The 72,089-nt window shown below is 43.2% G+C and overlaps 2 protein-coding genes and 1 pseudogene across 4 annotated transcripts; 1 reads left to right on the top strand and 2 right to left on the bottom strand.

Annotated features, from left to right (window-relative positions):
- The first annotated feature begins 21,723 nt into the window (after positions 1-21,723).
- Positions 21,724-22,421, top strand: LOC135519587 (TLR4 interactor with leucine rich repeats-like; annotated as a pseudogene).
- Positions 22,422-24,523: 2,102 nt separating this feature from the next.
- Positions 24,524-38,953, bottom strand: atf2 (activating transcription factor 2). Its single transcript, XM_064944734.1, has 12 exons — positions 38,922-38,953; positions 38,064-38,133; positions 37,877-37,973; positions 37,670-37,788; positions 37,451-37,579; positions 36,509-36,687; positions 36,012-36,123; positions 34,832-34,918; positions 32,426-32,629; positions 31,985-32,182; positions 29,005-29,110; positions 24,524-26,484 (listed from the first exon to the last, which is right to left on the bottom strand). Exons 2-12 carry the CDS (start codon positions 38,109-38,111, stop codon positions 26,264-26,266), a joined length of 1,500 nt encoding a protein of 499 aa, XP_064800806.1. The 5' UTR covers positions 38,112-38,133; positions 38,922-38,953; the 3' UTR covers positions 24,524-26,263.
- Positions 38,954-40,003: 1,050 nt separating this feature from the next.
- Positions 40,004-42,469, bottom strand: LOC135519502 (ATP synthase F(0) complex subunit C3, mitochondrial-like). 3 transcript variants are annotated; one of them, XM_064944735.1, is made up of 5 exons: positions 42,392-42,469; positions 42,113-42,207; positions 41,046-41,120; positions 40,737-40,927; positions 40,004-40,607 (listed from the first exon to the last, which is right to left on the bottom strand). In XM_064944735.1, the coding sequence occupies exons 2-5, from the start codon at positions 42,149-42,151 to the stop codon at positions 40,493-40,495; spliced, it is 420 nt and encodes a 139-aa protein (XP_064800807.1). In that variant the 5' UTR covers positions 42,152-42,207; positions 42,392-42,469; the 3' UTR covers positions 40,004-40,492. The 3 variants fall into 3 exon arrangements, with proteins under 3 accessions (XP_064800807.1, XP_064800808.1, XP_064800809.1); XM_064944736.1 differs by having other exon boundaries at positions 42,314-42,405; XM_064944737.1 differs by lacking the exon at positions 42,392-42,469 and adding an exon at positions 42,298-42,360.
- Between the last annotated feature and the right edge of the window lie 29,620 nt (positions 42,470-72,089).

The following is a 72,089-nucleotide window of genomic DNA, read 5'->3' as shown; positions in this document are numbered from 1 at the left end:
CTGTCTTTATGTGAAGGCTGAGAAGTGCACTTTTCATGCCGCCTCTGTCCCTTTTCTCGGTTCCGTTATTTCCGCTGAGGGCATTAAGATGGATCCCGCTAAGGTCCAGGCTGTCATTGATTGGCCCGTTCCTAAGTCACGCGTCGAGCTGCAGCGCTTTCTGGGCTTCGCTAATTTCTACCGTCGTTTCATCCGTAATTTCGGTCAGGTGGCAGCTCCTCTCACAGCCCTTACTTCTGTTAAGACGTGCTTTAAGTGGTCCGTTTCCGCCCAGGGAGCTTTTGATCTTCTTAAGAATCGTTTTACATCCGCACCTATTCTTGTTACACCTGACATCTCTAGACAGTTTGTTGTTGAGGTTGACGCGTCAGAGGTGGGCGTGGGAGCCATTCTTTCTCAGCGCTCTCTCTCTGACGGCAAGGTCCATCCTTGCGCGTTTTTCTCTCATCGCTTATCGCCGTCAGAACGTAACTATGATGTTGGTAATCGCGAACTGCTCGCATCCGCTTAGCCCTAGGCGAATGGCGACAGTGGTTGGAGGGGGCGACCGTTCCTTTTGTCGTTTGGACTGACCATAGGAACCTTGAGTACATCCGTTCAGCCAAACGACTTAATGCGCGTCAGGCTCGTTGGGCTCTGTTTTTCGCTCGTTTCGAGTTTGTTATTTCTTATCGTCCGGGCTCAAAAAACACCAAACCTGATGCTTTATCTCGTCTCTTCAGTTCTTCTGAGGTCTCCACCGACCCCGATGGGATTCTCCCTGAGGGGCGTGTTGTCGGGTTGACTGTCTGGGGAATTGAGAGGCAGGTAAAGCAAGCACTCGCTCACACTCCGTCGCCGCGAGCTTGTCCTAGGAACCTTCTGTTCGTTCCCGTTCCTACTCGTCCGGCCGTTCTTCAGTGGGCCCACTCTGCCAAGTTAGCCGGCCACCCCGGCGTTCGGGGTACGCTCGCTTCCATTCGCCAGCGTTTCTGGTGGCCCACTCGGGAACGTGACGCGCGTCGATTTGTCGCCGCTTGTTCGGTCTGCGCGCAGACTAAATCTGGGAACTCTCCTCCTGCCGGCCGTCTCAGACCGCTTCCCATTCCCTCTCGACCGTGGTCTCACATCGCTTTAGATTTTATCACCGGACTGCCTTCATCAGCGGGGAAGACAGTTATTCTTACGGTTGTCGATAGATTCTCTAAGGCGGCTCATTTCATTCCTCTCGATAAGCTCCCTTCTGCTAAGGAGACGGCTCAGATCATTATCGAGAATGTTTTCCGAATTCATGGCCTTCCGTCTGACGTCGTTTCCGACAGAGGCCCGCAGTTCACGTCTCAATTTTGGAGGGAGTTTTGCCGTTTGATTGGGGCTTCCGTCAGTCTCTCGTCCGGCTTTCATCCCCAGTCTAACGGTCAAGCCGAACGGGCCAATCAGACTGTTGGTGATTTTACGCAGTCTTTCTTTTCGTAACCCTGCGTCTTGGTCAGAACAGCTCCCCTGGGCAGAGTACGCCCACAACTCGCTTCCCTCGTCTGCTACCGGTCTATCCCCTTTTCAGAGTAGCCTCGGGTACCAGCCTCCGCTGTTCTCATCTCAGCTCGCCGAGTCCTGCGTCCCCTCCGCTCAGGCTTTTGTCCAGCGTTGCGAGCGCACCTGGAAGGGGGTCAGGTCGGCACTTTGCCGTAATAGGGCGCAGACTGTGAGGGCCGCTAATAAGTGTAGGACCAAGAGTCCTAGATATTGTTGCGGTCAGAGAGTATGGCTCTCCACTCAGAACCTTCCCCTTAAGACAGCTTCTCGCAAGTTGGCCCCGCGGTTCATTGGTCCGTTCCGTATTTCTCAGGTCATTAATCCTGTCGCAGTGCGACTTCTTCTCCAGCTATCTTCGTCGCGTTCACCCGGTCTTCCATGTCTCCTGTGTTAAGCCCGTTCTTCGCGCCCCCGCTCGTCCCTCCCCCCATCCTTGTCGAGGGCGCACCCATCTACAGGGTTCGTAAGATTTTGGACATGCGCCTCGGGGCGTGGTCATCAGTACCTAGTGGATTGGGAGGGGTACGGTCCTGAGGAGAGGAGTTGGGTTCCCTCTCGGGACGTGCTGGACCGTTCGCTGATCGATGATTTCCTCCGTTGCCGCCAGGTTTCCTCCTCGAGTGCGCCAGGAGGCGCTCGGTGAGTGGGGGGGGGGTACTGTCATGTCTTGTTATGTCTGTTCCTGTCCTTTCTCTTCACTCTGTCTCTCTCTGCTGGTCTTTTTAGGTTACCTTCTCTGTCTCTCATTCTTCAGCTGTTCTACATCTCCCCTAACTAGCTCATTCACTCTTCCCCACCTGTTCTCTCTTCCCCCTCTGATTAGGTCTCTATTTCTCTCTGTTCCTGCTACTTTCAGTGTCTGATTCTTGTTTGTGTTTTTGATGCCAGAAGCAAGCTGTCGTCTCGTTTGCTTCCACCTTGTCCTGTCCTGTCGGAGTCTGCCTGGCAGGTGCATCCTGCACTATACTAACGTTCTTTTTGTTCCGCTGACAACGTTGGAAGAGGATTTATGCCATTCCTGTTTTTTCATTAAAGAACTCTGTTTTCTGTTAAAACCGCTTTTGGGTCTTCACTCAAGTTCATAACAATTTCAGCTTTTATTTCTTTCATCACATTCCCAGTGGGTCATAAGTTTACATACGCTCAATTAGTATTTTGTAGCATTGCCTTTAAATTGTTTAACTTGGTTCAAACATTTCAGGTAGCCTTCCACAAGCTTCCCATAATAAGTTGGGTGAATTTTGACCCATTCCTCCTGACAGAGCTGTTATAACTGAGTCAGGTTTGTAGGCCTCCTTGCTCGCAAACACTTTTTCAGTTGTACCCACACATTTTCTATAGGATTGAGGTCAGGGCTTTGTGATGGCCACTCCAATGCCTTGACTTTGTTGTCCTTAAGCCATTTTGCAACTACTTTGGAAGTATGCTTGGGGTCATTGTCCATTTGGAAGACCCATTTGCAACCAAGCTTTAACTTCCTGACTGATGTCTTGAGATGTTGCTTCAAAATATCCACATCATTTTCCATCCTCGTGATGCTATCTATTTTGTGAATTGCACCAGTACCTCCTGCAGCAAAGCACTGCCACAACATGATGCTGCCACCCCCGTGCTTCACGGTTGGGATGGTGTTCTTCGGCTTGCAAGCCTCCCCCTTTTTCCTCCAAACATAACAATGGTCATCATGGCCAAACAGTTCTATTTTTGTTTCATCAGACCAGAGGACATTTCTCCAAAAAGTACAATCTTTGTCCCTATGTGCAGTTGCAAACCATAGTCTGGCTTTTTTATGGTGGTTTTGGAGCAGTGGCTTCTTCCTAGCTGAGCGGCCTTTCAGGTTATGTCAATATAGGACTCGTTTCACTGTGGTGTCATGTCTTTGGCATCATTAAATTGAACTGTTATTTTATCAACTCAATTATCTGTAATTATTATTACATGATTAAACTAATCATATAAATGTAATTAACTAGGAAGTCGGGGCAACAAGGAAAATCTTCAGAGTGCAAAGTTATAATTTTCCTAATGTAACTCTTCAGATATTATAATATCTGATCAATTAGTCTTCTAATTAATGATTTATTCTTTACCTCACGTTAGTCTCATTCCGAACATTGGAAATCATTGGTTATCTGCACAAACCCAGCCTTTACTATGAATCATCCATACATCAATTGTCTTAATCATTTATTTACTAACTAACTAAATAATCACAGAGATGCATAAACAAACAAACAGTAGATATGGTTACAAGGAAATTATAGGTTCCCTAGTGGGCTACGTCGATATGACGGCTTGGTGGACAAAGGGAAGTTGGTGTGGACTGAGAACGGCTGGAATTACAAGAGTCACTACACAGTTGATAATTATATTGATTGAAATGCTAATCCTTTCCACATAAAAAACTCACACATTCGGGAATAATTGCAATCAATACATATTTACGCTCACTGTGTCGTCGTAATCTCTGTTGGAATCGTCCATTTTTCTGTTGGAAAGTTCATCCTCCCGTCTCTCTCTGCTCCCACGAAGTCTCTCGTGGTTAGAATGGATACTTCAGAGTCCCATTCAGAATTGTTCTTAAGAATTCAGCAACCATTACAACCTTAGCTGAGGTTTTTGTGGTCTCTACTCCAACCGTTGCTCCCTCAACTGACCGAGGTATTCATGGTCTCAAGTGGGTTTCTTCAGGTGGGGTTTTTATTCGGAACAGTAGAAAAGGGCTGTCCCATGAGCCAGATCATGTCTGTGCTCATGGGGGCAGGCCAATGACTTAGTTAAACTTTAAATTGATTACAATTCTCCCACATTAACGGTTTAAAATCACATTACATAATTTCACAAATAGTTTCATCTTTACTCATTCATTTTATACAATAATTAGACACAACCCTCATAACGGAGGCTCCTGTATAAACAAAGTTATGGTCATGTGGCTGTATTTTCTTTCTTGAGGTCACAGCCTGAAACAAAATAGACCGGGTCGTAGCTGACTACTCCACCGACTGTTTACACATTCTCCAAAACATGGATATTGTTCAGTTCTCAAGTTCTGTGCTGTAGAAGAAGTTCCTTTGTTCTACTGTGAAACTCTCTCTCTCTCTATACTGCCTGGCCAGGGGGAGAGAGTCTCTTCCAGGAATGTATGACCTGAGATAACAGAACCTGGGTGTAGGAGAGGGAGAGAGAGGGGGAAGGTACTCGCTATAGCCAAAGAGGGCCACATCATGACAGTGGATATAGATACTTTTGTACCTGTTTTCTCCAGCATCTTCACAAGGTCCATTGCTGTTGTCCTGGGATTGATTTGCACTTTTCGCACCAAAGTACGTTCATCTCTAGGAGACAGAACGCATCTCCTTCCTGAGCGGTATGACGGCTGCGTGGTCCCATGGTGTTTATACTTGCGTACTATTGATTGTATAGAAGAACATGGTACCTTCAAGCGTTTGGAAATTGCTTCCAAAGATGAACCAGACTTGTGGAGGTCTACAATTTGTTTTCTGAGGTCTTGGCTGATTTCTTTTGATTTTCCCAAGATGTCAAGCAAAGAGGCACAGAGTTTGAAGGTAGGCCTTGAAATACATCCACAGGTACACCTCCAATTGACTCAAATGATCTCAATTAGCCTATCAGAAGCTTCTAAAGCTCAAACTATAGTTTGTTAACAAGACATTTGTGGAGTGGTTGAAAAACAAGTTTTAATGACTCCAACCTAAGTGTATGTAAACTTCCGACTTCAACTGTACTTAATGCCTTGTCATTTTAACATAACAGGAACATGACATATTCAAATAATTCATAGGTATATAAGGATTACATCATGCGCCATACATGCGACATCACCGCTTGGTATGACAACTGCTCGGCATCCGAGGAGCAACAGAGGGTTGTGCGTATGGCCCAGTACATCACTAGGGCCAAGCTTCTTGCCATCCAGGACCTATATACTAGACGGTATCAGAAGAAGGCCCAAAAAATGGTCAAAGACTCCAGTCACCCAAGTCATAGACTGTTCTCTCTGCGACCGCACGGCAAACGGTACCGGCGCGCCAAGTCTAGGTCCAAAAGGCTCCTTAACAGCTTCTACCCCCAAGCCATAAGACTGCTGAACAATTAATTAAATGGCCACCCGGACTATTTACATTGACCCCCCTCCCCAAATTACCTCGACAAACCTGTACCCCTGCGCATTGACTCGGTACCGGTACCCCCTGTATATAGCCTCGTTATTGTTATGCAATTTTATTGTGTTACTTTTTATTTTATTTATTTTTTACATTAGTTTATTTAGTAAATAATTTCATAACTCTATTTCTTGAAATGCATTGTTGGTTAAGGGCTTGTAAGTAAGCATTTCACAGTAAGGTCTAAACTTCTTGTATTCGGTCCATGTGACAAATAACTTTTGCCTTGATTTTAATCCTAATGGGGAAAAAATAACAATAGCAGGTTTTGTTTCATTTGGCACATGGATTCAACAAATGCACTATTTTATTCCGACCATAAAATCACTGCTGCTTTTTCACTTTTCCAATTTCCTGAAACATGGTTCCAGTTTATGGGCAAGGAGAAAGGCTTTCTAATTAACACCAATTTCTCCCAGTCCTGGGGAGTGAAGGTGCTGTGTTAAACCCAGTGTGAAGCCACACAGCAGAACATGCTTCCGTACCTTCATGTTTTTGACCTCACAAACACAGACCCCCACATGACTAACAATACAACCCAGCTCCCTTTACATTCCACCATGGGTCAGAGTTGATGACGAGAGGCCAGCCTGGAGCCTTGCCTTTATATTGTGCCTGGAAGACTATGAAATACCATGGCTTCAGCTTCTATGTGCTGTGGCGAAAAACATAAATCGAGTCGGTGTGGTAAGCAAGACTAAGATGGACATTCACCTAATCCCGTTATTGATTTTCTGGTCAGAACATAGTGGTGACATTTGGTCTGTTTGCAATGGACTATATTCCCAATAACCTTGTGACAATATCGGTGTGTACAGAGCCAGAGTCCCGGCCTGACAGAACTGTCAGAGACTAAAGGCCTTTATTTGAGGATTTTCATTTCTAATTACAAGGGCTTTAAGATATTAAACTCCAGAAATACCACCTTTCTGGTCAAACCCACAGAGAGGACATGTCATTTACACAGAAGCTTCAACAGAACATCCCTATCCTTTCACACTCAGCTTGAACCACCTCACGTGATCTGTGCCCCACAACAACGCCGATACAAAGAATTCCATAGAAAACATCCAAAGGAATTTACCCTTGTGACTTGTAATATCCCATCACAATATTGTACCTCTGACCATCAGAAATCTTGTATTATTAGATTCTAGATTCTATTCTATTTCGGCTTTCTTTTTGGCTATATTTTCGTACTCTGTTAGGCATACAATTCTTCAATTACTGCCTAGTCACAGCTGCAAAAGCCCCATGTCTAAGAATACCGACATAGGCACCAGTTAGCTATTAAACATCTCCAATAACATTAAATGCAAATATTGCTGACACGGGGAGGATGTTTCCATGTCTCTAAATGTTTGAATGATTTCTAGAAGCAATCATCTCACTTAATGTAATGGCTGATTGTTAAAACATTGATTATTGCGTCTTTGTTTCCCTGATTTAGACATTGGCAGACACCAGACGTGAATGTGAACAGCTGCACGGCTGCTAATGAGTTGGAACAATCCACACTAGATTACAATCTTGACCACAGATTGGAGTTGGACCAATGTAGACGTTAGGGAAGACAACTGGTCAATTTACTAGCCCACATGAAAGGACTAACTGCCCTTACACTCCTTGTCAGTGAAACTACAGGTTTTATCCACAATGAATTCTTCCTTATAAACCTAGGAGTTTGCAGTGTGCCCAAATGTAATCCTAAATCCTTATTTACCATATTGACACTGATACTTGCCGTGATGGTGACTGCTGTCCATGCTGTGTGCCAAGAGGTTACATCTGCAGATGCATGCGATACACTAGTCATTTCTAATCCAAGCACACAATTGAAAACCAGCCACAATGAACGAGATAGATTTGCAACAAATTGCTCGAAGATTAGGCTAATTGATCCTTCACAACACTGATTCTGAAATGATTCTAAAATGTGTGCAGTAATCGAGACCAGTTCACCAAAGACAGCGACACCATCTGGATTTCATAACATGACAAACAAAGAGAGTTGCAGCACCTGGCCTATAGAGTGTAGAAGCTTTCGATAAAAGCGACAGTTCCACAACATAGAACATACGTGATTTATAGCATTATCTTCTGGCCTCAAGATCTTTGACTGGTAGACACACATGACCCTTTTCTGACAGAAGGAGAAGAGAAACCACCACAGAGTGCCGAGTTTGCTTGTTACTTGCTATTGTCACAAGGACTCAATTTCACCTTCAGCCTAACCTAAGAGTCATTTGATAACATGAGAAGTTGACTGAAGAGGGTATTTCAAGATATGTCATCTTATTGACATCACTTAAAACAAAAGAGCTATTCAGAGAACAGGTAACCTTGGTGTAACCAACTCTGCAGGAACACAGAAGTATTATTGCATGTCAGCATCAATAATAAACTCGATGCATACGGATAACATTACAAAGCAATCTGCAATATACCCAACAACCACACAGGTTTATGTATAAAGCACCAACACTGAAAAGTATGATGTTGAAATGTTATAAGCAGGAAAGGGACATTTAAAGGGCAATTAGCCTTTTCCTTAAATCATTATCGTTAAGTAACCAGGGATGAAGTGGAGCACATACAGAAAACCTGCATCCTGATAAAAACAGTATCTCGCCCTCTCTTCCAGGCCAGCCTCCTCTCTCACTGGCTCCCTCCCATCTGGGAGCTCTCTGAGTGGTCTGGGAGCTTTCTGGGTGGTATAAGAGCTCTCTGGGTGGTCTGGGAGCTCTCTGAGTGGTCTGGAACTCTCTGAGTGGTCTGGGAACTCTCTGAGTGGTCTGGAACTCTCTGAGTGGTCTGGAACTCTCTGAGTGGTCTGGGAGCTCTCTGAGTGGTCTGGAACTCTCTGAGTGGTCTGGGAACTCTCTGAGTGGTCTGGGAGCTCTCTGAGTGGTCTGGAACTCTCTGAGTGGTCTGGGAGCTCTCTGAGTGGTCTGGAACTCTCTGAGTGGTCTGGGAACTCTCTGAGTGGTCTGGAACTCTCTGAGTGGTCTGGAACTCTCTGAGTGGTCTGGGAACTCTCTGAGTGGTCTGGAACTCTCTGAGTGGTCTGGGAGCTCTCTGAGTGGTCCGGGAGCTCTCTGAGTGGTCTGTGAACTCTCTGAGTGGTCTGGGAACTCTCTGAGTGGTCTGGAAGTCTCTGAGTGGTCTGGAACTCTCTGAGCGGTCTGGGAACTCTCTGAGTGGTCTGGAACTCTCTGAGTGGTCTGGAACTCTCTGAGTGGTCTGGGAACTCTCTGAGTGGTCTGGAACTCTCTGAGTGGTCTGGGAGCTCTCTGAGTGGTCTGGAACTCTCTGAGTGGTCTGGAACTCTCTGAGTGATCTGGGAACTCTCTGAGTGGTCTGGAACTCTCTGAGTGGTCTGGGAGCTCTCTGAGTGGTCTGGGAGCTCTCTGACTGGTCTGGGAACTCTCTGAGTGGTCTGGAACTCTCTGAGTGGTCTGGGAGCTCTCTGAGTGGTCTGGGAGCTCTCTGAGTGGTCTGGGAGCTCTCTGAGTGGTCTGGGAACTCTCTGAGTGGTCTGGGAGCTCTCTGAGTGGTCTGGAACTCTCTGAGTGGTCTGGAACTCTCTGAGTGGTCTGGGAACTCTCTGAGTGGTCTGGGAACTCTCTGAGTGGTCTGGAACTCTCTGAGTGGTCTGGGAGCTCTCTGAGTGGTCTGGGAACTCTCTGAGTGATCTGGAACTCTCTGAGTGGTCTGGAACTCTCTGAGTGGTCTGGAGCTCTCTGAGTGGTCTGGGAGCGCTCTGAGTGGTGTGGGAACTCTCTGAGTGGTCTGGAACTCTCTGAGTGGTCTGGAACTCTCTGAGTGGTCTGGAGCTCTCTGAGTGGTCTGGGAACTCTCTGAGTGGTCTGGAACTCTCTGAGTGGTCTGGAACTCTCTGAGTGGTCTGGGAACTCTCTGAGTGGTCTGGGAACTCTCTGAGTGGTCTCTGAGTGGTCTGGGAACTCTCTGACTGGTCTGGGAGCTATCTGAGTGGTCTGGGAGCTATCTGAGTGGACTGGGAGCTCTCTGAGTGGTCTGGGAGCTTTCTGAGTGGTCTGGGAACTCTCTGAGTGGTCTGGGAGCTTTCTGAGTGGTCTGGGAACTCTCTGAGTGGTCTGGGAACTCTCTGAGTGGTCTGGGAGCTCTCTGAGTGGTCTGGGAACTCTCTGAGTGGTCTGGGAACTCTCTGAGTGGTCTGGGAACTCTATGAGTGGACTGGGAGCTCTCTGAGTGGTCTGGGAGCTTTCTGAGTGGTCTGGGAACTCTCTGAGTGGTCTGGGAGCTCTCTGAGTGGTCTGGGAACTCTATGAGTGCGGGCACGTGTCGAGTGGTTAAGCACGTTGGGCCGAAACGTCACTGGTTCAAATTACAGTGAAATATCTGTTGATGGGCCCTTGAGCAAGGCACTTAAACCCTGATTGCTCCTGTAAGGCGCTCTGGATAAGCGCGTCAGCTAAATGACTAAAATGTTCAATGTAAATGTGTCTCTTCAGCACAGCCTCCCTGTGGAGCCAAGTGGAGGCTATATGTCTCTTCAGCACAGCCAAGTGGAGGCTATATGTCTCTTCAGCACAGCCTCCCTGTGGAGCCAAGTGGAGGCTATGTGTCTCTTCAGCACAGCCTCCCTGCGGAGCCAAGTGGAGGCTATGTGTCTCTTCAGCACAGCCTCCCTGTGGAGCCAAGTGGCGGCTATGTGTCTCTTCAGCACAGCCTCCCTGTGGAGCCAAGTGGAGGCTATGTGTCTCTTCAGCACAGCCTCCCTGTGGAGCCAAGTGGAGGCTATGTGTCTCTTCAGCACAGCCTTCCTGTGGAGCCAAGTGGAGGCTATGTGCTAGTAGATGAGGTTGATGGGCACATGTAAGATGAGGGCCATGAGGACAGCTCTCAATAGCAGTGAAAGTGAGGAATTCACCTACACATGGAACCAGGAGAGGCACATTCTTGACAAATGCACTCAAACTGCCAAAGAGTGGCTGGTCTGAGAAGAAATGTCTTGCTCTCTTTCTGAAGCCCTGTGTTAGCTATCCTGTAGTGCAACACTATCCATTGGAGATTATGACAGCAGCATATACTGTAGGCCTATATCATATTACCCTGACCATACACTCAGCCATTCTGATCAATATTGTGATCTAAAGCCAACGTTGACTCTCCCGAGTGGCGCAGCGGTCTAATGCACTGAATCCCATTTCTTGAGGTGTCACTACAGACCCGAGTTCGATGCCAGGCTGTGTCCTTGTTCCATCTCGCTGTAGTGAGCCTGCAAGCTGACCCGGTCGCCAGCTGGACGATGTTTCCTCCGACACATTGGTGCAGCAGGCTTCCGGGTTAAGCGGGCAGTGTGTCAAGAAGCAGTGCTGCTTGGCAGGGTCGAGGACACATGGCTCCTGACCTTCGCCTCTCCCGAGTCCGTAGAGAAGTTGCAGAGATGGGACAAGACTGTAACAACCAATTGGATATCACGAAATTGGGGAGAAAAAGAGGTAAAAGTACTTTTTTTTTTTAAAGCCAATGTTGTGTACATATTTGATAGGCCATGGTACACTAACAACAGTTACAAAGTAAATGCTGTAAACCACCCACTACTAACATAAAGTCACATGAACTAGAGCTGATATGATAAACTGAACATTATCGACGCCGACCCAACCAAACACTTATTGTGGACATTTTGCTGATGTCGTTCATTACGATAAATAACCTATAGGGCTCTACAAGAGAAATGTGAAGTTTGGAATGAAATCATTTTGCGAATATGGGTGATTGCAAATGGGACAATTGATAGTTACAACATTAAATATAGTAGTATTAGTCTCAATGTTAATATAAAAAAAAACTGTGGTGCAGATTAATATAATAATAATAATTATACAGTGTATTCGAAAATTATTCAGACCCTGTCCCTTTTTCCACATTTTGTTATGTTACAGCCTTATTCCACAGTTGACAGTGCATGGCAGAGCAAAAACCAAGCCATGAGGTCGAAGGAATTGTCTGTAGACCTCTGAGACAAGATTGTGTTGAGGCACAGATCTGGGGAAGGGTACCAAAACATTTCTGCATCATTGAAGGTCCCCAAGAACACAGTGGCCTCCATCATTCTTACATGGAAGAAGTTTGGAGCAAAGACTGGGTCAAAGGTTCAACATCCAACAGGACCACGACCCTAATCACACAGCCAAGACAATGCAGGAGTGGCTTCGGGACAAGTCTCTGAATGTCCTTGAGTGGCCCAGCCTGAGCCCGGACTTGAACCCGATCGAACATCTCTGGAGAGACCTGAAAATAGCTGTGCAGCGACGCTCCCCATCCAACCTGACAGAGCTTGAGAGTATCTGTAACGTAATAAGACTGTAACGTAAAGCAAATGTGGAAAAAGTCAAGGGATCTGAATACTTTCCGAATGCACTGTATACGCTATTTAGCAGACACTTTTATTCAACACGAATTACAGTCCTGCGTGCATAAACTTGACATATGGGTGGTCCAGGAATCAAACCCACTACCCTAGCATTACAAGCACCATGCTCTACCAACAGAGCTACGAAATACTAAATGTTTAATGTTACAAAATTATCGATCAACTTATAGTTATCGCGGTAATTCAGTCAATTTATCGAGATATGGATTTTTTCCCATATCGCCGCACTCTAAGCTTGAACTCATGTTTATCCACTTTAGAGACCAAATCAGAGCATGGATCAAGACAGCAGTCCTCACTCTCCATTTGTGGAGAGGACAACAACTCATCGGGCACTGCCATGGTCTCAGGGCCCTGTGGTTAAATTTACTCAATAGTCTTGTATCCAATGTCTGGGTCCTCAATACCCAGGAACCAGAGTGAGATATACTTCATGCCTAAGAGCCTACAGCTTCTAATGTGAACCCCATAACACCGTCTGGGAGCAGGAGTAACAGACGGCTGACTTTACTAGAGGCAGTAATAGCAGTGACCTCGCGGTCCCTGGAGTCGTCTTAGGAACACACAAGTCCCGCTCCCTTCATGTGTAATGAGAGGAGCCCTCATTAAGTCAACGCTGGTCTTAAAATGTGTATAGTTAAATCCTGGGTAAAGAGCCCTTTCTCTAATCCCATTAAGTCCTCCAAGCACAACCCTTAGCTTAATTGTTGGAGAAATTGGGTCTGGGACCGTGAGCTCAGCTCACCCAGACAGAACAAATTCTGTCAAATTGTGTGCATCTTGAACCCATTTACAAAATCCACATTCGGCTAATTCTGCTTTTAATAAACCCACTTGGCAGATTGATGGAAATCTCAAATAAAGAGACTAACTAGTGTACAAATAGTCGCTAATTATAAAAGTGGAGAATTTATTAAAAACAAATAACCCAGCAGTCTGTCTAAAACCACTGGCATGTTCCACACATGACCACCAACAATAGAAGTGAGAGGTGGATGATGCAGTCACATACTGTCTCATATGACTCACACCGCATAACAACCGTTGACAAGGCTTGATATTAAACATCCTCTCCATTTAGAAAGCTGCATATATGCCAAGCCCACATCATTTCACACGTCAAGAGGGATGTGTAACTTGTGTTGATGTGTGACGAATTACCATCTAGCCTAAATAAGATAGATGCACTCCGCAACACTAGACAAAAAAAAAAAACATTGAACAAAACAGATTCAACTTATTCTTTTGATCAGAATGAAGGTCGGTTCTTAAAGTCAATCCAGAGAACGAGAGAAAAGACGATTATGTCTTCTTTTAGATGACGCTGATGTCCTCCTATATCTATCAGACCATCAAGAGAACTGAATGATCACACTACCCTTATGAGCTACTGACCACACCACATTCTGATGTAAATGAGCTGAACCCATTAACATGGTGCTGGCCAACAGGGAGGACCCAGTGATGGAAGGAACATAGTAGAATACTGTGAAAAAGCCCTGTACAAGAAATACTGTAGAGGTAAACTGAACAAAGAAGGATTTCAGATGAAGGTCCATTGTGTTAGGATGACGAAAACAAGGCAGGCAGGACCTTGCATTTAACCTTGAGATGGTTGTCTGGGTGTTGCTGTTGGTAATCAGTGAGCTCCATGAATAGAGAACAGGGATAGAGTAAAGAAGCATTAGGTCATTTGAAGATGTATTGAAAGCTGCACGCTTTGCATTCACAACAGACAACCCCTCCCCCAAGTCCACAATAGGCCCTACTGGAAACGATTAGCTAAATGAATATTGAGGGGGTTTGACTGAGCTGGTTATGGTTGATGGGATCATGGAGGGGGTTGGAACTGAGCTGCACAAACAACCCACAAGACAAACCGGCAGAAGCCTACAACAGAAGCTTCCAAATATTGATGATACCACTATCTATATTCATTAGATATGGGTAATATATCCTATCAGTGAAAAAAAACCTATCCTTTTTCTCTATCAGTCAGTTTCAGTGTGACTGTCAAAGCAACGCAGTTCTATATCTACAAAGTAATTAAAACCAGTGGATCGCAAATGTGAGGGCGAGGTGTCTATCACAGCGGCCACAAACAAGCCCTCCCGGCATGGGCTCGATAAGAGCCCTGGACGTACAATAAGGCATGAAATGACCGAAAGGGTAATGAACAAGCTAATGAGGGGAATCAAGACTGCTGCAGGGCCAATAAATCAAAGCAACTGTGTCTGCAATGATATAGGAGCAATCTGTAACAATGGCCAGGAGCAGAGAGCAGGAGGGGCGTGAGGTGGAGGAGAAGGGCCATCAGCATAATGCATGTCAATGTCAAGGCCATGCTGGTGGTTGTGAGCTTCTATCACAGCGCACAATCAAAGCCTTGTTTTCTGTAGGAAATTGTGTCAAATGAAAGACTTCAGGGCATTTCCTCTACCAAATGAAAGTGCATAAAGCAACCTTTTATAAATCCGTCTCTGTCCTACTGACTAAATAAAATAGAGACTTCTCCAAAGGAGATTTGTTGACTCCTCACAGTTTCAACCTTGAAGGATTTTTACACGTGACGGATTAAATTGCCAAGCTGAAACTGAATGAAAAGAGGACAAAATATGCAGGCTCAACAAAATAGCTTGAGCAAATTAGTTTGAAAGAATCAATAGAACCCAGTCTTCAAGAATCAGGATGCTGTCAATAATCAGAGATCTTCTCGCTCAACGTCATACTATACAAACAATGAAAATGAGTCCGGTATACATTTACAATATTCAGGGGATGTTCAAAGGAAAAATATGAGATATGGGAATAGAGTTGAGAAAAACAATTACAGTGATATGTGGGGAAGAAATAGTGTAATAACACCATAAAGGTTAATTGTAGGCGAGAACCAGGAGGAGATATCCATGGGGAGGCTTGACACACAATAACCTGAAACTGCACGGCTAGGACATTTATCCCCACAAAAATCCATTGAAATGTGTGCACTTCATCCTTCAATAATTCCGTCGGCTACAACGTGATAAGAAATCGATGCGAAGATTCTCACGAGTTTTGCTACAGTATCGAAACGTTCAATATGGCTTTGCACTCATCAGCATTTGACTCTAGATTCCCTGTTGTGAGCATGCGAACTAAGGCAAGGTAAGGTCAATTAACGCTTCAATGTATGGCGGGTCGTCACAGATTTCAATTACACGACCGTTTATAAATGCAGTTCGGAAATAACATTATAATTCAACTGAAGCAAAGTCATCATTTTCTGTCTGGGGTTAAATCAGAGTTTGATAGGGAAGTGACAGCCTATAGCTTATTCTCTGAAAAAAAAGAAGCTATTTTTATTACCATAATCTAAATAATTAAGTTCTGAGGACCTTAAGAACACTAATTACCTCTAATAATGGATTCTACTAACTGCTTAAGGGTCTGGACAAAACAATGCCTCAGGGCAGATAAAAGCTTCCGTCCATATTTGGGATGCCAATGTAAGTAGGTCGTGCATTGAAACAATACAAACAGACCTTAACATTTCTATTAGGTTATTACCGACCAATAACATCACCTCAGGTGAGGTTGAGGATTAAAACTCAAGAGGTGTTACCGTGCTGCTCCTATGCTATGAATAGACCTCTATGCAAATGTGGTTGGTGGCTGAGTAGCTGTATGTGATGTCTGCAGACGCTCTAGCCAGAGATAGTATGCCCTGGGGATGGATTGCAGGGAAGAGCACAGCCCGGGTACGTGCCCAGTGGGGATTGTCTCTACTGCTGTTTGGCCTGGCATGGAGCACTGAGCTGATACACTCAGGGTAATTCTATTAAGTAGATGCAGGTTCTGGGTGATAAAGCCAGACGCCATGCCCAATCGTTTTTTGATCAAGATTAGGGAGAAGCAGCTCCAGTCTGACATTATGTCCTAGTAGTAACTGAACTGAAAATAATGACTGGCTACCGCTTTATGTAATATGGAAGGGGGGGGGGGGGGATAATATGCAACCAATCTAAATGACAATGGAGGTTATCATCGGGTTGTATTGTGTCTTGTACTGAAGGTTTGGACTGGGACACTACTAGCATAGAGAATTAGCATATTCTGAATTAAATATAAATCAAGCCGTTTCATCTCGTTTTTTTTGGGATTAAAACGGGTTCAAGTCTGTGCACACAAAAACAACACACCCCCTAGGGGAATAGGGCTTTCTGGTGTGAAACCTCGAGCCAGAAGCCTACAGCAAGTCTTTTTAATGGAGAAGCCTCGAGATTCTTAATACTTACTCTTAATGCTCCCTCCAAAAGCAGGCGGCCAGCTTGTATTTATGATACAATTCACATAAATGAGGTCGTTTGGCCCTTAATCCTTGCCTAATTAAGTGAGCGCTCAATCTGCTGAGGTAGACTGCATAGGGCCATGGCGTAATACCTGTCGAATTACGGGAACAGCAGGACCAGTCTTCTCTCTGTCAGCCGATCAGCAATATATTAACATTCCTCTCAGTTATTCAGGGAGCAAAGACAGAGACGGCAGAGAGATTTGGTTTTGTTTCCAAACCAACATCGGTCTTTGTTCATTTCTGTGGTTGGGGCCCTTCCTTCCCCAATTCTACTTGACTTCTACATATCCACAGATATATCAGAGCTTTGTGTGTATATTTACAGTGCCTTCGGAAAGTATTCACACCCCTTGAATTTTTCCACATTTTGTTACGTTACAGCCTTATTTTAAAATGTATTAAATAAAATAAATTCCTCAGCAATATACACACAATATCCAATAATGACAAAACAAAAACAGGTTTTTAGACAGTTTTGCAAATGGATTTGAAAATAAAAAACTGAAATTATTTTTTAAATGTAAGTATTCAGACCCTTTGCTATGAGACTCGAAAACTAAGTTCAGGTGCATCCTGTTTCCATTGATCATCCTTGAGATGTTTCTACAACTTGATTGGAGTTCACCTTTGGTAAATTCAATTGATTGGACATGATTTGGAAAGGTACACACATGTCTATATTTATGAGACTCGAAATTAAGCTCAGGTGCATCCTGTTTCCATTGATCATCCTTGAGATGTTTCTACAACTTGATTGGAGTAAACGTGAAATTCAATTGATTGGACGTGTTTTGGAAAGGTACACGCATGCCTGTATGAGATCCCACAGTTGACCATGCATGTCAGAGCAAAAACCAAGCCAAGAGGTCGAAGGAATTGTCCGTAAAGCTCAGAGACAGGATTGTGTCGAGGCACTGATCTGGGGAAGGGTACCAAAAAACTTCTGCGGCATTGAAGGTCCCCAAGAACATAGTGGCCTCCATCATTCTTAAATGGAAGAAGTTTGGAACCACCAAGACTATTACCTGAGCTGGCCGCCTGGCCAAACTGAGCAATCGGGGGAGAAGGGCCTTGGTCAGGGAGGTGACCAAGAACCCGATGGTCACTCTGACAGAGCTCTAGAGTTCCTCTGTGGAAAAGGGAGAACCTTCCAGAAGGACAACCATCTCTGCAGCCCTCCACCAGTTAGGACTTTATGGTAGTGGCCAGACGGAAGCCACTCCTCAGTAAAAGGCACATGATTGCCCACTTGGAGTTTGCCAAAAGCACCTAAATACTCTGAGACCATGAGAAACAAGATTCTCTGGTCTGATGAAAAATTGAACTTTTTGGCCTGAATGCCAAGCGTCACATCTGGAGGAAACCTGGCACCATCCCTACGGTGAAGCATGGTGGTGGCAGCATCATGCTGTAGGGATGTTTTCAGCAGCAGGGACTGGGAGACTAGAGCGCTCAGGGCCTCAGACTGGGGTGAAGGTTCACTGCCAAAGGTTCTTCAACAAAGTACTGAGTAAAGGGTCTGTTTTCAAACATTTCAATAAACCTATTTTTGCTTTGTCATTATGGGGTATTGTGTGTAGATTGATGCAGAAAATAACAATTTAATGAATTTTAGAAAAAGGCAGTAACGTAACAAAATGTGGAAAAGTCAGTGGTCTGAATACTTTCACAATGCCCTGTACATACATGAACATACACTTTGTGCAGCCCGCTTGCTTTCGGCGGTTTTGACAAACAATCAAGCCATTCTGTCTGCGTTGTGGCCATTCTGACAGACAGAATGAGTGAGTGCTTCTCTCCATCCTCAACACAGCAGACACATCTGTCTGAGGCAGAGGCTTCCTCCTAACACAATGAGAACCTGACAAGAAAACGGTAGGCATGGATGATCTCCGCTCTCATGGTCGCAGCCTCCAGCAAATTAACATTCACATCATTACAAGATGAATAATGCATCACCATTACCTCAAGGTTTTTAATTAATGCAACAATCTGAATTAATAATCTGCAGGGGGGGGGCATGGAGCTTCTTTTATTGATTTGCTAGTGCTGTTTTGTTGATTCTGTTGATATACTTTATAATCGCATCTCAAATAAACCATGCTGAGCGCTAACTAGGCTAGCCAGTCATAGACTTCAAATAGCCACACAGAGGCAAAGGAAGTCATTGTTATTCATCAGAGTTGTGTGACGGTGACCTACATATTAACATTTACAATTCAACCCTCTGTGATCATTCGCTAGTCAAAGCTAGCCCAAATCAGAGCTGCTGTGATGCCACTGTGAGGGCTTGTTGTTGTGCTGAGGACAATATGAGCTTTGGATGCATAAACCTAAAACGCATGACCAAATGCAATACAACACAGCACTGATAAGTAGGTTGATACATTCATCTAAAATTGTGCAGTGCAATAATTAAATGTCACATCTGGCTTGTTGACAGATTTTATGTCCCCCTGTAGTTATCTAGTACAGTAGTTGAGTGTCCTCGGGAAGAAGGTTCATCAACTCACCTCTGGCAGTCAGGCTCTGGGGTGCAGGTTTTCAGGTACGGATATGGCGCCTTCTGCTGGAGCTAGGACACTACTGCAGAACAAGAGTCGCAGGGAAAGCATGTTAAAATGTATGAAGAAAATGGACCAATTCTTACAGAAACGTTTACCGCTAGAGTTCTGTATTCATCACCGACTGCCTGTAGTAAATATGGCTATGTACAGCATGGCTATTTTTTTTTGTCATGCACACTGAATGTACTGCATGTACTGGTGAACTGCTTTCTTGGCAAATACACTACTGTTCAAACTAAACCAAAGGGATAGTAGTACGATCACATGATACAATCTTTTTTACAACTGCCATTTACATCTGTTCCATTGTTCTGAGCCATATTGTTACAATCATCTCTCGCGGAGGTTTTGATATCAAAACGTCTGACTTTTCGCAGGGATGTAGCCTACTGGGCTGGCTATGAGGCTATGAACGATGTAGTTGTATATTTGTGTATGCTGCAGGAGCTATCCTATCTTTACGTTTCTACGTTATTTTCTTGAACAACTTACCGAAGATTTGTCGTATCGCAAGACCTACCTACGCTTTAAATTGTACAATTGCTAATTGTAAAGGCTATTTACGAGAAGACAATAAAGGTGTCAGACAAATTATTCCAGCCACATGGTAATATGGTGACTATAATCGGCTGTGGGGGGTAACGACGTTATTATGGTATCTTTGGGACGCAGACTCTCCCTGTAACCATGGAGACCCCAAGATGCTGCCAGGGGAGGTGATAATGGAGTAAGGCCCTCAAGATTCATTGGTCTCTATTAAGCGTTATAGCAGCCACTGAACCAAAAATCGCCTTGGACAGAGATATAGGCCTATAGAGACATATACCTAAAATGTAAAAATTTTACCAAAAGTCCAATAAGTTAGAAGTAGGCTTAAGTTATCATGGTGTCCAACACAGCCCTTTTCCCATCATGGCTGATTATTCTCTGCAATCCACTACCAGCCCACCTCCAACATGTTAAATTCACCTATTGATAATAATGTAGCACAAAGAAAAACAAGCGAAAGTCCACTTGTCTGTCAACAAAAATATGTAGATTGTGTGTTTGCTGACATGACAACTAGTATCTGTGCATGAATAGTAGTATTTCGTTTGTTTTCATTCAGCATTAAATCAGGGAAATAGGTTGCTTGTAGGAAAACATGAACATTGGGGAAATGGGTGGTGCATGACAATTAAAATAATTATACCTTGTACAGTATTTCTCTCCGGGCATATGTTTGTTTAGAGGGATACAAAAAATAGAAAGAACAGGAAATGCCTTATTCACTGTCTTTTCCTGTTTTTAAGGAGATGGGCAAAGGTAGTTTTTTCATTGGCTTTGGACAACATCAGAGTATCATCATACGATTTTTCTAAGGACCCTGAAAATGTTGAGGATATTAAAAAAAAAAATTTTGGCCATTTTTCCTACACACAGCATTATCTACACTGTGTCCTTCATTCTGTAAATGTCACAATGAAGAAATAGTTTGCTCAGACAGAGGAATTACCATCATCTTACTGGTTCATGGTTTTGCAAAACATCTGAGTTTGACTAGGAACTCCATCAACACAGTTGAACCTAAGGCTTTTCTACACTACCCAAATCTGACCAGTTTGGACCTAGGATCCAATTCAATATCTTCCATTCACCATGGATCATTCTATTCTCTAAGTGGTCTGACAGAGCTTAATCTGGAAAATAACAAGATCTCTTCACTTGAGAGACAGACCTTTTCAGGAGTGACAAGTATCCTCTCTTTACATGGCAACCAACTGTGTGATGTTAAACAGGGTACAGTTGATGGATTAATTCATCTAACAAGGCTGAGGATCAGTGGCAATGCCCTTACAGTCCTGCATCGAGGGCTCTTTGTTGGTTTAAGATCGCTGGAGACCTTACACCTTGAAAATAACCAAATCACGTCAATGTCGAGAAATATATTTAAAGGACTTAGACATTTACATGAGCTGGATCTCATTGTCATGGTTTCCAGGCAGTGTTTTTAAACCACTTTCATCGCTGTCAGATCTCCCGCTGAATGATAATTCCCTCATGCAAATCAAACACACACACTTCAAATCCCTGGTGGAATTATAGGCGCTGTCTTTGAGCCATAACATGTTTTCTGAGGTTGACCCAGGCGCTTTGAACAAGTTATCAAAACTGGAAGCCTTGAGGCTGAATGGAAATCATATCTTGAAGATCGGGAAGCATGTGTTCAGTCTCTGTACTCACATCAGGGAGATTGACCTCAGTGACAATTTAATCTCCACGATGGAGGATTCTGCTTTGGTGGGTTTAACACATCCAAGGGTTCTGATACTGAACCGCAACATACTCTCGCACTTATGTCCAAAGGCATTGGAAAGCCGCCTTCGGCTGTCATTTTTCAGTCTGGATGACAACCCATGGGACTGCGACTGCAGAATACTTTGCCTAAAAAGATGGCTTGAGAAGAGCAGTAACAGACGTCTCAGTGTTTTTCTGTGAGGTGCTCTCAACCTGAAACTCGGAGAGGGCAGTACCTGGGTGCCATAAGCAGTGCATTGATCCAGAGCAACAACAGCATGTGCAGTGATGCACTCCCCCATGTCAATTCCGGAGCAATCGCCTTTGCCAGCAACACATGGCTGTCAGAGCTAAACATTGAGGAAATACAGACACATAAGACTGCTACTCCTGTGGTGATCATCAAAAATGCAAACAAGCGTGATGTTTCAGAGTCACGGTAATAGTCAAATCAAACAGCAGTTGGAATATTGCCCCTTGGAAACGGAACAATCCAATCAATATCAGTGCAAACCACAACTCCGACCAAAGTGTCCCCTGTGGAAATTACAGTCAATGATGCATGCATCTACAATCAGGTGATCATCAACATTTCAGCACGGATTGTCATTTTCAGCCCTGCTGTCATTGAATGGAGGTCGGCGAAAGTGGACAGACAAAATGTGTACTTTAGGGTAATGTATGACCAGTTTGATCCAACAGCTAAGTTCAATAGGTTTGTCAATGTCAAACAGGGCACAGTTTATAACCTCGGTGACCTACAGCCCTCAGTGTCGCCCATGAGCAAGTCTGCCATGTAGCCTTGCGTGATCTCTGTCTTGGTATCATCACAGATGAGTTATCAGGGTCTGAGCCTCACACTATAATATTGTACTTTATTGCTACAAATACCTTGGTTATTATTGTTGTCCTAATTCTCTTTGGGATATACAGTCTTCACACTGAGGAAATACTGGAGCAGTACTCTGCTGATGTTCTCTCAGAACAGAAGTATCTCCTGTGCTATGTGTGCTGGGATACCAATGTCTTATCGTAACTCGAGCATTCAAACAAACAGTTCCCACATGGGCACTTATCAGCTGAATGAGGATGATGCCATAGAGCTGCCACCTGCACACTAAACATATATCTATCTACATGTTACCGTACTCGGGTGGCCATTACCCTTCATGATCATATTATTTATTATATGTTGATTACATACTGTATGTCAAGTTGATCTATCAAAGCATTGAATTATCTGTTATATTTGTCATTGAAACTCATCTTTCACTGAATGTTTGTTGAGTCTTGAGGGGGGTTGTTATGGGTCTTTCTGTACTCACTGACCCACACCCAAACTCATTGCACAATATCCACCAGGTGGCAGAAGACACCACAATAAACGTACACAGACTCGTCTCAGTCAGCAGTTAAAGATGGTATCCTGTCCGTTTGTACAACAAAGAAGTTACTGCAAACAGCGAACACTGTTTTTCCCCTCGGACATCATTGCACATGCGATAGAAGAGCGCAATATGTACTGCAACATTTCTTTACCATGCTGCGCGACGCTACTCAGCTCGGCAATAAAAACAAAAACAATGGTGGTGGGTGGCCAGTGGCGTCGTTTCCCCTTACTGCGGATTCCATCTTTAAGTACAATAAAGAAACAAATCATTAAATGGCCCAAACAAAGCATGCTTTGAGTCAGAATGAAGCAACTATCTAGTCTGCATAACTGGTTATACCCCACATGCTTTATACAGATACACTACATGACCAAAAGTATATGGACACCTGCTGGTTGAACATCTCATTCCAAATTCATGGGCATTAATAGGGAGTTGGTCCCCTCTTTACAGCTATAAAAACTTCCACTCTTCTGGGAAGACTTTCCACTAGATGTTGGAACATTGCTGTGGGGTCTTGCTTCCATTCAGCCACAAGAGCATTAGTGAGGTCGGGCAATGATTTTGGGCGATTAGGCCTGGCTCACAGTCTGCGTTCCAATTCATCCCAAAGATGTTCGATGGGGTTGAGGTCAGGGCTCTGTGCAGGCCAGTCAAGTTCTTCCACAGCGATCTCAACAAACCATTTCTGTATGGACTTCGCTTTGGGCACGGGGGCATTGTCATGCTGAAACAGGAAAGGGCCTTCCCCAAACTATTGCCACAAAGTTGGAAGCACAGAATCGTCTAGAATGTCATTGTATGCTGTAGCGTTAAGATTTCACTTCACTGGAACTAAGGGGCCTAGCACTTAGATCATTATTCCTCCTCCAAACTTTACAGTTTGCACTATGCATTCGGGCAGGTAGTATTCTGGCATCCACCAAACCCAGGGTCGGACTGCCAGATGGTGAAGCATGATTCATCACACCAGAGAACGTGTTTCCACTGCTCTAGAGTCCAATGGCGGTGAACTTTACATCACACCAGCTGATGCTTGGCATTGCGCATGGTGATCTTAGGCTTGTGTGAAGCTGCTCGGCCATGGAAACCCATTTCATGAAACTCCCGACGAACAGTTCTTGTGCTGACGTTGCTTCCAGAGGCAGTTTGGAACTCGGTAGTGAGTGTTGTGACACATTTTATGCGCTACGCGCTTCAACACTCGGTGGTCCCATTCTGTGAGCTTGTGTGGCCTTCCACTTCACAGCTGAGCCATTGTTCCTAGACGTTTCCACTTAAAAATAAACAGGGCAAAAATTTGACGAACTGACTTGTTGGAAAGGTGGCATCCTATGACGGTGCCACGTTGAACGTCACTGAGCTCTTCAGTAAGGCCCTTCTACTGCCAGTGTTTGTCTATGGATATCGCGTGGCTGTGTGCTCAATGTTATACACCTGTCAGCAACAGATGTGGCTGAAATAGCAGAATCCACTAATTTGAAGGGGTGTCCACATACTTTTGTATATATAGTGTATATCCATGGTTACCTGCTTGACATTTCTGCCTGTCACATCTCCAACGGTGCCAGTAGACAAGAAGCTACATGGTCATCGGGCCGGGGGCCAAAACTCCTCAATGTTCTGCTCATTGCGCCGGTACATTTTCTGGTGGCGGAGCAGTGACAGGGACTCCTTGCCACACCCTTACAACTGGCCTTCCTTTAGATGTTAGCTCTTTATTCCCCTACTAATTTCCTTCATCCTCGGCCACAAGTTGCCCTTTTCTGCCCCTTACAACAGCTCTTTGGTTGCCTCCTTAGATAATAAAATAAAATTCCAGGAGGCAAAAATGGATTTAAAGAGATAAAAGATTTATTACGTCTTATTCATTTAGGATACTGTACTTTATACATAACTTTCACAAGTTACAAGTTTACTGTCAACACAATATCACACCCCGTTTAAGCAGCTAAACCGGGGTAAAATAATTGACAAAACCTTTCATAAACTTAAGACCAGCTAGTTATAACTCAAAGTGAAACATGTTCAATGTTACTTATTTGACTGAGACATTATTAAAATATCAGTTTAATTCTCTCAGAGAATTATTGAAATCATGCTGAGAGCACATAAGTGACAGTACAAAAAAAAATGGTTAAATTAAAAAGGAACAAATGAGGTCTGAAACAAAATGTAGTAGTGTCTCGTTAAACTACACAGTAGTAAGCCAATACATTTAAAGAGAAAAGGCAATTTGATACAAAATAATCATTGTATGATTTGCCAACTACAACTATTTTCTAAAACGTCACTAGCCTTAAAAGCAGTATAAGATCAACATATACACATACAGCATTGATTCCTCATTAAGTTTCTGGCGCAGTGTGACTATTAGTGTTTTCAAAGTTATTGTACTACTATGCAAGGCAAACAGAGCCTTCGTTTTAGGTTGGAGGCCAGTAAAGGTTCCTCAAGTTGATATTTATTTAATACAAATAAAACTTATTAGGACTCTAACACATGTTTTTAAAAAGTATGACATCTGGAAAAACCACAATGTGTCAGTAATGATGTTATTTACAATGTTTCCTAAAAATGGCATATTCTTAAGTAACATGAATATTTCCTCAAGGGTTCAGAGTCAAACATCAAAGCAATGGACAAGTCACTTAGTAAGCAGAAACATTATTCAGAAGAAACAGATCTCCTATACCAAGAAATTACGTACATGGAAACACTCATAATCAATCTGTGTGATAAAATTAATGGCACATGGTTGAGTCAACATGTTTATGTAATGTAAAATGTACTGCAATCCTACAATCACTGGTTCATGAAACAATCAAACTACAAATGGAATGTTGGTCAAAGAACGCACATAGAATTCGACCCAAGCTCCTATTTTACAAGTGCAGGCAACTCTGAACATTTAAACCACATAATGCTACCGGCAGACGTAGCCAAACTAAATCACTCACATAAACGTTGTCAGTTCAAATCTGATTCAACCGTTGAAGTTTTGTAACGAGACAGGTATTAAAATCTACCTTAAAAAGCTGCCAGTACATCTTATTGGAACAATCAAAAACACTAAAAAGTTAAACCCTTCATCTGTTATGTGCAAAATGAAAAAGGCAAAACAATTAAAGTGTCCACTCCTCACGTCTTCTCACCATAAAATAAGGATATAAAAGGCCATTAAAAACAAATACATTCCAAGTGAGCCACAACACACTTTGGTAAGGTCTCATTGACAATGCACTGATTCAAATCATTACAACTTCAAAGTTCACAGAGGTCCAAAACAAAAAGGACATGTGTACAGTTAAATAAATAAATCAGAATGACTAGAAAACAAGGTGGAAATAAGACAATCATTTCAATCTTCAAACCATTCGTAAAGGGCCTTCTTATGCATCTTTACCAATTTCCAACAAACCATTACATTTGATTCCAAGAAAATTGAAAGAAAAAGAAACCAAACAATGAGCAAAGACAGTATAGTCCAAACCGAAGCTGAGTGAGAGTTCCTTTCCCCATACAGAGGCAGCAGCGAGGCTGGGCCACTGCCTGCGGTGCGGTGGGGCTGATCAGCTTCCTGAGGGCTGAGTCTGGATGGTGGACAGGGCAGCGCCACGCTGTGCCTGGCCATCCTCTGTGCTCTGGTCTGCTGTGGCAGGGGCGGAGGCAGCAGGGGTCATGGAGGAGGAGCTGACTCCGTTGGAGGTGCTGACGGAGCTGTGCTGGATGGCCTCGTTCTGGGGGCTGCCTGGGACTGACATCTCCTCACAGCTGTCTTCCTTCTCAGATGCTGCAAACACACACACACACACACACACACAGTAAAAAAAAGGACTGTTACGGCTTTATGGTTCGATCATCACCTGTTTTATACAGTACATTATTGCAGCAAAAGTGCTTGTTAAAGTAGATGACTCACTTCAACAAAATGCAGCCTATATTCATTGCACTATGATCATATTCCAAAATAGGATCAGGAGTAACCTCTGTTGGCCAATCTATTTAGGACTAATATGTATATCCTTGGACATTTTGTTAATACTACTTACTGTTTTTTCTGGTCTTAATTAAAGTTCAGTTACAATGTCAATTTAAACCAACATCATAAGGGGACATTACATTCTGGGGCATGTGGCAGTGTTTCCCACTCCTCACTGCGTTCTCATTTGTTTTTTGCTACCTTGCCAACTACTGCAGCGACAGATGATTACAGCACCTGATTTTAATGACGCTCACACTGGAGAGTATGCAAGATTTGGAGTCGAAATGCCACCAGCTGTTAGGCAGTTGCATTGAATTAATTGGATCCTGATGAGAGAAAAAAATCCTCCCTCATGCTCCGACTCAAAGGAATGAGGAGGACCACTATGATAATTAATATAGCTAATGATATGAAGTCAGTTGAAATGGCACTAAGTAATTAACGATTGGGCTTGGTATTTGAGAATGTGAGACACAGACTCCATAATAAGAGAAGTTTGCAATAAAATTGCATTTAAAAAGGCCCCGTGTGTGTGTGTGTGGGGCTCCCTTGGCGTTCGCATTGATCAGACTTTGATCAGGTGATTTAGTGCAGGTGAATGTCAAAGCACCGGAAATCGCTCTGCCATTTCTCCCTGCATAAGGTCGATCCCCTTGTAAATCAACCTTTTTGTTCCATATTCCAGTGTGTATTATTACTCTTAATGGCATTAAGCACAGGAGCGGAAGGAGAGAGTAGACTGCTGATATATTATCATATGCAGCTTTACTAGCTACCCAGAGCAGCCTTCACCATAAGCAGATGGACAGCTCGGTGTGCCAAGAGGAAGCATGGTCTGGCTTGTTTGTAGGGCAGGCTGGGTAATATCCTCCCACCTGCTGTAGCAGTGTGCCTGGGCTGGATGAGGAAACATGTTACCAGACAGGGATGGAGGATGCTGGGGGCCTGGGGGACCACTGGTATTGGGGGGGGGTAAGGACTGGGAGAAAACACAGAGTAGCTGAAAAGACCTCTGCGCTGAGGCAACACCATGATGGAATCTTTACATGATCTGCCTTATGTTGTCACAGTATTGACAGTATGTAAAACATCAACTGACCATGTAATTTCAGATACGTGAGGGTAGCCACCATTAACTGGATATTTGAGTGATATAAAATAAAAGTGAACTATATCTGACAAATATGAATGGTTTAACTTCATTTCTCATCCTACATGGGATCTGCCTGTCAAGCAGCAATCACATGCTTCCGTAAAGTAATGGGATCACTAGATGACGCTATATTTCTCCATGGTATCAACTAGCTTCCAACGATCAGCCTTCGCTGAGGTCTAAGATAGGAAGAATCCTCAACAATATGTGAGAAAGATGACCCAATTCATCTGCAAATGGTAATCAAAACAATCCAGACAACCAAACGAGCACAGTCTGTGACAGGCCAATATAGACTGGGAGTCATCAGTCCTATAATATGCATGAGGCGTGTCAGCGACAGTGCTATGGTTAACAATAGGGATGTGGAATGAACAGTGGCGCTCGGTGACCGCGGCACCTCTCATCGAGAAAGCGCCGCAGTCTTGTCAAGCTCTCCGCTATAATGGACTCATTTTGGAGGCAATCATTGTCAATACAAGTCAGCGGCAGACTCCTGAGCACTGGCGAGACGTGGCTATTGCGTACACGTTCTGCATATTGGCCCATCTAAAGAGAGATGGTGAGTTATGAGCACAAAGCTGAGCTGACAAAAATCTAGAGAGGCAAAAGGGGGCTGAAATGGTGGAAATTAAAAACTATAGCCTGTTCTTACAAAAGTGCTTACACAGTGACTGGCGAAACCTGGCAGCCATTAAGTTTTACAATGAGCACCTGAGGAACAGGCACTTCTGGGCAAAGTGAGTCAACCATCGCCTCCCAGACAGCCGTTCTACTGACAACAGCAAATTGAAACTAAGAGGCTGCATAAGGCAGACACTATGCACAGATTTGCACATTTCAAAAGGCATCATTAAAGAATAAAAAGCTAAAGACTGATGCCTTTATTCTGCATTTAGGTTTCCATAATGGTGCAGGTGAATCACATTTAAAACAATATGACTTGAAATGACAGCTCAAAACAGATGACTTGCAGGAGACAAAAGGGCACATGAATAGACAAACTTCTCTGAAGTTTTTCCAAAAACAGAAAATGGCCTAATGTGTCCATAGCTCTGGAGGTGTCGGGGCTAGGCGATGAGCGAGACGTGTCCCTCTGGCAAGAGGTTAGCAGGGCTCGTTTTGGATGTATTTGCAGGGCGGCCTGGGGCTGAGGATAATGGAACATAACTCACTGTGATAGGCAGATTTCTTCTGCATGGCGGTTACAGGACAATCTTTATGAGCCAGAAGAAGCTGCTTCAGCCGAGCCACTTCATTTCTCAGCAGGGTGACTTCACTCTGCCAGAGAGGAGGGAAACAGACAAAACACACACTCACTCCATAAAATGGAGACTTGACTGACTGCCACATACTTCCAAACAGATACCCGAGTCTGATAACCATCTGTATTGTATGCATCTCTGATCGAAACATACTAGATTTAGTGCTAAAACTTCACCATCCCCATCCCATGAGGAGCATGACCTGTCAAACCATCGGCCATCATCGACTGTCTCTGTGGGGGGCTGTGATGTGCTAGATAAACCTTTGTTTACATCACAACACTTGCTAAATCCACCTCCGTGTAGACGAAGGGGAGGAGACAGGTTAAATATGGCGTTTTAAGCATTGAGACAATTGAGACATGGGTTGTGTATGTGTGCCATTCAGAGGATGAATGGGCAAGACAAAATATGTAACAGCCTTTGAACGGGGTATGGTACTGTAGGTGCCAGGTCCAGCATACACACATTCCCCAGTTATGAAAACATCCAGGTTTGTGAGGAGACTTTAGCTACTATTTTCTCAGTACCCAAAACCATTATGATTTTATTTGACAAAGGGATAACCACAAGTAATTTCTCTCTCATTGTATGTCTGTATGAGAGGCCTATATGACCATTACATTACTGCAGAAATACTCATCCCCCACCCATCCCACGAAGAAGAACAGACACAGGGAAAGGTAGCTAACTGGATAATGGATGGCAAGGTGAACAAAGTATGATGCACTTTTTCAATTATGTTGCTCCTTGCGCTATAATTACGGCTCTTTACTGGCACCCGACCAACACATTTGTCAGAGGTGAGCTCTTCCGATTGTCAGCACAACTTTGTGGATTCTGCTGAGATTTACACTCCCGTGTCATTACAGTCCCCATGGGAGCTGGGGATTCTGCATGCAGTAAAGAGAGGCCACATTACGCTGAAGGTGACTTTCCTGGAATTAGAGCAGCCGGAGGCCCACAGAATGCCCTATGGCAGATTTAGACTCTTTCTGTTCTCCTTTTTTAAAACATTTTTTTTAAAGGACTATGTCAGCTTAATCTATTAGCCTGAAAGCGGCCAATTTATGTGAATCCAGATTATGGATTTACATGACGTGAGACAGATTTAAACAGCTGGTAGAGCCCTTACACATCTCTACCACACCACACTCACTACGCAACCATCTCTCATTACAGATAAACAACCTAGTTACCACTGCTACTTTGTGAAGACGCTCATCCTCTCCTCCTCCAGGTATTCCCTGTTGATTATTATTATTTGTGCCCTGGTCCTATATGAGCTCTTTGTCACCTCCCACTAGCCGGGTTGTGACAAAAACTCACACTCATTCTTATTTTTAATAAATCGTATAGTGTGTGTGGCAGGCTTACAATGACGGTTTAAAAAAAAAACTAAATTTGAGAGTGCGCTGACCCTGGTGCTAGAGGGGGTACGCAGCTGGAGGTGGAATGCTTGAAGGGGTGCGGGACTATAAAAAGTTTGGGAGCACTGGTTTGGATCAACTCTCCAGTGCAGGTGCAGCTCAAAGAGAGAGATCTTTTAGCATGGCTACAGGGAATAGAAGTTATGGTATTGATAGATGTTGGGTGGCCCCAACAGGCAGTGTTTAGCGAATACTTTGATTAAACTAGCTACCGTATTCCGAATACCATTAAGACCATAGATTGTTGGTATGACGTGGAGGAATCTAGCCTGGTATGGACTACACAACCAGACTGTTTGTTATTGTTACTACTGCATTGGTGGAACAACGAAACACCCGGTCCGATGAGGTGCACTATTACAACCAGGATGTTAAACCCCGAAAAAAACATAAATGGCTGCATTCCTTATCCAATTAATATGCATCATGTTGTCATACAGTAGGATAAAGCAGGGCGGCCTGAAGAAGTTTAACTTGTTTCTAAGTTTGTGAATTAATAGAATGGGAGCAAATGGTCCTTCCCTTCCTGACTCGGAGGCCGGGAGCCCTGTGGGTTGCTGCCTGCTCTGACACCTCATTAAAAAAGGCCCGTTAAGGATGATGTTATAGTAATCGTGCATCATTAGGGCCCACTCCGCTGATCAGTTGGGCCAATGTGTCAGCACGGGAGTTAGAACTAAAACCGCACCGCTGATTAATGCCTTCATATAAAAGAACACTTTCATTCTGTGACATTCAATTTTCGCCCGCGACTTATTCCGTTCCTCATAGTTAACAGTGGTGCTCTCTGCGACCCCGTCCTTCCTCAGTCCCTCTCTCCGTTCCTTCACCTTCATCTGCTTGCGTTCATTTAACCCTTAGCAGGCACACCGATGACCATCAAGGGTGACAATCGGTTATTGTAACGGGAATTCATCACAATTCCCCCCTCCATTTCATTTCCCCCTTTCCCGCGTTCTCTCCACCCCCCCCACCATGTCTTACTTTGCCTCCATGGACAAAGAAGACAGCAAGCAAATAAAACAGCACATCTCATTTAATTGTGTGGAACGCCAATGTGCCGCACCCCGAATCACACTTATCAACAGAGACACCAGTCACATGAACTGTAGAGAACTTGTCAGCGTCAGATCCTAATTGCTTTCTGCAAAATGAAGGTTCAAAAAGACACCTTTCCCTGAGAGATTTTAGAGGCCATCCAGTAAACTGCTGAGACAGAAGCGAGGACACGCTTGTGTGCGGCTGACATCTGGAGGATACAGCTTTATTGACAGGGATGTATCGGAGAATGGGGGGGCTCGCATGCCGCCCGCTGTCACACCGCAACTCCTCTTAATAGGCTTTAATGACTTCATCACCGCACAAAGGGAAAAAGAAAATGCACACACACAGTAGAATCCCTCATACCTGATGCAATAAGCAGTTACTATATGGCAGACTGAGCCAAGGTGTGCATATACCTGTAGTTGGCCGTTCATAGAGTTGAGGTCCTCAGCCTTCTTCTCCAGCGAAGACACCCAGACCTTCCTCTTCTGTCTGCAGCGGGACGCCGCAGCTCGGTTGCGTTCCAGGAACTTACGCCTCTTCTCGTCCGGGTCCTCGCTGGTGGCTCTGCGCCGCCGGCCCCCTGTGTGCTGGGCAGGGTGCGCCTTAGTCGCCTGGCATGGAGAACAGAATGCGCGGCACAAATTCATCAGAACCAACCTATCAAGCTCTATAACACATAGGCTATAAACATGTATTTCATGGCTAATGTAATGTTCATCATAATCACTAGTTAGGGTATTAGGGTAATAATATATTAATACCCTTATTAAAAAAAGGTACTTCAATGGTGAGTTGTGGAATAGCCAAATTTAAGCATAGCACCCTCTGGTGGCCAGTTGTGGTAGTGTACTCACAGGTGTCTCAGTGGTGGAGGTGGCAGGCTGCTGGAGGGTCTGGGGGCAGGGTTCCTCAGGCGGGGCCAGGGGAGGGTCAGGAGACAGAGATGGGGAAGGGACCAGGGCCGGGGCTGCATTGTGGGTCACAGCACTGCTCTGGACATCACCAGAATCTCCATTGGTTACCTGAGGGAGCTGCTGGCTTAGCACTGCCTTTAGCTTCTAGGGGAAGAAAACAACACAAGAGCACATGAGCCTCAAGACAACACCTCTCTGCAATGTAGGGATGTTCCGTTTGAGTTGAAAGTCATGAACATAGTCTTGAAGTAGACCAATGAGATAAAAAAAAAACAAGGAGTTGCAAAAGACAAAACAAAAACACTATATCCTGTGTGATGGGAAATTAGACATCAAAACAAAGACTTCCTCCAGTAATGTTACATAGGAAATCTAATAGCTGTCACGGCCAATATCCTATTCCCCTGATGAGCTGGGGATGTCAACTTGTCAGGGGAAGCTTTGCCTCTTGGGTGTGTTTATAACATAGTGCCCCCCCCCCCCATCTAGAGCGCCCAACCCCCTTCTCTGTCCCTGGGCATCTGTCAGACAAGCCATAAAACTAGCTAACAAAGTCACCAGGAACACAGACATCTACAGTGCGTTAAAGAGACAAAACAACTATCTTATAGGCGATCCTCCTAACAAAAGACATATACAACTACATCCTTCTAATCTACATGTAGCTAGTCATACGACATACCGGGGAATTAAATCACATGCCAAATCCATATTTGTAATTGTTTTCATGTTTTACATGAAAATCTATGCAACACACTTCACCCGTCCTGCATCTCGATAAAGGTGACAGACAGTAATTTAAAGCCCAAATACTCCACCATCAAACAGTGAGTAAACAAGCTGAAGGTGAATGAGCCATCTCAACCCGTAACAAAGTGAGTGGGAATACATTTACATGGGAGAACAGAGGAGCACATTATTCTAACAACTACCTTTTTGCCAGACCAATCTATCTACCAAATTAGTTTATCGTGTAATACCCTTCCAGAAGCTCTTCTGGCAGAAACAAGATATTATTCTCCTGGAATGGCCCATAGAAGGAGGGAGAAGCCAGTCAGATTCATATTTCATTTCTGCCACAGAAACCTCATCAGTGTAATAACCCTCCATCTCATGGGTGTTATTCAACCATCTGCTGCTGTATTACTTATCTTTATTTTGCAACTAATTAACAGCATAATCTTCTAAATTCAGCAAGTTAATTATCATTATTGTGGTCTTTGCAGCATCATCAGTCCTTGTAAAGCGCCGTCTCCGCGCCCCCGGAGAGCAGGGTGGGTGGGGGGCTGGCTGGGCGGGGGGCTGTTTTCTTGACGTGGGCTCATTAGGTGTTTGCTGATGAGCTGAGTGTGGTGGTGGTGGTGGGGGGGGCACCGGGGGTGGGGGGTTCGCAGGTCAGCCAGGATTCTGCTGAACAAAAGGTTCCATGCAGGGTGAGGCTGACTTAATGTGCCTCCCCGAGCCCATGCCAAGATGCCCCCCAGCTGGCTCTCGGCAGAAGCCCCGCCCCCCCGGTTGGCCTCGGCGACGGCGTGTTGAGCACAACGCTATCTCTGCGTTTGTCATCCCTGTGTCCTGCGAACCCAATAAACCACCCCTCACCCACCTTAAAGTCCACCCCCCCCAGCCCTCCTTGTAAAGCTTTACCTGTTAATTTTCAGAGGTGCGGCGTGCTGTGAGCATTTACAGGTTCTGTGATACGTGCTTCATCACCGTGCCAATGATCTACCCAACAACGGTCCATATCTCTGCCCTTCAACCGTCACTACTAACACAAAGGGCCAGAGGCTGGAGACACTGCTCATCCACCCTGGTTGAGGCATTAAAAGGGATACTTTGGGTATTTTGAGTCCGATGAACTCGTAGATACCATTTTCATGTCTCTGTGTCTAGTATGAAGGAAGTTAGTTTTTTTTGTGAGCCAATGCTAACTACAATGCCTGGAAGTCTATGGGTATCTGCTAACATGCTGGTATCCACAAGACTCTGGGGAAGTAGATAAAGGGCGTCATTGCCCAAATCCCGAAGTATCTCTTTAAGCCAGGTCACGGTCATACACCATTCACTAGCATTTGTAACACATACTCAACTTTAATGACGATTTATATCAAATACAAACTGCTAACATCATTGCAAAACACTTGTTTCTAGTTCCCTCTTCTGGTTAAAGCAAGGAACTACATACAGCACATACCTAGTACCTACAGTATTGGCATGAACTACTATTGTACATAATCCAAATGTAACATTACTTTGTGGATCAATTTGACATTGTTTGGGGGAATTTCAGGCATGCACATATGTACAGAACCCTTGACGGTATGTGTATTGAGACAAAGACATTACCAGCTTAGCTTCTGATTGGACGGCTTGAGGCGAGGGCGGTCCAGGGATCCCAGGGACGTTAGGCACTACGGTGACGGGTCTGACAAGCTGACAGCACAGACACACACAGAGAGACCAGCACAAGGAGAATTAGTCTCTCCCAGTGAGAGGCAGACAGCCCCCTCCCCTCCCAATATGTGCACACACACACACACACACAGAGAGAGCGCCGTACGCTCAGAGTTTTCCTCATATCTCAGCCTCATTAGGCTGGATGGCCTGTTATTTTGTGGAGGCAGCGCCACATGGAGATGCACCATGTACGCTAATGAGCTCCTGCCTGCCTGTGTGGAAAGCATATGGACAGAAGGGCTAAGCACAGGAGAGGGATGGAGGGAGAGATGAGCTGGAAGGCCAGAGCCGGGTCTCCTCTACAGTCTCCTCACAACGAGACGGATGGAAAAGGAGAGAGAGGAGGAGAGGAAAGGGGATGAAGGGAGGAGGGGAGAGGAGACCCAGCAGTGGGATCTCTTCCTTTCCTCGTCAGTGGCTCCCCACAGACTGGGAGAACGGAGGTCTTTTCCCCGCTGCGACGCCATCAGGAGATAATCATCTGCTGCTCAGTGTTCCACACAGACAATCAGGGCCAGAGAGAACAAGACAGGGACCCTGTCTGTCTATCGTCACCAGCCACACGTCGCTCTGGGGGAACTAGGGACAGGGAGATTTCTATAGGGCCTACGATATGGCTAGATTAGCTAATGTCCTTAACAGACACTGAAGCATAATATCCAGGAGTGGCATATTAATTGATTGCAACACATCCAGTCTGCCAGAAGTCAAGTGTGGTGATTCAAATTGTACAAGGACAAATGGCAGTGAGGCACCCTGGACTGGAACATACAACCGTTTGGCCTACTCACTGTCTTTGCCAAGGTGACATACAGCTGCTCTCTTCTAAGGCCCATTAGTTCCCCCATCGTCCCCTGCCTGTCCAACGCATGCCAAAGACACTAGTGCCAAAGTAGTAAATAGTGAGCCTGTTCTAGGGGCTGAATACATGGCATTAACTAATCACTGGAATGTGGATTTAGGTCTAGTTAAAATGGGCCTGAGCGAATGTGCAGCACACTGTAAATCCATGCATTTAAAATACACATTGGAACTCCATAAAGCAACGAGCTTGACATGCGATACTTACAGGAATTGCGGTTGGAATATGTACACTAGATGCGATGGTTGCTGGGATTGCGACGGGCATGGTTTGTCCATTAGGCAGCTGAAAGAGGACAGGAAAAGTTCCAGAGACTGGACTGGAGGGGAGAGAGGAGACTATGGGTTACACAACAACCAGCAAAAGAATATCTAGTCATGTTATGTATTAAATTATTTCTCCTTTAAGAAAGTTATCACACTTCACACTACAACAAAGAAATACACAACAGACACTCAAAGGAACATAAGGTAACGTAAAATGGACAGCGGAACTTTGTGGATTTGTACTCGTACGATATGGTACCAGTATGGGTCACTGACAACAAACCAAAGAGCATACTTTTCAATTAACCATCTTACCACATAATGCAAAACCATAAAGACACAAAACACAATTACAAAAAATAAATTAAAAGCAAAAACACGCAAAAAAAAAAAGTTATACAAAAAAGATCAAATAATTAACGTTTTTTAGTTACTTACACTATTGGTCTATTAGAGGATGGGACTTGGGTAATTACAGAGCTAGATGTTGGCGATGGGAGAGCTTGCTGTATAACAACACTAGCGTCTGAGGTTGCTAGCAGTACATTTGGGACTTGGAGGGATGCAGGATGGACTATAGTAGAAGTTGGCAGTGAGGTCGGCTGCAAAGATACCTCCTGAAAACACCATACGAGACCTTAGCTGCATTAAAACCTTCAATGACAACCATTCTCTAGATTTCAACCACGAAATAATGCCCTAGTTGTGTGTCATTCTTATAGTACAGATTAAAAGACGGATTGATTAATAACTGCTAATAGACAAGGATCTGATGTACAAAATATAAAAAGGGATTTATTTATCCAAATAATTTTTTGCAGTTCTGGTACTACTGTGTGTTATTTTGGGGAAGCAGTGAAACTATAAACCAAAGAACTGCAAAAGGGAATCAGTGTTTCAGTGATCCCAGTAAGAGCTGTTAGTCTATGATGAAAATATTCAAAAGATGCTGCAAATGAGCATGAGGGTAAACCTTATCCTTAGATGGCAAAATACTCAAAACAGTAGTTTAACTCTGTTACATTGGGTGGTCATTTGAGGGTAATTCACTCTGAGCTTATTGCAATGTTGTTGAGCAACATCTCTGATAAGCCATCCATTAGAGTTCATGGACACTGTATTAGCACAATTATGACACCACATCTGAAAAGTTAGTCTATATGGTAGAAAATACAATTACTTCTTCAGCAATCCGAGTATTGTCCAACCTTCAATGAATACTTTTCAACAATGAATCAAACTGTTTGGGTTGAATATAACCCTGGCTGTTCAAGTGGTGAGACAATAGTTGTTAATGTCCAAAAGTAAAGATTTAGAATTGCCCTACATATCAACTGATCCACCAGGATATGAATGTATGAAGTATACCAAATCCTTTACCTTGTCGTCACTTGTTGTAGATTCCGGATGGGGCAGAGGGCTGCCCCGATGTGCCTCCACAGCTGAGTGGTCCTCAATTTTATTTTGTATGATCATTGGTGTGGCAAGAGGCGACAGATCCAAGGGCATCTGCATGTCAGAAACAAATATCAACAGATCAGATCTGTACTACCAAGTCAGCCTTAGATTTGATAGCACCACTGGATAGTAATTACTCACCTTTTTGAGGTCATCCTCAGTAGCTTTTTTGAAGTCATGCTCAAATGGACTGGTAAGCTCATTGAAGAGTCCCACTTCCTCACAATTCTTCAAAAAGCGTGTAGGTGTTGGTGTTTGGTCTGCAACACAAGACAGGGTCTCTCTCTCATACCACTTGAATGAATACTAACATTTCGTAATTTAATTGTGGGCTCTTGTAGTGCTTACCAGCAACGATGACACTGTTGTCCCTTGCTGGACCAAACTTGAGTGTCATCTCATGTTTATGTTTGTGGACAGCCAAGTGGTCTTCGTTTGTAAATCGCTATGGAATGATGAAAATGTATAATTTACAGATATAACACTTTTCATATATAACCAACAAAGACAAACCAAATGGACTATAAAAACATACCTGACCACACCCAGGAGCAGCACATAAGAAAGGTTTGTCATCACTCATATTCAGGAACTCCTTTTATACCCTGGAATGCAAAATTCCAATCATGATTTGCACTGTTGTAGGTAGAATGTCCCAGATCAATGATCATCACCTTTATATGAGGCTCGGTCAAATATTGTATCTGCTTTAGGACTTTGTGTGGGGACAAAGCTTATTGATAGCAAGTTGGCAACTGTCCCTTGTAAATGCATGGTCTTTCTCTAAGTCAGAAGAAAGAGTGAGAGACACTGCTGGTCATAGACAGAGGATATCTATCAAAATGAATAGTGGAAACTCGAAATATGACAGATGACACAACTGTATATTTAGCTAGCAAGATAGCTAAAGCATCACTAGCTAGCTAGGTAACGTTAGTTGGGTAACCTACAGCAGCAGTAGCTAGCTATTATGAAACTGACAATGCAACATTTCTGGCTAGCTTTAATTCAGCTAGCGTTGTCCTTATTTAGAAGACAAACAGATTAAATGTAACAATTTAGCCACAACATTAGACACAAACCTTGCAATTTAAATTGTTGACAAATTCAGCACAAGCTAACAAAACAATGCGGGTGGTTTTGTTTACACAGCCCATCACCATCATCAAGCTACCAAGCCCTATCCATCCACACCGCCCATTTAGGCAGGGTAGCATCTGCAAGCATATCACCGTGGCCATATTAGCTCTATTTATAATTGCTAATACAGACAGGATCTGCATTCATCACAGACCAATCATTTTTATTCAAGCTTATATCCCCACGAATGCCAAGAAATCGTTACAAGGGCGATATTTTTGTGTACAATCACTGTCAGTTCGTGGACACTTACCCACGGGCTCAACCCTTGATATCAAAATCCCACGTCTGTACAACGGTCTCGCGAGAGCAGCATATTTTCCGTATACGTCACTTACTTCCGACACACCACAGCCACAGAAAAGCAGTCTGCCACCCGCCAGCAATAATATAGAAGTGCAGAGAAATCAGGTCACAATACAATTTACAATATACTATTTAAATTATATATTTTACTTCAAAGCTAGTCATGAGATGCTGTTATAATGCCAACAGAGATGTGGTGAATACAACAAATGTGCTGGGACAATGCCACATCCCCAATGCAAAAAAAGCAGCACAGTAGCAGACACAATATTATAGCATCCAATCAGAATATTATAGCATCCAATCTTGAAAAGTCCTTGAGTAAGGGAACGATCCATAACGGAGTCCAGGTGAACAGGGCAGGGTCTTCTGTCTTTGGTAGAACAAACTACAACTCCGCTTGAAAACAGTGGGAGGTGGATCCCACCAGAACAGAGAAGGGATAAGAAGCATCCTAAATACCCCCAAGGATGGGGAAAGCCAGGTGATGAGTGAATGGTATTACTGTGGGATGGAGAAATTAACTCCACTGGAAGGCAGGTATACACACCATGGTCTTGTTCAGAGCACAAAATAGTAAAACCTCTCAAACACTGAAAGTGTAGTTTTGCTGTACAAGTTCAGGTCATACCATCCTTAGTTTTGAAATGTTTTCGGTTCCCTGGGTCTTAAACTGGATGACATCCGGGAGCTTGGGTATGAAGGGTGACCATCTCCAGAAAATACATGCAGATTCCTTTTACATTATCTTTGTGATCTTTTATGGCATTTTTGTGAGAACGTAACCATTGCGTCAAATACATTACAGATCCAATTTCCTACAGGCCCATTCGATTAGACAATGTACCTCTAGTGTTCTTAGGTGCATTGAAAGGCTCTAAAATCTATCACTGGGGGATAAATCAACTTTGTGCAAGCTTAGTGTGAACCAAACTGTAATAGATTTGTTAAGGGCAATCATGTCATGATCTCCAGGCTGAACATGTTCATGCAGAGAACGTCCAAAATAATCTGGACCAGTGACCACTATTTAGCACAATTAAATTGTGGTCTAGATTTATTTAATTCCATTTACAAGAGCAAGTGCCCACTTGCTGCCTACTTACAGAATGCTACTGACCTGCACTTGAACCAACAACAACATAAATGTGGACCCACAGAAGCGAACACATGATGCACTGAAAATGGCAAATGCACCAGACTGATTTACATTACGTCGAAGCAGTTCCTTTGTATAATCCCATGTTGACATTCAATAGAAGCTAGTTGGCGTCTTGATTGTGGTGAAACATGATTCCTTACATAGAAAACATACTGCCATATGTCAACTAGTCAAATACATGCATTTTAATTATGTAATTTCTTACATTTTTCACAATACATGTTTCTGTTATTTTGAGAGTGTCGGACAGACTTGAAAATGTACATTTCCATGACACCAACACGGAACAATTTTGGTAGCCACAATAAAATATGTAGTCACATCTGTAATTACAGGTTCTATAGACAGATTTTTTTTTACATAGCAAACAAGATTAAGAAAGCAACCATCAAACAGAATAGGCCCATAGCTTCAGACAGGGCAAATCCCAGGATAGCGTAGGAGAAGAGCTGCTGCTTCAATGATGGGTTCCTGCAGAAAAGAACAAGACAAACCATTATCAGACCATTTCATGTCAAATCTGTTGGAAATCATAATTTTTCTGAAAGATGACATTGACAGGCACAGATCTAGTACTCAGTTTGTAGCAGTGGAACTTACCTGGCATATCCAATGATGAGACTGCCGAACACTGTTCCAATTCCAGCACCAGATCCAGCCACTCCGACTGTGGCGGCTCCAGCACCAATGAATTTGGCAGCAGTATCAATGTCCCTGCTCACAGCACTGGTCTGGAAGCCTCTGAGAGCTACCTGGGTGAAGGGGCTCTGTGGCATGAGGGCTACGTTTCTCTGAAAAACAAACACCTACTTAGTGATGGGAAAAGAACTCCAACATCAATATCTATTAAAGGGATTGACAAGCTTTGGAAGAGCATAAGGCCCCGCACTACAAGATTATGTTTTTCACCTCTGTATTGACCTCAGGCCTGGACAGCATAGAGGCAGACAGGGGTCTGTAAAGAGCCCGGGAGCCAGCACGGACCTGCACCAGGAACAAGCACAGAACAGTGGAAAAAAAGAAACAACATTCTGCTTGAGAGCCTACACAGGTGATCTTAAAGACAATAAAGAAAAATACAGATGTTAAGGTGCAAACACGACTGTTCAAAGTGCAGCACAAGTGTTTCCCTCAGTCAAAGGCAGCACAAGTGTTTCCCTCTGTCAAAGGCAGCACAAGTGCACCATGGGCCGTGGGAGGCACCTTGACAAAGCTAGCCACTGTCATTGAAGTGGTCAACTGTCAGAGCCGTACAACTGCATTCCCATTAAATCATCAAAATGCATTTTCAACCAGGATACATGTAATATTCTTTCCTCAACACTACACAAGCCTACATTTAAACTTGTTTTAATTTATTTTTTACTCATTTTACCAGCTGAGTGCACTTAGCACAAGCTAGTGTCATGCCTTTAACAGTTATCGTACCAGTAAAAGTAGCTATAACCTGTTATCCATGTTGTAGCTAGGTTTCACCTGAACCTGCAATATTTCTATCCAAATATGACCTTGGGCAAATAGCCCCGAACACACATAAAAGGGAATAAGAGAGCTCAACAAAATAAGTCACTAGTTAGCGTTAGGTAGCTACTGATGGCTCTTCAGCACGCAAGTCTAAGTGTCATGTTGACCTTATTCATAACTACCTAGGCTATAGCTAAAAGGCTACCTAGCTAGTTCCTAGGCCGGGTCTAGTCTCAGATGTGCACAAATCGCTAACGTTAGTTAGGAAACTAAAATAAGAGCCTCTCACTTAATCAAAGAAGCTACTTATATCATGTAAAACTTGGGAGAGATAATGGCATTTCATTGCAACTATCGTTAGCTTAATAGCTACCTAGTTAGCTAATACCCTTGTCAGGCAGCTCTATTCAAGTTCAACACAGGCCCATACGAATACAGCGGGGAATGAGTTCAGATGTAATAAAACATTGGTTTAATCAGATTGAGTAAAACATACAAATAAAAATACTCACCAGAGCCGGCGTGGAGACGAACTTTGCACAGGCGTACATGATCAATTTAGTCTGTTTTAACCTGGTCGGTCAAATTTGATTGAAGCCGGGTCTTTCTGCAGAGACAACACAAATATAAGGTCAATGGGTTTTAAAATGCACGATGCTGAAAATAATGACAGTCCAATGCACACAATAGTCCGTACAATATGCACCCCTCACTTGTGTTGTGCGAGGTGTTGTTTTAAAGAAGGATGAAAAAGGATATACAATGGACAATGTCTAACATATCCCTCTTACCGACTGTAGAAGGTCGTACCACAGTAGAGAAGTGCGCACGCGCATATCGGTGTTTATAAATTCCCGGATGAAGATTTTGGGACAACGGAAGGTCATTTCACTATAACTTTATTAAACCAGTTCAACGTTTGAATTAAACCTAAAGAAACCATGAATGAAACCCTGTACAGTAATTTTCAGTGACAAAGATTATTCTAGATAATTGACCATGGAAATCCATCAGAGCTCCGTGAATAGCACGTACAGTATGTAGGACTTTTATGTATACCCTTTTTAATAGGTCAGACCTATTGTCCTCAGTATTATCTCAAAACCAAAACATTCTAAAGAAATAGCACAAACAAGCAGGGGAAGAATCAACTTATTTTCTTCAGAATGTCTGGCTTAAAGAATATCAGCATTAGACAAAAATATGATTGAATGGTTGATATTGACAGAACTAAGCAATCAATGATTGGATTATTTAAGCCTACTTTTATTTAGCTGTACAGTATATGCTGAATTAGGCAACAGGCAATTGGCAACAATTCTATACACGCTGTTGTGCACATTATGGCCTGCCTAGTGGCTCATCTTGAGCATCATCGTCACAGGCCAGGTGATACAGCAATGCATGTATTGTATTCATTCTTTAATTCATCCATTAATTAATTAAGTCATTAATTCATCATGAAATCAAAATCATATTTTGATGTACATATAAAGTCATATACTATTTCTCCCCTGTTATACAACTCATTGAGTAGACAGTGCCTTCAACATTTCAACTAGGCCTATTCTTTCCCAGTGCATCTGTTGAGGTGTGAATTTAACACTACCCAGAGGGGACGTCCCAGGGCCCTGTCTAGGCATCTCTCTGCTTGGAAGTGTAGCTGCACACCAGGAGGATTTGTAATGTTGATGAATGGCTCGCCAGCAGCTGGGGCTGGAAGGTAAAGGTAATGAGGATGGGGATCGAGCCCCTCTTTGCTGCCGTACGATTGCTCTAAGGGAGGAATCCCCCACTGGTTTGTCAGGTATGATCTTTGCGGGTGCACAGGGGGTTGATGTCACAGCCTCTAGATCTCATGAGCACAATGTAGAATCAGTCCTACTAATGTAGCACATAAACCTCCAACGCCCTATGGAAATGAATGAATCAACAGTCACTGAAGGATCCATTTCATATTTCATCTCACTGAAGAGCACAGATGGAATAAGAATACCTTTATTTATACAGAGTACAGTAGCACTGAGCTGGAGTGCATCTTGATCAACCAAAGGTAGAATTCTATAATTGCATTTAGATACATACTGGTACATTTAACACACAATGTAAGTAGTGGAATAATGGAAACTGTGTAATGGGACATAGGTTAATTTTTTGTTCCAATCAATTGATCAACCTGAAATGTAGCTATGTTGACAATCATATCATGTTACATGTCATATCCATAGCTCGTTTCAAGTATTTCTATTCATAGGGATTTTACATCCCCATTATTACAGAATGTATCACAGTGTCATGCACCATATTGTTACATATTAATTAAAAAGTCCATGTCCTATGGGCCCAGTGGAGAAAAAAATAATCTTTCTCTTGATTCCGCCTGTCAGATAGGATTAAATCCATATAAATAGATTGAACGGATGAATCATTGCCTTGAATGGGGAGTCCTGCTTTATTCATTCTATTTTTAGCCATTTAATCCTATACCCGATTGGCAAAATTTAGATAGATAACTTTTGAAAAACTCGGCCCAGGTTACACAAAATAACCAGTCCCCTGTGCTTTTCCTGGGCGCAGTCAGTGGGATTAAAGTCCAGCAGAGGGTGCAATTGAGGCTAATGTGATGGCTGTGACCATCGCCTTTGTTGTCAGCAGGGTCGAGGACTTTGGTTAACTACAGGAATGTCATAGGTTTACTGTTCTTCTCACAGTTTTGCGGTCATCATTTTTGACATGACCATATCCACTGAGTGAATTTTATATTCCATATTCCAAGTGTATTTCATTTATTCTTAAATGATACATATGGTATTTACAGGTAACTGACAAAATAAAGGAAACACCAACATAAAGTGTCTTAATAGGGAGTTGGGCCACCGCGACCTGCCAGAACAGCTTCAATGCGCCTTGGCATAGATTCTACCAGTGACACCATTCTTCCACAATAAATTCCATGATTTAGTGTTTTGTTGATAGTGGTGGTGGAAAACACAGTCTCAGGCAACCGTTCAATTGGGTAGAGATCTGGTGACTGAGACGGCCATGGCATATGGATTACATCGTTTTCATGCTCATCTAACCACTCAGTGACCACTAGTGTCCCGTGGATGGGGGCATTGTCATCCTATGGGGGCATAGCCATGGTAGCCAAAATAATGGCCTGTCCAGCATGACCCTAAGCACGACGGGACATTAATTGCTTTATTAACTCAGGAACCACACCTGTGTGGAAGCACCTGCTTTCAATATATTCTGAACAAAAATATAAAAGCAACCTGCTAAAATTTCAAATATTTTACAGAGTTACAGTTCATTGAAGGAAATCAGTCAATTGAAATAAATAAATTAGGCCCTAATTTATGAATTTCACATGACTAGGCAGGGACACAGCCATGGATGGGCCTGGGAGGACATAGGCCCACCCACTTGGGAGCAAGGCCCACCGACTGGGGAGCCAGGTTCAGCCAATCAGAATGAGTTTTTCCCCACAAAAGGGCTTTATTACAGACAGAAACAGAACATATAGACACTCGTCTCCCTCCTCAGACAATCCCGCAGGTGAAGAAGCCAGATGTGGCGGTCCTGAGCAGTTGTGGTTACACGTGGCATGTGGTTGTGATGCTGGTTGGATGTACTCACAAATTCTCTAAAACGATAGTGGCTTATGGTAGAGAAATTAACATTCAAATTGCTGGTAACAGCTCTGTTGGACATTCCTGCAGTCTGCATTCCAATTGCATGCTCCCTTAAAACTTAAGACATCTGTGGCATTGTGTTGTGTGATAAAACTGCACATTTTAGAGTGGCCTTTTAATGTCCCGCATACAAGGTGCACCCGTGTAAATGATCATGCTGTTTAATCAGCTTCTTGATATGCCACACCTGTCAGGTGGATTGATTATCTTAGAAAATGATAAATGCTTACTAACAGAAATGTAAACAAATTTGTGTGCAAAATTTGACATAAATTAGCTTTTTGTGCAAATTAAACATTTCTGGGATCTTTTTTTTTCAGCTCATGAAACACGGGACCTACACATTAAAAATTGCGTTTATATTTTTGTTCAATATACTTTGTATCCCACATTTACTCAAGTGTTTCCATTGTTTTGGTAGTTACCTGTATCTTTATTCTTGACAAGGTAGCAGAATGAATATACAATAAGTGTACAATGTCTGTTTTTTGAAAAGTCCTATTCAAGTGTAGCTAGCAGATTATTTTCAATGTATAGGCTACATGATACATACCATACTATGTGTGCTCTACAGCCAAAATCATAGTATTTTGAAGCAGGAGCATATAGCAATGTATTAATTGCAACAACTAGACAGACAGCATATCAAAGAAGTGGTTAACCACCTGAGGTCACTGTCTTAGTGTCTAATTAACAGAACTGCAGTACTGGGGGGGGGTCCACGGCTGTGGAAGGTGAAGAAAGCACAGCCCAGTCTCTCCCCGGACTCCCGCCTCCTCCCTCGCTCACTGAGGCATGCACGCTCTGCTCTCCCTGTCTGTGGTGTTGCATATAACACTCAGAGACATTCCATTTGCATGCCGGCCCCATCAAGCTGGATGCACTCAGACTCATAATAAAAGGCATTGACCCCCTTAACCTTTATGAATTACAATTTGTGCCTGCAGCACGTCCTGTCAGAGGTCTCAGAAATGTGGGCACCTCAGCCGAGGGGTGTGTGCGTGTTGTTTTGCAGTTGTTAAGGAGAGGGGAAAAGGTTTTTACAGCTCCTCGCCGGAGCTCCTGACAAGCTGGGAGGAGGCGAGGCGCTCTGACAGCGGAGGCAGACCAGAGAAGGAAGGACTGCAGGCAGCGCTGCTGGTGATGGCTCCATGCTAATCTCTAGCTCTGGATGCACAAATATACTGTATAAACCCACTGATATCTATGACAAGGCCACGGCTAAGAAGAAAGTGAACTGGAGTTTATCAGTGGTTTAAATATCAAATCAAATGTATTTATATAGCCCTTCGTACATCAGCTTATATCTCAAAGTGCTGTACAGAAACCCAGCCTAAAACCCCAAACAGCAAGCAATACAGGTGTAGAAGCACAGTGGCTAGGAAAAATTCCCTAGAAAGGCCAAAACCTAGGAAGAAACCTTGAGAGGAACCAGGCTATGTGGGGTGGCCAGTCCTCTTCTGGCTGTGCCGGGTGGAGATTATAACAGAACATGGCCAAGATGTTCAAATGTTCATAAATGAACAGCATGGTCAAATAATAATAATCACAGGCAGAACAGACCCTTACTGGCTACTGTCATCTTCCGTACCATTAAACTCATGTTCACCTTTAATGGCATGTTTACTATCTACTTGATCACGGAGGTTTTTTTTCCTAGATGGCCTTCAAACAGTTGGTCCAATAACCCATTGCAACGTAGGAGGGGCCAGAGAGCTCAGTGATACAGCTGGAAATCATCCTACAATATCCAATAGACAGGTTCTCTCAAAGAGAATGCAAAGATTTAAAGGACATTAGTATTCACAAAATATATATATATTTCCCCACAAATCCATAATAACACTGATCTTTGTGCTGCTGGTAAGCAGGGCCATTGGAGTGAGGCAAGAAGTGCTGAGGCTTGCAGTATCATCATTCTTAATAGATCCTGACTTTATAGGCCTGTAACAACTCTACAAGCAGGCACCCTCTTGTACTGTGTCTATATGTTCTGAGAGGGAGCATGGTAAGGCTGGTTTAACCTCATTCTGCTTGGAGGTTCTACATTTCGACACCGAAAGCATTTGCTCCAACTACATCAACACAGAAGCTATAAAATGGGCAAAGCTGAAAATAGAGCCAAGAGAAACAGACACTTTTCATGGACACATGTTTAAAGGTGAAACATAAAAAGGACCAAAAGGTCTTAATTTCACACACTGCGCTCAGTTGCACACCATATAAATTAGATTGAGACAAAAGGGTCGCTCGGGGCCGGCCCTGGGCATAAGCGGTTGCTTAGAGCACCTGGCAGCTCAGATATCATAATAGCATGGCATAAGTCATGGCAAAAGCTGCAGAATTTCATACATTTGCAAACTTTTCTCTCCGCTCCCAGGCCAAATGTGTAGAATTGCAGGATATTAGCTGTAAAACTAACTCTCAGCCATCAAGAGGGGGGGGGGCACTAAATGTTTTGCCCACGAGGTGGGGGGCCTCCAGACAAATCTCACTTTGATCCCCTAAAAGGATGGCTGTAAAACACTTGGTTGTTTTTTTCCCACAGACTTCATTACAATTGATTAATGAATACAAATTTATTTTGTGGCTGGAATTAAAACGCTCAACATTCCAAATTCTCATCAAATCACTTTTTTTTTTAAAACCTTTATTTAACTTGGCAAGTCAGTTAATTAAGAACAAATTCTTATTTACAATGACGGCCTACCCCGGACAACTGTGTGCCGCCCTATGGGACTCCCAATCACAGCCAGATGTGATACAGCCAGGAATCAAACCAGGGACGGTAGTGACACCTCTTGCACTGAGATGCAGTACCTTAGACCACTGCAAGATTTTTGTCAGAGCAGACTTTTAGTGTTGAGGGTGGATCGGCAGTGTAAAAGATGTAGAGGTCGTGGGGCAATCATGCATGTAATTGTAATCATGTAATCATCTACAGTATATTCTGATCAATATCAAATAGAATTTAGGTAAAGAAAAAAACTACAGCAATAGATATATTCTCTTCAAGATTAAAAATGAGCATACCCCTCTATCTCCTTCCTCTTTCTCTCCCCATCAAAATAGTTCTGCTCAGCATCACAAGTGGCAGTCAGTGGCTTCATGTGAGGTAGCGTGGCTGACAGGGGCAGCCGTGCGATGATTGGTTTACAGATGTGCGCTTCCTCTGGTGTCTTCAAGGTCACTGAGATTTACAATCAAAGCGCTTATGGCTCTTTAATAACGGGTGTTTGAAGCTGATTTAAAAAGCCAGGAGTTGTCCACCGTAATGGAATGCGCTTGGCCCTTTTTTGTTCACCACTTTGTGGTACCTGAACATATCTGCATATGACATCTAAGAAAGGCTCCGAACATGCAGTTTCACAAACAGACGGAACGAAGGGAGACGGTTCGAGCAGGCACACTGCAGGCATATGGAGAAGTGTGTTGATGGACAGACAATATGTGGTAGAGGTTGAAGAAAGCTGCATTTAGAGATGTGCTTTCTTATCAGTTTCTGGGGGTAGTTAACATGCATTACTGTAAAGAGTCTGTACGCAAAATAGATCTCAAATATGGCTTGAATGCATTTATTCAATCAGGCTGTAGTTAGTAGGAACATACACATTTAAGCCATTGTCAGTGTGAGTGAGTCAAGTTGGAGTGTTTCTTCATCCGCACAGGTTTTCTTAACATGCAGTGGCACTCATTCGGAACATTGTTCATTTTAAGAGGCGCATATGGTTGGAATTTATTATCCTCACTCATATGGTTTTAAACTGGGATTAGCTTTTGAAAGACCCTCCATTATCAAATGCTTCCTTACGAAAACCTATTCACCATAGATCCCTGCAAATCTCTCCTAAGCACTGGTCTCAGATCAGGTGTCATATATGAGGCTCTCTCAAAATGTAGTGAACAAGCCCTTCCTGCCTTTAATGGGCTGACCTCCAGCCCAGTTCATAGAGCTAATAAAAGTGGTCTGGTGGAGGTCTGAAGCTGCACAATGTCAGTAGCAGATGCCAAACTCAGCAAGTTCCGGAATGCTCAATGAGTTGCTTTTATAGGCTCCATTAATAAGCATTAACTTTCTTTCCCAAGATATGAGAGCAAGCAAAAAGCCACAGCTGGCAGCATTTATTTATAACACATGACTCTCTCAGTGAGGTCTAGTCATGTTGTTTTGGCCATGACGAAATAATCTGGAAAGCTACTCTTCAACAATCCTAATTAAGGCAGCATGAGGCCAATTTTGAAAAAAGGCTATAAAAGTCCAAGCATTGGCCACCACATGAAACACGCATTCATGTACGTCTGGTCTGCCATCGCCCTCACTTGTTATGAGAAAAAGAAAGAAAAGGATGAGGAACATACCAGGATATTGACTCAACAATATAATAATAGTATTCTCACAAATACATCCCTCTGGAAATTAAGTGTTAAAGAATCCATAAGCAAATGAAAAGGAACTACCATGCAATAAAGTACAATCCTAGAGCCATAGTGGCAATGTCCCCCCCCCCGCAAAAGGCACACAACATCCACCACTACAAAGGTGTGCAATAACAAAAAATTCATGGACTGAAGAGAACTGTCTGTCTACCAACATATAAGTGTGTGTTACACATGCTTATATAAACATTCCTGTATGAGCCTACTATACAACACATAAACATCATCTTGCCTCCACGCCTCTCTTTCGACTGGGAGCCAGATCAGTTACTACAGAAACCCACACAATCTGGTCCCACTCCTCCTCCACAATAAACCAAGCTGGCACAGAGCAAGCCGAATCAATCGTGGTGCTTTATTAGCCTGTCACGAGTCTGCTTCCTGCAAGTGTGTTTACCCCGTCCATGGCCCCTCCGATTGTGGCTGTTCAATGTACATTAAGACAGACATAATTGAGATTGCGGGCGGCCCAAAGTGCAGGGCTCAACTCGTTGCCATTAATCTGTCATAATGGGGTGGGGGGGGCTCACCTGCTTTAACATTATTGGTTGACCACCAAGGGAGAAGAGCTACTAGCTTCACTCTTCACTCAGTTTACTCAGACCTCTCAGTTCAACTCTCCGGTAGACACCTTAATCCCTTGACAAGTGGACTTTATTACTAACTTCTCACACATGACACCAAGTGTTCTGAAAACTCTGTTACCTTTAGTCATTTTAGGGTGAATCTGTTCAGTATTCATGTTTCGACTTGGTACACATTAGGGCTTTTCTCATTAGATATTATGATTGCTCCTAATTAATTGCATGTTGCACATAATAAATGCCTGTTTATAATCACAACAGGCACAATCAACACTGAAGATTGCAGCATGTAATGTGTAGGGGCAGGCGATGAATGTGAAGTTATCCCCCTCTGTGGGTTCAACCCCTCAAATAACTTTCTTTTCAGATTGGGTTACTGATGGCAGTGTAGAAATTTCCTTTCATTCTGTTGAAATGAAAGGCATGGAAAAGCATTTAAGCAATAACAAGATATAAATGAATGTAATCGTACTGCTGGAAAAGGTGCTTTTTACAATCACGCAACATATTAGAAATAATAGCCAAATCTCACAGAAGCGCCCGGGTTATTAATTGTATGCCAAATGGGACCTGTCTGTTCTGCTACGGAGATATCGTGGCGGCGAAAGATCACCAAAGAAAATTAAACCGCAATCAAAGTACATTTCTACCATCATAATTTCTGATTGTCAGAATCACCTTTCCTCATACAGCATCTAGCAGTGTAACAAATCTTCAATTTTATTAAGTGTCTCGAGTTATTTTGTTGCCCGTCATATTTCATATTGATGATATATTCCTATGCAGTCCTGTTTTTAAAATAGGTATCCACGCCATGTCTAATACGCAACATGATTTATTAGACATGGAAATATGAGAATGCTGCCCTGAAAGGGAATTTAATTGATAGCTAGAGCGCCAACAGCTTCTCACCCAGAGTCCTCTGTGGCATCCTATTTGTAACATACCCTTCCACGTTTACACTACAGTGACAAAATAGAGCACCAGGTAGTTTTTGTCACATCATTTACACCATTTAGCCAGATTTAATTTGCAGCGCAAAATTCAGAAAGTGATTAGTTTCATATTAAAGTGAATATCAGTTTAGAGGTCTGTATCTTCAGAATGTGGCTGTGTTTACTGGCTTGTGTTATGCTGGCATGGAAACTCATAAGTTCTGAAATGTCAGGATTCTATGCATTCTAATTGAGTGTAGAGCGGTTAATGGCTGTGGAAACTCACCCGCTTGACGTGCTTACTCCCCAGTGTGCCGTTTCACAGCCAAGCCCATGAGCCTCAATTAAATAGTCAAATAGGCCTGTTCTTGAAAATAACAACAATGAAATCATGAGCCTACATGACAATAATACCATATTTTACCTTGAACAAACAATGGCCACAGCTTGTAAATGATTAAACTGATACCTTGTAAGAAAGGTTGGGGTGGCAGGTAGCCTAGAGTGGTGAGAGCGTTGGGCCAGTAACCAAAAGGTTGCTAGATTGAATCCCCGAGCTGACAAGGTAAAAATCTGTCCATCATCAAGGCCATCATCGTGAATAAGAATATGTTCTTAATTAACTGACTTGCCTAATAAAATAAAGGTACAATAAAAATTGTAACAGAGAGGTGTCTAAATGTGCAATATGAGGGCATCTAGGAGGCTCTTGGCTGTGTATTGGAAATATTCTGTTGAAATATTATTGTACCTTTTTTTTCTTCTTCTCCAAATCATCATGTGGTTTATAAGGTCACGTCCTGGCATTCGTTATTGTTATGTTTATTGACCAGCTGCTACAAGTTGGTTGATATAGGCCAAAGTTGTCAGTACTACTGTAATTACCCATAAGGCCAACAGAGCATTCTATAATAGTCTCTCGGACAGGTTCTGCAGAGCAGCCTTTCCTAGTCCCGGAAAGTAAAGCCTAGTTCCATCATACTAGATCAAGTCCTAAAGTATCTTCCCAAATTGAAAGGGTACTCTGTATTACAACATGGTGCTTCCAATGTCAACAAAAGGCCATACGGCTTTTCTTTCAGCGGTGAAAGAAACATGTTTACCACATATTTTCAGAACGTTTGCAATCTATAAATATATGTGGAGCATAACCTATTAAATTCTGTGATACGGGAGTGGTTGGATATTGAGCCTGGTCTGATTGGGCTAGTTTATTTTTCACACCCTCTCTTATTGTTTTTATGGCTCCCTGGCTTTAACCCTTTACTGCTTCACTGATTTCGTGGCAGAAAAAAAAAATACTTTTCCAATAATTCAATTTATTGTTGGAAATAAATGGAATTCAAAGGATAGGGCTTCTGCCAATAGGCAATGGGGATACTTCTGGCCAATTCAACACAATGGCTATACCAGAAGATTTAAAAAAAATACTTAATTTTACACTTGGCTTAGATTCCTATTAAAACTAGGTGTACATGTGTCTGGATGTTTACTTTATGTATGCACTACTATAGAAACAGATGGTGGAGTGAAACTCTCATGTGACCATACTGTACAAACGTGTGTTCCATTGACAATACTGTAGGCCATGGAGGAATGTGTGAAGTTTAGATGTCTACAAGTATTATAAGCACATCTTTGATAGACTCTCAGATGTTCATGGGTAGATTTGCTTGACATAATGAATATCATTAGACCATGTGTACAGTCAGATATGGACACATATTATCCATCATCTGTCTTCAATATACCATACAGCTTTTAAGACTGAAAAGAGGTCATGAATAAACAAGCAACATTCAATGTATTTATCCATCCCCCCTGTCAATCACTGTGATAATCAAAACTAACTTTTAGGGAAATTGATGATATTTTTTTCTTCAAATTTCAATTTGTTGGCAGCAACTATGGCCATGATGAATGACTGAATGGTCCATTTCCTTGCTAGCGTTCTTACTAACCTTTCCTGACAGCTTAGATATTGCCTACCTGGTAATTTGCTCTACAATAATTGTTACTGTGAGATTTCCTCTGCTTTTAACAAGGATTCTTAACACCCTCTGTAGGTGACAAAATGCAATTACAAACATGAAGTGCCCCACCGTGACTGGCCATCAGCAGCTGCCACCACCATTTCCCAACCCCAACTGTTTCCATTAATGGAAAAAGAGGCTCAAACAGATTCTCCAAACATTCGCAGAGAATAAAACTTTAATTAAAAGATATGAAGGCGTTTTATTGATTAACGGCATCAGTGATTAAAGTGTACGGCCGACTTTTTTTATTTTCTGGCTTGCTGTTTTGTTCCCCCTCAGAGATCACTAATTGTTGCAGCCCTGTTTATTGATAAGTGTGTTTGATGAATGCAGATGTGCCTGTTTGGAGAGCGGGCACCAGCGCTGATGGAGCGATCATATTGTGCGAAACACCAGGTTCAGGCAGGAACAGCTGTTGCAGCTCCATCCACTGGGACGCCATGTTTCACAGCCACCCTGGGTGCACACGCAGGCGCTTTGCAGTAAAGCGCAAACTAACATTTCCACAACACTCTATGAATTTTATGACACATCACGAAAGCTCTCTGATCTCGGTCCAGCACTTAAATCTTAATTATCAGACTAATTGCTCGGGCTATATTCATTTTCCCTGGTAATCCTTCAGTGATTATACTTTGTGTTCAATAGCGGGCTTATCCTTTAATTAAAAGGATTATTAACCTTTAAGATGGAGCCATGTGGGATTACACCCTCAAATGTTAGTGTCAAAGCACCAAAAACATGCTGAGATTGAAGTGCAAAACAGGCATTATATTCAATCATAATCAGTAGGCTGGTCAGATGGTCCAGAGCTTCAGTACAGGCTGGCACTGCTGCGGAATGGACCAACAGCGGACCAACAACAGCCATAAACCATCAGAAAATAGCTCCTCTCAATTAAAACACACAGAATGCTGACACTTCACACTTCTCTGGCCGACAATGTGTAGGCGGCCTATGTACAGAGCTCAATGCAGGTCCAGCGCCACAAGAGCAGGAGACCGAGAACAGGTTAAGATATGTGCGAGAACAAGGTGAGAGGTGTTATGTCAATGGTAAAGAACTAATTATAATACAGACGATGGAATCTTAGCGGCAGCAAGGCTTTGTGACCTTCCACCCCAGGACCAAAGAATCAAAGTCAGCCAATGAGGAGCGCGATGGAAAATCATTTGGGATGTGGAGAGTGTGTAAGGACAGGGGCAGAGGGCTGGAGAGGCCTCATTGATTCATGTACTGTACAATCATGTGCACATGTGTGGAGCAAGAGGGGACAGCCTTGTCAACTTTCACTCAACCTCTCCCAACACCTGGCTAATAGAGGAATATATTAAAGAACTGCATTATTTTGATAATGAAGGTCATACCACTGTATTTATACAATGTCATATCCTATACATTGATCACAGAGCACCTACCTCAATAAGACTATGAATAACAATGCTATTTGAATGTATACAGTTACAAAATGGGCCATTTTCTGCTGAGGAACAGAGATCCTAAAACCCAAAAGCTGAGTCAAGCAGTTATTGGATTTTATTTAAGAGCTGTTTACCCATGCCAAAGCCACACTGCGTTATCGAGAGCAAGTCTTCATTTAGACGTCCTAATTAGTTAATTAGTTGGTGGTTAAGGACGATATGAGCGTCTCATCAATCTCTCCATCTCTAAAAATAACCATTAGGGAATCGTTGTGGTGTGAATCATTAGAATACTGATGACTAAGGGAAGTGTCTGTGAGGATGAGAAGCCTGCTCGTGACATCATAATGCAGACAAACACACACAATCCACTACAGCTCCATATAACCACAATTGGAACCACCGGTAAACGTGACATTAAGTCATACTCATATATGTTATTGAGACATAACATTTGAGCGATTCGGTTGCAGGATAATGACTGTCTGGACCACACAGGCGCAATCCAGTAGAGATCCAAAAAGGATTCAAATGACCAATCAAGTGAAATGAAAAAACATATTGTCTATTTCAACTATTGATTTAACACAACCAGATAGTGCTGTAAGACAATCTTTGAAGAAGAATATACAAGACTAACACTTTTTGGTCATTCAGCAGACTCTCTTATCCAGAGCGACTTCCAGTAGCAAGTGCATACATTTTTGTACTGGTCCCTAGTGGGAATCAAACCAACAACCCTGGTGTTGCAAGGGCCATAATCTACCAACGGAGCCACACAGGACCCCGCATGAGCACGATACCTCTCAACATACCCCCATTCTTCAGAAGGACACAGAGAAAGTGTGCAGTGATTCCTTGAGAAACAAAGAAATATCCAGAGAACGGTGCAGTACTTCACTGTATATGTGGAGTAAGTGAGAGAGGTAGAGCGTAAGAGGGGAGGAACGATTAAGTTAAAAATAGTTAGCATATGGCAAAAAATGATTGAGTTTCCAGGGCTCTGGAAATTCACTCTAATTATTCAACAGTATTTCTTCTGTCATCCTTCCCTATACATTCCCGCGCTCGGCAAATGCAAGTGACTGCCGCTATTATACATAATTCGGCTGCTTAATTGGCATGGATCGTGTGAAAGTGGGCTAGGGAGAACCCTTGGAGACTAATAGGGGCACATATCAGTGGCTCCATCAGAACACTAGTCCCCTAGGTGTTAGAAGTCAGCAAATATTTCATGAGCTGTACTATCAAAGTGCCTCACCTGTGAAGCCCTGCACACATTCACAGTGAGGAACACTTCCCGAAACAGTTCACCTGTCAGGGGTATTTATAGCAAGGAGGGGGAACATGACGGATGCTAATGCCATAGAAATTATGCAGGGTACTGTTGCTGCCATAATGATATGTTAGACTTGAACAGGAAGGTTAACTAAACTAGTCATTTAAGTTATAAGTGGGCCAGTGGCTTACATAAAAACAGGATATCATGGTTTCCATAGTAAGAGTGTCTCTTGAAATAAATATTGGGCTTGCAAGTCAAGGCATGAAAATGGGGTATGTACAGAAGATATACATATAAAAAAAATTTTTTTTAAATTAAATTCGGAGAATCCTTGAAAATCCTGATTGTGATCAGCCATGACAGAATCTTCTAATCTATTGGTCTAACCTTGACCAACATAAATGGATTGTGCACGTCAAGTCAGCAACATCAAACAACCAGCAGATGAATGGCTTCTTGCAAGCCAATGATTGTTTTAAATTAAATGTTAAAGAAGAGTTTGTTCTTTAACTTGGGACAGGGATCCATGTCTTGGAAGCTGTAGAACAGCTCCCACGAGCGGAGGAGAGGGTACATACTAATAACAAAAAAGGTTCAAGCCTTGTCAAAACAAATTGTGGCCACTAAAGGAATCAATTTTTTACATTTCACCTCAATCTAGAGTTCACTGACCACAGCTATCAAATTTACAGCTATGTCACTGTGTTTGTCAGATATGTGTTTTGTTGAAAGTTTTAGTGTATAACGTTGGAGATCATGACATATGTATGGATTTAATGGGCCCTTGAGTCAGCCCTCTATATCTCATGTCATTCACACAGGATAAATAGCTTAGGCCCCCTCACTTTAATAACATGGGAGGGGATTTGTGGATCAGGCCCTGAGTCTTCATCTTAGCTCAGTTAAAGTCCTCTGAATGAGCCATCAAAAGGTATTGATGTCACCATAGGCTTGTTATTCCGAACCACAAGTCAATAGCTGCTACAATGGAGTAATACCAATTTCTGATGGTATTTGTGCAGAGGGGGTGCCTCTAGAGTGATCTTTATCTTTTACTACAATAGAAGCTGATACATTTGTTGTTGTTGCAGTAGAAGCCGGGCAACCATTGAAGGCCGGAGGACTAATACTGTACATCTATGATGTATGGAATTCTCTATGTTCATTTCAAATCCCTCCAACAATATTACAGTAGGTGTTTAGCGAAGAACGCTACACCAGGAACTTGGAGGACCTCCATATTATGACTCACTCCCTATCAACTTCTACCATGAAATATGAGTCTTAAAAACACAAGGAAACGCAACAAGGTCAGCATCATTCTGAAAGGAAACAGATCAGACAATACACTGGAACCGACCAAAAAATGAAACCCAAGCTTATCATCACCTCACTCCAGGAACATAAGCCGAGAAAGTATGACACCTGCATTTTCCTCTCTGGACAGATCTCATTCAGGAGCCAAAAGAAGAGAGAGCAAGTCAAGCTGAGGATTCCCTCTAAGCACCAGAGATGACTATCTCCACCTCAGAGAGGGGCTGTTCTTTGGCCCGGAGAGAGGGATCATGAGTAGCATATTGACTTTAAATTACAGCAATAGCGGCTGCTCATGCTGTCTCAGGAACACGCTGCGGATCAAACACAAAGATCAGGCCTGGATTAGGAGAAAGCCACTGAACAAGCACACAGTCCTCTCTCCTGCAGCAGCTCCACACTCATACTGCACCCCCCAAATCTCACACTAAGCTTTCCCCCCGCCTCTGGAGATGGAATACAAAATACCTTACACTTCCAGCTCATTTGGGTTTCAAAGCCCACATTGATTGGAAAACGGAGAAGGTATCCAAATACAAGAGGATATCTTTGTGGGTAGGGCTCTAGCAGTAGTGGTGCGTGGGTAAAATCACTGGGGAAGCCAACACAGGAAAAAAAGCCATATTACAACCTACGTGTTGCGTCGTTTGAACTATAACCTGTTAGTTCATATGCCTTGACACCGTGATATATAGGCCGAAGGCCGAGACAATAAGAAGCCCTTGGCAGAATAAATTCAACCACACCTTTGTTTCATCACAAAACCGGAGAGCAACCTCTGCCTGGTCAAGTCCACAAAGCATATTGCATGTACAGTAACAGACAGTTACATGACCTACAGCATGGTCAAGCAAGTTAATGTTTTCAACATTTTCGGACCACTAAATAACTACTGATTTAGTACCACAGAGAGTTACCGCAAGTCACAAAGATAACAGAAGCTGCCTCCACTATTCCAGCACCATCTCAACTTTAACATCATCTAATCACCTATGCTTAGTCGAATACAGTGACAACTGACAACTAAAATATACCAAAAATGATTTTGTCTTATCAACATAGGCTAAATATGATGTGGCTGTCCATGGTTGTGATTTCTGTGTGCATGTGTGTGTGTGTGTTCGTGCAAGTAGAAAAAACATGCTGACTCACCCTACTTGTAGAGAAACTCCAATGCCATCCTCCTCTCTTTCATGTTGATGAAACGGTCTACCACACAGTCATATATTACATGCTTAAATTACCTGGCTAAAATGCTTGCTCGCTAGCCTAACTCCATTTCATGGGCAACATTAGCTAGTTAACATTAGCCTTCTAGCTACATCTAGCTACATATTGAACATCCATTCTCTCAGGTCAGGGGCACAACAATGTATGAATTAATGGTTGGATCAGAATCGCCGCTATAATCATTGGCCAGTAAGGAGAATTAAGTAAAACCACAAGTCCAAAACCCTATTTTCATCCATGGCTAATTTAGGAAAGGGACAATTTTAGCTAGCTAGCTAGCCACCAGATGACAACAACACAACAAAATGCACAATGAGTTTCTGCCAATGACTTATGCTCTCGATGCGATGTGATTGGAGTGAAGCCAAATCCAAACAGGCTTCCCTTGGCACGTTTCTTTTTGGTCTGCCAGGATCATTCATAGTTGAGCTCATTCAGCTTAGCTCAAGGCTGATTGGCTATTATTTTATACTTTTTTTATCAAGGGAGGCCAAATGCTCACTGGGCTCTGGAGAGACCCATGCGTTAAACAGTGGAATAGAACTGCATTTCCTCCCTGATGACAGAGACTCTCACGTTTGGTCAGGAAACAGACAAACACCACAATGCCTTGCAACTGGGCTTTTATTTTCCTTTTCCTGGCAGTTAAACACAAATAACATAACACCATGCATGATGAGCTGGGAGGCATTGTCTCAGCGCTCTAGGAGGAGTAGTGCAGGATATGACTACAACAGTGATAAATGATAGTATGGACTGCCTCGCGTGACAAAATAACTGGTGCACAATCTGCATGTGCTCCATCATTATGTGTAATTGGGACTCATGGCGATGTTCTTCCTCCGAGCCCATATTTAGGAACGAGGCTTCTCAAGCCTAGCCTGACGACTCACACTAAATTCCTGCTCTGCTCTGCTGTTAGCTACATACTTTAGTCCGAGTCTGCCATCATTGAAGTTGTTTGTGGTGACGTGGGGAGCTAGGGGTATTATACAAAAAGTCCTCAGCGATTGGATTGTCTCTAACCAATCAGAGCTTCAAAGGCAAATCACACATTTTCAAATTGCCGCTTTACCAATGTGTGATCTGGCTCTGGCCCAACCCATCAGTTTTTGGACCAATCAGGCGGCCCCGCATGTGTTCGCATTCAGTGAAGGGTCGAGATGTACTCAGATCCAGACTCATTGCTTAGCGTTTGGCCGGATCAAGGAGTCTGGTTGGACAGGATATCTCAAAGTCACTCCTAATAAGACACGCAGCACAGAGAAAGGTGTCCAAGCTGTAAGAACAGAATGCTTGAATACTACACATGATAGGTATGTACACTGAACAAAAATATAAACGCAACATGCAACAATTTCAAAATGTTACAGTTCATATAAGGAAATCAGTCAAAGGCCCTAATCTATGGATTTGACATGACTGGGAATACAGATATGCATCTGTTGGTCAGATACCTTCAAAAAAAGGTATGGACGTGGATCAGAAAACCAGTCAGTATCTGGTGTGACTGCCATTTGCCTCATGCAGCGCGACACATCTCCTTCGTATAGAGTTAATCAGGCTGTTGATTGTGGCCTGTGGAATGTTGTCCCACTTCTCTTCAATGGCTGTACGAAATTGCCGGATATTGGAGGGAACTGGAACCCCGTCATACACGTCGATCCAGAGCATCCCAAACATGCTCAATGTGTGACATGTCTGCTGAGTATGCACTGGGACATTTTCAGCTTCCAGGAATTGTGTACAGATCCTTGCAACATGGGTCTGTGGATTATCATGCTGAAACATGAGGTGATGGTGGCGGATGAATGGCTCGACAATTGGCCTCAGGATCTTGTCACGGTATCGCTGCACGTTCAAACTGCCATTGATAAAATGCAATCGTGTTTGTTGTCTGTAGCTTATGCCTGCCCATACCATAACCCCACTGCCACAATGGGGCACTGTTCACAACGTTGACATCAGCAAACCGCTCGCCCACGCAACACCACACACACGGTCTGCCATCTGCCCGGTACAGTTGAAACCGGGATTCATGTCCGTGAAGAGCACACTTCTCCAGCGTGCCATTGGCCATCGAAGGTGAGCATTTGCCAACTGAAGTCAGTTACGACGCCGAACTGCAGTCAGATCAAGGCCCTGGTGAGGACAACGAGCATGCAGATGAGCTTCTCTGAGACAGTTTCTGACAGTTTGTGCATGAATTCTTCGGTTGCGCAAACCCACAGTTTCATCAGCTGTCTGGGAGTCTGGTCTCAGACGATTCCACAGATGAAGAAGCCAGATGTGGAGGTCCTGGGCTGGCGTGGTGACACGTGGTTGTAAGGCCGGTTGGACGTAAAAAATTCTCTAAAAGGATGTTGGAGGCAGCTTATGGTAGAGAAATTAACATTACATTCTCTGGCAACAGCTCTGGTGGACATTCCTGCAGTCAGCATGCCAATTGCACATTCCCTCAAAACTTGAGACATCTGTGGCATTGTGCTGTGTGACAAAACTGCAGATTCTAGAGTGGCCTTTTATTGTCCCCAACACAAGGTGCACCTGTGTAATGATCATGCTTTTTTAATCAGCTTCTTGATATGCTACACCTGTCAGGTGGTTGGATTATCCTGGCAAAGGAGAAACAGGGATGTAAACAAATCTGTGCACAAAATTGAAGAGAAATGCACTGTGTGTACGGAACATTTCTGGAATATTTTATTTAAGCTCATGAAACATGGGACCAACTCTTTAAATGTGTTTATATTTTAGTTCAGTGTAGAAACCTCTACAGAAACAAGTATGGGTGCTTTTTTACTGTGCAATGCAAAAGCCATTTAGCAATATCAAGTGTCAGTCCAAACTGCCTGTCTGATGTTGACAGTGAACTGAATCCTGAGTGTGTGCAACATACCCACATATTTAAAGGTACACATTACATGCATAGGCTGTTATTGACAGCTGTCTGTAGAATCTGGAGTATGTTCCATTATTGTAAACACAGTAGTTAAGATTCACAGGGAGAGCCATCCGGCCACAGTCAGGCTCTGATTACAGTGCTGCTCATTAGTTATAATGGGGATGCATGTAATTTGCAGGCTTGTGTAATGAGGGTAAGAACAGACTCATGCATCCTAATAGTGCCCATACAGAACGTTCACTGCAACACTATAATTCACACTAAGTCAGGCAGAGGCCGGGACTGCTATAACAACACTTGGCAATGTATACAAATATAGAAGTGGTGAGAATAGCCTCTAGAAAGTGGGAATTGTGGTCGAGAGTTGATCCTCAATTTCCCTTTCTCAAGGTGTTTTCTAATGTTGGTGCCCCCTGTCTGTAAGCAAGTATAACTACTGTGGTTAAGGTCTACCAAGACCAAGGAGCAACACAACAGAAAGTCCTTGTTTCATGACCTCAGCCTGTGTACCTTTCCCCCTCCTCTGAATCACAGCTCCCCACACCATCTTTAGCATTTAGAATTAATTGCGCAGTTATCCTCAAATTAATTCCTAACTGTTTTACAACACAGAGAGAGAAAAGGGCAAGCCAATTATTATTCTGTTTTCACCTTACAGAGAGGGATATTATGCAAATGATCTTCTCTACATGATGAGGAAATGGGGGCTTTATTTTCCTGGGCAGATGCTGCCTAGACAGTCCTGTGTCCTGTGTGCAGCCAGTCAGGAAGTAGATGCCGGATAGATAGCATCTCTCCACCTGGCTTCCCAGTGACTCCACATCTGAGCAACGACGCCAAAACATTGCACAATTCATTTTTTCCCTCCTCATTTCAAGCAGGGAATCATGTGAATGTGTGTGCCAGACAACTAAGGTTAAAGAAAATGTTCCAACTGCTATAGTCCCATTTGAAACAGGCGTACTGCACATACGGTATGAGCTCGAGGCGCTTCTTGACATAAAACAAAGCCCTGTAACTAAAGTAATATACTGCAAATATATGTATTTGTCATGAGTAGAGCGTGCAGAATGTTCTCCATGTGGGATGCAGCCAGATTCGGGTAGACAGGGTGGCTAGGCTGGGGTTTCCGAGAGGACAGGGGGCATCTCACCTCCCCTGGCCCGCCCTTCCTCCTGCAGTACACACAGTGAGTGTTTATTAATCTGAGACCTAGAGACCTGGGAGCAGTTTAACAGTGAATAACACAGACACTAATTTTAAAGCGCTTCAATAGAAAACAGCTCGGAAGTAGGTTCCAACAACCTCGCATTGAAAGCTGTAAACCAACGACAGAGCTTTAATGAGCTATAAATGATACGTTAAGGTTAACGCAATGATCGTCTTAACAAATCAGCAAAAGGAGGAGCGTATTGAAAGCAGACCCTGAGAGAATCCATCATCACCTCAAAAACTGCATGCAGTGGCACAGCTCCAGGTGCTCTCAGCAAATTGGGGCCTTGGATGGGAAAGGGATCAAACACCAACTCAATGTTGATTATTTTCCCCCTGATCTGCAGCAGTTCTACGTGCGAGTGGCTGAGGGTAATTGTCTACCTCATTGTGTGTGTTTGGGGTAAGCTTAATCATGATGTCAGATCCCTAATAAAAGGTCATTAAAAGCACACAGATCCAGGTTTTACATATGTTAGGCATAGGGGGGTCTCAGGAACCCTGTCTCGGAGGTAAACATGCAGCCTGCTTGACAAATGATGCTCACGCTGAGATCAGATCTTTAACAAGAGATCTCGTTATTAACCAGGTCTGCATAGATAATTGGCACTTGAGCCTGCACGTTTTAAATCTGGCCAGAGCGGTGTCATTTATCACCAGCCCGAGCACGCTGTCCTAGCTCTATAATAAGGGCCCTGTAACTGATGAATCACGATTAAACCTCAGATTGAGAACGGAGGAAGAGAAATGGTGCCAGAGCCACATTTCATAGAGCTTCGTTCAATATACAGAATATTAATATGACATTATTTCTAATAGGAGAATCTATCCAGAGCGAGGTGGTGGTGGAGAGACCTGCAAAACACCTGCAATCCCACAGCATCATGAGTGAGCTGAGCATCCCACTGAATATTGCAACACTTTTCTCTAATCTGCATATATGTCAGGTCTCATAGCCTGGGTAATATGAGGAATTTCGAAATGTTGCCATACCAGCAAAATATGCCATTTCCACCCTTATTTTTTATTTATTTTTAAGTTCTCAAGATATGATAATACCTGCGTTATGAATAATGCATGTGAGTAAACATTTTTGTTCCATTTGAGAAGCTTATACATAATTTATGTGATTATTTGACTTTATCTTAGTTTGGTATTAAAAGCATCTCCACCATTATACTTGCCCATATCAGCTGCATTTCCTTAGACAGAAATCATCATTTCCACAGTGCAAAAGGAGATTTACTGCTGTTATTCATATTGTTTATAATGCTCTCTCTCCGATAAGAACTCTAATCCGCCGTGAAAGAATAGAGCTCAAGCACATTTCCTACATTATTCATAACGTGTCCACACTATAATTGGAGTTATGCGTTAGAATATGAATTGCGTATTGTCATTTTCAGCTCAATATGAAATGCCATGGATTATGAATTCATTAATGAATGTATACCGCACCTATTTCCCAATGGGTGGTAAGAAAATGACCTTTATTTTCCTCATTCTAAATCCTGATACCCCATACAGTAGTCTTATAAGAGCCCTTTCGCCCAGTTACCTTGAGATCGTTTAACATGACAGTGAGGGTGTGTGATCCCCCCTTTTATTTCACAGGCATATAAGTGTACCTAATTACAGATGATGGGCTGGTGATCAGCTGCAGGTATGGGAGCCACCCCGGGCCTCGCCCAGCTCTGCAGCCCCAGCACCCCCTTGCTCCGCCAGGCATGTTTGGCAGCGTCTCTGCTCCCTGAGTCTCCAGCTGTCCAGTGGGGTGCGCCAAGTCACAGCAGGAACGCCTGCCTCCGTCTATGGCCCGTCTCTTTCTGGGGGGTTCTCTCTCTGCTTCACATTACTCAGTGGCAGACGGAGCAGGCTGCCAGCGCCCAGCGTGTCCGCCCACACACCTCTGCCCCGGAGCCTCCGGTCAGACCTTTCGGCTAGAGGAGATGATGGAGAGAATCTGGGATCCAGGAGGGGGGTGGATCCAGAGGAATCCGAGACAGAGGCCCAGGTACTAGCCTCACCTCCATCCTACAGGCACATCCACGGACAGCCCTCTATGACATGGTAGTCTCTGAGTCTCCTCATTGGGGTGGGGGCTTTGAGGGAGGTGGGGGTGGGGTTGGGGGTACCACTGAAGTGATAGTTAATTTAATGTGATGATTTTGAGATTCTTTCTGTTGAATGTAATGTGTATGAGTTGCTTTGTGATGTTGCTGATGAAATTAGACCTCATTTAAACAAATAACTTGAAATAATTTATGAATGTACAAATGTCTCATTCAAGGGGAATTTCTAAAATAATGGCATTGAATTAACTGTAGTAAGAACTCATTTGAGTGACAACACTTAACAGCTTGAAAGCTCTGCATCTGCCTGTGGAATGCAGAGATGATCAATAAGATTTACATTGCAAGTCTGTTCACTTTTACCACATCTGTCTACTCTCAACAACAGTTCTGAGATAAAAAAAAAAAAGATTTGTAGTTTTGTAACTGTAGTTTTTTGCTTAATTAAATCGCACATATAGCTAATTAATACAGAAAACATGTTCATTGATCTCATTTCAAAATGCCTAATGTGACAAATACACATATGAATATAAAAGGTTCAAATATAACCACATTTAGTATAGACTAATAATCATTATTATTAGCTAAATAAATAAATTAAGAAAATTAAAGTGGGACATGTTTACCTTTACAAAGGGAAGCCCCTGTCCACTTATTTGCACAATCTAATTTGGCTGGTATTACTTTCATGTGCCCACAGGGGGCTCTAGTGTACCATAGAATCTACTGGCCTCTGTCAGCAGGACCATTCACTACCTTTCAAAGACCGTGGCACTGGTCCGGGAGACAGGGCTGTGCACTGTGCACTTTAAACAATTTTAGGAACGAAACAGAACACTGAAAACAAAACAAATGTTTAACCTAAATGAAATATACATGAAAAAGTGCATATGTAGAATTACCAAAATCGCACATGTACATGTAGTCTGTTGTGTAAAACTGCTGTAAAATACACTCAATAGATGTACTACAATAGGAACAGTGTAGCCTGTGTGCCTACAGGTATATCTATATCTAGGCCTGCATGTATGTACGTATCTATATGAAATTCCAAGGCAGTGAACAGTACTTGATGAGCTAGCTCTGGAGACTTCTGAATTTTAATGATGTTGGAGATGATATTGTGTGTCCTTCAGCTTGTTATACTGACACAAGCACTCCATAAATCATCATACCTAGCTATCGTAAAATCAATACCAAAGTGCTATCTCAGCGCTAACCCGTAATAAGTTTTTCAGCTATCTAACAGCTTAAACTTTGCTGTAATGCCGTTCGACCTACAGGTTAAGATCAGAGCATGCTTAATTTGTTTTGTATTAAGAGACTTTCTAATCCTTAATGAAGCGTCTATTAGCGAGGCTTTTGTAGGCACATTGGTGATCAGTTGCTGGAACAGCCACTGCAATTAAGTTTGAATCTTTGTCCTGGAGCAAAAAAAAAAAAAAAAAAGAAGAGAAAAGGCAAGCTTAAACGGTCAATAAATGTTAATCTAGTCAGATCTCGCCTGTGCCTTTGAACAGGACTCACGTGGGGTTTTTTCTCATGCACTTGTTTCATCCTCCCCTAAGAGAGGCCATCCCTAATGGACACAGCCACTGAGCCCTGGACCCACCTACCAACCACTAATAAGAGCCCATGTGTAAGCAATATTGTCCACATTAAACACATTATTAAGGGGCTTTGTTAAAGCACAAAGCCGTACATGGATTCAGTGTCAGGGCCTCTCAATATTTGTTGGACTGCCTTGAGATTTGAGTCATAACGGGGTGAAACGTTGGCTCTTTGGTGATGCTGACCCGAGTCGGTTTCCACAAACACACGTGGTGAAGCATTTTAGCAAGTCAGAAGGTGTATGCTATTCCTTCTAGAATGTTTTCTTTTTGCATTTACGCATTTACATTTTCATTCCATTCGGTTCTTATGTACTAAAAAAACGAGAGAGAAAAACCCCAGAAAAAATGTGTAAGAAAAAAAGACTTGTGGGATTGTTTTTTAAATTATTGTTATAACTGGGCCAGCAATTTCCAGAAACGCAACATATGTAAAAGCCTTTGCACAAGAGACAAGCTATTGCCACAATTTCTGAAGCGTAAACAGCTTATGAAAGTCAAATGGAAATGTGGCATTATCTGACAAGTGGAGTCTCAGCTTCAAAAACAACCCTAACAAACCACACTGGTGTACCACAGAGAGGAGATGTGGCGTGTTTTACACGCCACAGGTGCCAGACACAATCACAGCCTGACTTGTAAATGACGTTAACCAGGTGCTTAACATCATGTCATTGTTTTGTCCCTGCAAAGATACTATAATGCTTTTTAATTTACGTCACAACTCAAAGGATTAGTGATTGTAAGTACCATTCACAGGCGTACTGGACTGGCTCTCCGCTTCAAGAGAATAGTGTGTACTGTGATCGTGTTCATGGGCTTCTCAAACCAATCAGAGGAGCCTATATAGCCAACACACCGCGGCCCCTTTGAACAAGTCTGCCCGGGTGGCAGCCCCAATACATGTTGAAACCCAGGTTCCATAGAATTGCCATTAAAGTGACGAGGCACTGCTATCAGCCTGTAACTCATGTGTTTCGGCAAGGGGAACACCCACATACTGCTGCTTTTTGGGGGGCTCGATGTCTGCTGTGATTTATGTCCAGTAAGAGGTGGCGGCCAAACCCTAAAGGTCTCAACGGTTGACCCTGGAACAGCTGTGTTTAGGGCCTGCTGCCTATTAGACAGGACTGCAGACTGGGTCTTCTGCCTATTAGACAGGACTGCAGACTGGGTCTTCTGCCTATTAGACAGGACTGCAGATTGGGTCTGTTGCCTAGTAGACAGGACTACAGACTGGGTCTTCTGCCTATTAGACAGGACTACAGACTGGGTCTTCTGCCTATTAGACAGGACTACAGATTGGGTCTGCTGCCTAGTAGACAGGACTGCAGACTGGGTCTTCTGCCTATTAGACAGGACTGCAGATTGGGTCTGTTGCCTAGTAGACAGGACTACAGACTGGATCTGCTGCCTAGTACACAGGACTGCAGACTGGGTCTTCTGCCTATTAGACAGGACTACAGATTGGGTCTGCTGCCTAGTAGACAGGACTGCAGACTGGGTCTTCTGCCTATTAGACAGGACTACAGATTGGGTCTGCTGCCTAGTAGACAGGACTGCAGACTGGGTCTTCTGCCTATTAGACAGGACTGCAGATTGGGTCTGTTGCCTAGTAGACAGGACTGCAGACTGGATCTTCTGCCAATTAGACAGGACTGCAGACTGGGTCTTCTGCCTATTAGACAGGACTGCAGATTGGGTCTGTTGCCTAGTAGACAGGACTACAGACTGGATCTTCTGCCAATTAGACAGGACTGCAGACTGGGTCTTCTGCCTATTAGACAGGACTACAGACTGGGCCTGCTGCCGAGTAGACAGAAGTACAGACTGGGTCTGCTGCCTATTAGACAGGACTGTAGACTGGGCCTGCTGCCAGTAGAATGCATGTACCATGCAATACTGCAAACTCATAAAGACTTTCCCAATGTGGCAGCAACACATTGGCATGATGTCACATCATGTAGCTGTGACCGTGACATAACCAGCACATGGCTACTCACAAGGAAAAACAAATAGAGCCACAAACAAGGTTTTGTGGAGGGACATTCCAAATAGCATGTACTGTAGCCTACATTTGGACTCTTTCATAACAAAATGGGCGACGCGGAATAGTTTGTTGTCTTTTGACACGTTGCTTTTCCTTGTCAGGACAAGTCAGTGGGTAATGATAGATCCCTATACCTTGAGGTGATTTTCACTGCCCTCTGACGTTGACGCCAGTCTTCTGACTCCGGCGTATGATGGAAATCACTCAGGCTCTGGTGTCATTGTAACTTTTACTCATTGGCCTACGGAGCAGGGGTCTGTTGTGATGTGTGACTTCATTTGACTTTGATTGGTCATATATGAAAATAGAGAAGGCATACTGTATGTTATACTAGCATCTCCACCACATTGGCTGTGATAAATAATCGATGCATTGTGGGGGGGCTGCAGAAGGATGATATATGTCCTTGGGGTAATTTATGCAAACCACATACTTCTCCTCTGTAGAGTATATATTAAAAGCTTAAATGAATAGGTGTGATGCTCGGTATGACCATAACAGTCTCCAGACTGAGCATTTTTTTCTTCTCATCTTTAAATAAGTATCAGAACACTGAGTCTTTCAAAGCAACTGGAGAAGTCTGTACAAACACAATCCCAAATGTTAGCACCCTAGCATATTGTGTGTGACTGTGCTGGCCTCTCATGTGGTTCTGAGCCAGACGGGTTGGCCTGGTGGGGCAGAGAGCGGGGGAGGAGGAGGAGGAGGGGACAGGTTTATAGGCTTGGGCTGGGGAGTGTCACTGTGGGCGGCGGGGTCAACTTTAACATGACCTGCCACTTCTGACTGGCCTTTAAACAGTCTGCAATCTGATCCTACTGCTGAGCACTCGTTTCTCTGTCGCTGTCACGCGACCCTGCGTCGTCTGGAGAAGGACTGCACCATATTTTTATCTTTCGAATGATGTCGCCCCACAATAATGTGAAAAGGATTTCAATTTTATACACGGCATTATAATGTATCATGCAATGTTCGACGGGAAATAGTGCCAAATTTGTGTTTAAAAAAAAACGAGTGTGTTCTATCGAGGAGCAAATTCAATTGGTGATAGCAAGGTTGATAGTCGTAACATTGAAGTCAGCAATGTCTGCCTATTTGCAGCCATACCTGCAGCAAAACAAAAACGAAACAATGTCTCCATATTATAAGCCCATATTGGCGGCCACCATTCCAAAACATTACAGGAGCCTAGTTCTAGGGTCTCGCAATTTTGTAATGTGCCAAAAAGTCCAGTCTGGCCTTTTTGCTGAGCATGGAGAGAGACGGAGAAAGTGAGATAATAAAGGTCTCTTTTTTCTGAGCATGGAGAGAGACGGAGAAAGTGAGATAATAAAGGTCTCTTTTTTTTGCTGAGCATGGAGAGAGACGGAGAAAGTGAGATAATAAAGGTCTCTTTTTTTTGCTGAGCATGGAGAGAGACGGAGAAAGTGAGATAATAAAGGTTTCTTTATGATGAGCATGGAGAGAGAGACAGAGAAAGTGAGATAATAAAGGTCTCTTTATGATGAGGCTCCGGGCACACAGAGCCACAGAACTTAAACAGAAAATATGTATCAGGAGGTGGGAATTACACTGCCCTGTGTTAGGCTGGGAAAATGAAGCAGGCATTTCTGAGCTGGCTGGCAACATAACCTTCAGAAACATCCTATTTTTCATTAGAACCGTGTCAGAAGGCTAGGCCTTTAATAACATTCATCCGCGCACCAAGGAGAGGATAACTCAAGCTTTAGGCACATAATGAATGGGAGAATAGGCCCTGGCGCAGTTAAGAACGGAACAGGAGGGCTTGCCAAGTCGGCGGTAGCAGCACTCATGGCTAGCCTCTCACAGCACAGCATCCCCCGTATTAGTGCCATGCAAATGAACACTCCAATGCTTCCTGAGGTGTCTCTCTAATGCAGCCCTGTTAATGACCGTCATTAGAGCAGGGGGCCAGGAGAGAGGACTAACAAGGCAGCGTCCTCATGATCTTCGCATTTGAAAGTGATCTTCAGCAATAAAAACATGTCAGACCCCGTAGAAAATTGCAAATTGCCGAATTTGCTGACAGGACAGAAGTGTTTCTGCTGACTACAAGCAGCCCTTCGGTGATGGATGCATTCTTGACACAGTCTTGGTGTTTAGACTTAAGAAATAATGAGTATCAATGTCCCAGCCACACAATATGCAAAGATGAAGGAGGGCTGTGTAGCTTTAATTAAGGGAGGCAGAGGCAGGGGCCGCACTCTTCCAGAGTGACCCGGCATGATCAGCTTCTTATTGCTGTCATTTCTTGCCTGAATTATGGCCAAGAAGGTACAACCCAACAGTACTAATAAGCCTGACTTAATGTCAGAACAATGGGACTTAGGGTAGCCCGTACAGGGATTTGTTCATAAGGTGCACTTTTTGGTTTGTTTCAGATACTGCAATCCACACTTTTAGTTGTTGTTGCTATAATGTGTGTATTTTAAAAGCAGTTTCACTGTCTTTCATCCACCAATAGATTGGGACTCCCTATATCAGACACATAGTGGAGATAGTGGAAAACAAAAGGTCTTAAGGCTACATTAAATGGCTTGCCCTTGAATCAGATGTCGTTTTCTTGGGGGGGGGCGTTTAAATTCCCAGTCGATACGTTCAGCACACCGAGCTCCACTCCAGATCCACCGAGAACTTATCCCTCACCCTCTCTTCTTTCTTTTCCCTAAATGTCTATGCGGTTGAGAACAAATCAAAAGGGTCTATTTTACTAATGTAACACTGAGCAGACTGCGAGGTGGCCCGGGGGATAATGAGGGAGTGTAGGAGATGTGAAACAGACAGGCTGAAATGTGTAATTGGGACAGAAAGTTTCACCCAAGCCAGCGACAATGTACAGGAGAACAGGGACATTAAGTTTCCTTGGAAAGTTTTTTTTTTTAATTGCTCATGCCTTTCCTACACTGGTTACATTTGAGCTCTCAGCACCTCTGTTTAACTTCAAACCGTTACATTGACCTTCGCTTAAGAAGAATGTCAGAATACTCTTTCTGTGCTATTTCAAGAGTACCTGTGAATTACTGCAAATGTATGTATGGCATAATGACTGTACTGACCTGGTGATGAATACATACATATCCTTTGCAGCTTTGCTCGTATGACACAAAATAAGAAATATGTGACACAAATATTTTAGAACAAATATGAAAATTAGCTAATTAATATTCCCAGAGACACTGATGGTATAAACATCCCAGTTCTTACTGGAATAAAATCATGGTTTCGCACAACTACAACATTGCTAAGTGATCATTATTATCTATTTTTAATAGTAGACGTGTGTAATATCTATTAGGGGAATGTCGAACAAAATGACACGTATTTGGGTTGTTTTTCCCCTCTGGATACAGATGATAGGATCTTTCCCATTGTGTTCCACTTAAACCACTTCAATCAAGAGTCATTAGGTCTCTGAGTGGTTACCAGCGGCCTATCGACAGAAAGCGAAGGACACACTAATTAAAGGGCATTTAAATGTTTATCTCAGCAGAGTAATGGAGAACAACTTATCATTTAAAATGCAGTTTGGAGGAAAATCTCCTTGTACAGCAAACGACCGATATAACATGTACACTTCCCTCTCTGCAAATTCCCTTTATAGAGGCATACACGGGAATGGATCCCTGAGGAATACTAAATGTGGTCATACGGCAGTCACGCAGGAGAAGCCACCAGCACCAGC

The sequence above is a fragment of the Oncorhynchus masou genome, chromosome 29 (assembly GCF_036934945.1).
Source record: "Oncorhynchus masou masou isolate Uvic2021 chromosome 29, UVic_Omas_1.1, whole genome shotgun sequence".
Lineage (NCBI taxonomy): Eukaryota > Metazoa > Chordata > Actinopteri > Salmoniformes > Salmonidae > Oncorhynchus > Oncorhynchus masou.
Note: the sequence above shows the minus strand (reverse complement) of the source record. Positions and strands in the feature narration are given on the sequence as shown.

Excerpts from the sequence above, each read along its gene's own strand:
- LOC135519502 (XM_064944735.1), bottom strand. The coding sequence starts at position 42,151 with ATGTACGCCTGTGCAAAGTTCGTCTCCACGCCGGCTCTG. Across the intron at positions 41,121-42,112 it reads TCGTCTCCACGCCGGCTCTG|GTCCGTGCTGGCTCCCGGGC; the intron begins GTGAGTATTTTT and ends TTCCTGGTGCAG. Across the intron at positions 40,608-40,736 it reads CTCATCATTGGATATGCCAG|GAACCCATCATTGAAGCAGC; the intron begins GTAAGTTCCACT and ends TCTTTTCTGCAG.
- atf2 (XM_064944734.1), bottom strand. The coding sequence starts at position 38,111 with ATGAGTGATGACAAACCTTTCTTATGTGCTGCTCCTGGGTGTGGTCAG. Across the intron at positions 29,111-31,984 it reads CTATGAACGGCCAACTACAG|AGTGAAGTCACCCTGCTGAG; the intron begins GTATATGCACAC and ends CCTCTCTGGCAG. Across the intron at positions 26,485-29,004 it reads GAAGAAATCTGCCTATCACA|CATCTGAGAAGGAAGACAGC; the intron begins GTGAGTTATGTT and ends GTGTGTTTGCAG.